Below are 71,100 nucleotides of genomic sequence, written 5' to 3' on the forward strand. Positions count from 1 at the left end.
AGCCAGACTATGGAAAGAACCTAGATGTCCATCAACAGATGAATGGATCAAGAAGATGTGGTATATATACACAATGGAATACAATGCAGCCATCAAAAGAAATGAAATCTTGCCATTTGCGACGACGTGGATGGAACTAGAGCGTATCATGCTTAGTGAAATAAGTCAATCGGAGAAAGACAACTATCATATGATCTCCCTGATATGAGGACATGGAGAAGCAACATGGGGGGGTAGGGGGATAGGAGAAGAGTAAATGAAACAAGATGGGATTGGGAGGGAGACAAACCATAAATGACTCTTAATCTCACAAAACAAACCGGGGGTTGCTGGGGGGAGGTGGGATTGGGAGAGGGGGAGCGGGCTATGGACATTGGGGAGGGGAGGCGAACCATAAGAGACTATGGACTCTGAAAAACAACCTGAGGATTTTGAAGGGTCAGGGGTGGGAGGTTGGGGCAACCTGAGGGTTTTGAAGGGTCAGGGGTGGGAGGTTGGGGGAACAGGTGGTGGGTAATGGGGAGGGCACATTTTGCATGGAGCACTGGGTGTTGTTCAAAAGGAATGAATACTGTTACACCGAAAAAATAAATAAAATGAAATTTCCGTAAAAAAAAAATTAAAAAAAAATAAACAAAATGGAAAAAAAAACATTTCTAGGCTGGCCTTTCTATGTATGTCAGGTTAAACAGAGATTTCTAAAGGGCGATGGATAAAACTAAGGGTCACTTGATAAGTCTTGATAAAGTCTTTTCAGTATAAACCAGAGAAATTGAAATTAGGGAAATAAATCCATTTGTAAGTCAGGTGGTTGTTTCAAATTTCTTGTTTTCGACAAAGTTAAGGAGAATCGAGTGAGTGGATGGAGCGTCAGGCGTAACTTTCGTGAGGGAGAATTTGTGATTGGAGCCATGTGACTGGGGAGGGGCTCAAGGAACCAAGCATGGGTGGGGGGTGGGGATGTGGCACCGGCCGTTGACCCAGGGGGTTCAGCAAGTCAAGCAACACTAGCCACCACATCCCCCGAGACGGGGAGAGGGATCTCTGCGTACTTCCTACTCTAAAATGTAATCCCCTCACTCGAGGCCTGAGACAAATGGAGTTTCTCTTCCTTACAACCAGTGGAGCCAGGAAACTAACGTAGTGCTCAAAATGATAAATAGTAACCCACAAGGGGAAGGTGTCAGAGCGACCCGAGGCCCGAAGAAAGAGCTAGAACAGTTTGAGCAACAAAAGAAAGCAGTACTGGGGCAGAGCCCGAGAGGTAGAATAAGGATCTCTGGGTTCCTGCCCCTGCAAATCGAGGCTTCCGCAAATAAATCTGTGGGGGAAGAGACAGACCCCTCACCCAGAGGAATTCCAAGTGCCTCCCATGCACACTCCACCCTCAAGGGGGGACAGTTAGCGGGGGGGGGGGGTCGTGCTCCCCAGAGGTGTGGACCCTGCCCTCTGACCCCCTTCCGATAAGCAGGGAGGTGCGGAGGTGGGCGGGGAGGGCAACTGCTTGGGGAGACACCTCACAAACACCACCTCTGCCCGGGGGCGAAGTTAACACCAACATCACAAATCAGGTCACAGTTTAGTGCTCCAGGTTCAGCGTGATGAAAGCGGCACTTTACGTCGGTGATATCCCCCCCAAACTGAGAACCACAGTCTAATCATGAGAGAAACGACCCAGGAGCACCTGTCGAGGCGCGTACTACGATATACTGACCAGCGCTTTTCGAGAGTCAAGACCATCAGAAACCAGGGCGGTCTGAGAAACTGTCACCGCCCGGGGGAGCCTGAGGAGATCCGGCAATAATGTCATGTCACCTTGGATGCAACCTTCCAACAGAAAAAGGACGTTCGGGAAGAACCAAGAAAATCCGAATAAACCAGAAGTTTTAGGTAATAATCACGCGTCAGTGTTGGTTCATTAACTGTAACAAATGTACCATATTAAAGTACGACGTTCATAATAGGGGAAATTGTCAGGGGTAAGGGAGTATATTAGGAGCCCTTTGTACTATCTTCTCAATTTTTCTGTAAATCTCAAACTGTTCTAAAATATAAAGTCTATTATAAAAAATAGTGATAATAAAAATGAATGGAGCTTAACAATCAGAATATCTATCATTATTTTATCATCATTATTAAGCTGGGACAAATTTCTACCTTTATATCCGACAATAATATACACGAAATACAGCATATGGGGGAACATATTAAATTATACCATGGGGATCTAATCAGTTAAATGACCCAGTTTCCTTCTTCTGAAAAAAGATTTACTTATTTATTTGAAGGGGGGAGGGGAAAGGGGGAGAGCAAGAGAACCTCAAGCAGACTCCCCGCTGAGTGTGAAGCCAAAGGAGGGGGGTGTCTCCATCCCAGGACCCTGAGAACGTGTCCTGAGCCGAAACCAAGAGTCAGACGCTCAACCGACAGGGCCATCCGGATGCTCGGGCGTAGTTTCTTCTATTAACAAATTACAAGGGGAAAATCTGGCAAACAGGGAGCCTATAAAGAGGTTTGGGAGACATACAAGCCAATGAAATGCGGGGACCATATTTGAGTCCTTTAAACAATCAAACTCCCCTGCCCCACTTTGCTCCCTGTGTCACTTGGGCGTTCTCATTCCCCTGCCAGACAAACTGTCTGCACCCAAGCCCATGTCTCAGAGTCTACCTTTGAAGAATAAATTTAAAATAAATTTTATTTTAAAATAGAAGATGAAAACGAACGGTTCCATCTCCAGTGCTTGATTACACATAGCCTTGGAATTAAGCCCAGATCCCCCTTACCCCAGTCCCAAAGGACATCACTCAGTGGGGATCAAGATGAAGGAAATGGGCCCTTCCTATCTCTTCCTTTTGGGACTTTCAGAAGAGCCAGTGTTTGTGGACAAGAAGGAGGAGGAGGGCGGGGGGGAGGAGGATGGGGGAGGGGGGAGGAAAAGGATTGGGGTGGGGAGGAGGAGGAGGAAAAGGAGGGGAGGAGGAAGAGGAGGAAGAAAGGCAGACATGTTCCATAGGCTCCTATGGGTACTTTCTTTTTTTTTTTTTTTTTCATAATATTTTAAATTATGAGAGGCAAGGAGGTTCAGAATTACTATGAAAACTGCTTTTTTTTTCAGTTTTGTTTTCATTTTATTTATTTTTTCAGTGTAACAGTATTCATTCTTTTTGCACAACACCCAGTGCTCCATGCAAAACGTGCCCTCCCCATTACCCACCACCTGTTCCCCCAACCTCCCACCCCTGACCCTTCAAAACCCTCAGGTTGCCCCAACCTCCCACCCCTGACCCTTCAAAACCCTCAGGTTGTTTTTCAGAGTCCATAGTCTCTTATGGTTCGCCTCCCCTCCCCAATGTCCATAGCCCGCTCCCCCTCTCCCAATCCCACCTCCCCCCAGCAACCCCCAGTTTGTTTTGTGAGATTAAGAGTCATTTATGGTTTGTCTCCCTCCCAATCCCATCTTGTTTCATTTACTCTTCTCCTATCCCCCTACCCCCCCATGTTGCTTCTCCATGTCCTCATATCAGGGAGATCATATGATAGTTGTCTTTCTCCGATTGACTTATTTCACTAAGCATGATACGCTCTAGTTCCATCCACGTCGTCGCAAATGGCATGATTTCATTTCTTTTGATGGCTGCATAGTATTCCATTGTGTATATATACCACATCTTCTTTATCCATTCATCTGTTGTTGGACATCTAGGTTCTTTCCATAGTCTGGCTATTGTAGACATTGCTGCTATAAACATTCGGGTACACGTGCCCCTTCGGATCACTATGTTTGTGTCTTTAGGGTAAATACCCAGTAGTGCAATTGCTGGGTCATAGGGTAGCTCTATTTTCAACATTTTGAGGAACCTCCATGCTGTTTTCCAGAGTGGTTGCACCAGCTTGCATTCCCACCAACAGTGGAGGAGGGTTCCCCTTTCTCCACATCCTCACCAGCATCTGTCATTTCCTGACTTGTTAATTTTAGCCATTCTGACTGGTGTGAGGTGATATCTCATTGTGGTTTTGATTTGTATTTCCCTGATGCCGAGTGACGTGGAGCACTTTTTCATGTGTCTGTTGGCCATCTGGATGTCTTCTTTGCAGAAATGTCTGTTCATGTCCTCTGCCCATTTCTTGATTGGATTGTTTGTTCTTTGGGTGTTGAGTTTGCTAAGTTCCTTATAGATTTTGGATACTAGCCCTTTATCTGATATGTCGTTTGCAAATATCTTCTCCCATTCTGTCAGTTGTCTTTTGGTTTTGTGAACTGTTTCCTTTGCTGTGCAAAAGCTTTTGATCTTGATGAAATCCCAATAGTTCATTTTTGCCCTTGCTTCCCTTGCCTTTGCCATTGTTCCTAGGAAGATGTTGCTACGGCTGAGGTCGAAGAGGTTGCTGCCTGCATTCTCCTCAAGGATTTGGATGGATTCCTTTCTCACATTGAGGTCCTTCATCCATTTGGAGTCTATTTTCGTGTGTGGTGTAAGGAAATGGTCCAATTTCATTTTTCTGCATGTGGCTGTCCAATTTTCCCAGCACCATTAATTGAAGAGGCTGTCTTTTTTCCATTGGACATTCTTTCCTGCTTTGTCGAAGATTAGTTGACCATAGAGTTGAGGGTCGATTTCTGGGCTCTCTATTCTGTTCCACTGATCTATGTGTCTGTTTTTGTGCCAGTACCATGCTGTCTTGATGATGACAGCTTTGTAATAGAGCTTGAAGTCCGGAATTGTGATGCCACCAACTTTGGCTTTGTTCTTCAATATTCCTTTGGCTATTCGAGGTCTTTTCTGGTTCCATATAAATTTTAGGATTATTTGTTCCATTTCTTTGAAAAAAATGGATGGTATTTTGATAGGGATTGCATTAAATGTGTAGATTGCTTTAGGTAGCATAGACATTTTCACAATATTTATTCTTCCAATCCAGGAGCATGGAACATTTTTCCATTTTTTTGTGTCTTCCTCAATTTCTTTCATGAGTACTTTATAATTTTCTGTGTATAGATTCTTAGTCTCTTTGGTTAGGTTTATTCCTAGGTATCTTACAGTTTTGGGTACAATTGTAAATGGGATTGACTCCTTAATTTCTCGTTCTTCAGTCTTGTTGTTGGTGTACAGAAATGCAACTGATTTCTGTGCATTGATTTTATATCCTGACACTTTACTGAATTCCTGGACAAGTTCTAGCAGTTTTGGAGTGGAGTCTTTTGGGTTTTCCACATATAGTATCATATCATCTGCGAAGAGTGATAGTTTGACTTCTTCTTTACCAATTTGGATGCCTTTAATTTCTTTTTGTTGTCTGATTGCTGAGGCTAGGACTTCTAGTACTATGTTGAATAGCAGTGGTGATAATGGACATCCCTGCCGTGTGCCTGACCTTAACGGAAAAGCTTTCAGTTCTTCTCCATTGAGAATGATATTTGCGGTGGGTTTTTCATAGATGGCTTTGATAATATTGAGGTATGTGCCCTCTATCCCCACACTTTGAAGAGTTTTGATCAGGAAGGGATGCTGTACTTTGTCAAATGCTTTTTCAGCATCTATTGAGAGTATCATATGGTTCTTGTTCTTTCTTTTATTAATGTGTTCTATCACATTGATTGATTTGCGGATGTTGAACCAACCCTGCAGCCCTGGAATAAATCCCACTTGATCGTGGTGAATAATCCTTTTAATGTACTGTTGAATCCTATTGGCTAGTATTTTGGCGAGAATTTTTGCGTCTGTGTTCATCAAGGATATTGGTCTGTAGTTCTCTTTTTTGGTGGGATCCTTGTCTGGTTTTGGGATCAAGGTGATGCTGGCCTCATAAAATGAGTTTGGAAGTTTACCTTCCATTTCTATTTTTTGGAACAGTTTCAGGAGAATAGGAATGAGTTCTTCTTTAAATGTTTGGTAGAATTCCCCTGGGAAGCCATCTGGCCCTGGGCTTTTGTTTGTTTGGAGATTTTTGATGACTGTTTCAATCTCCTTACTGGTTATGGGCCTGTTCAGGTTTTCTATTTCTTCCTGGTTCAGTTGTGGTCGTTTATATGTCTCTAGGAATGCATCTATTTCTTCCAGATTCTCAAATTTGTTGGCGTAGATTTGCTCATAGTATGTTCTTATAATTGTCTGTATTTCTTCGGTGTTAGTTGTGATCTCTCCTCTTTCATTCATGATTTCATTTATTTGGGTCCTTTCTTTTTTCTTTTTGATGAGTCTGGCCAGGGGTTTGTCAATCTTATTGATTCTTTCAAAGAACCAGCTCCTAGTTTCATTGATTTTTTCTATTGTTTTTTTGGTTTCTATTTCATTGATTTCTGCTCTGATCTTTATGATTTCTCTTCTCCTGCTGGGTTTAGGGTTTCTTTCTTGTTCTTTCTCCAGCTCCTTTACGTGTAGGGTTAGGTTGTGTACTTGAGACCTTTCTTGTTTCTTGAGAAAGGCTTGTACCGCTATATATTTTCCTCTCAGGACTGCCTTTGCTGTGTCCCACAGATTTTGAACTCTTGTGTTTTCATTATCATTGGTTTCCATGAATTTTTTCAATTCTTCTTTAATTTCCTGGTTAACCCATTCATTCTTTAGAAGGATGCTGTTTAGTCTCCATGTATTTGGGTTCTTTCCAGCTTTCCTCTTGTGATTGAGTTCTAGCTTCAGAGCATTGTGGTCTGAAAATATGCAGGGAATGATCCTAATCTTTTGATACCGGTTGAGACCTGATTTGTGCCCCAGGATGTGCTCTATTTTGGAGAAGGTTCCATGTGCACTAGAGAAGAATGTGTATTCTGTTGCTTTGGGATGAAATGTTCTGAATAGATCTGTGATGTCCATCTGGTCCAGTGTGTCATTTAAGGCCTTTATTTCCTTGTTGATCTTTTGCTTGGATGATCTGTCCATTTCAGTGAGGGGAGTGTTAAAGTCCCCTACTATTATTGTATTATTATTGATGTGTTTCTTTGATTTTGTTATTAATTGGTTGATATAGTTGGCTGTTCCCACGTTAGGGGCATAGATATTTAAAATGGTTAGATCTTCCTGTTGGACAGACCCTTTGAGTAGAATATAGTGTCCTTCCTCATTTCTTATTATAGTCTTTGGCTTAAAATCTAATTGATCTGATATAAGGATTGCCACCCCAGCTTTCTTCTGATGCCCATTAGCATGGTAAATTGTTTTCCACCCCCTCACTTTAAATCTGGAGGTGTCTTCGCGTCTAAAATGAGTTTCTTGTAGGCAACATACTGATGGGTTTTGTTTTTTTATCCATTCTGATACCCTGTGTCTTTTGATTGGGGCATTTAGCCCATTAACATTCAGGGTAACTATTGAGAGATATGAATTTAGTGCCATTAGTAGCCTGTAAGGTGACTGTTACTGTATATTGTCTCTGTACCTTTCTGATCTACTACTTTTAGGCTCTCTCTTGCTTAGAGGACCCCTTTCAATATTTCCTGTAGAGCTGGTTTGGTGTTTGCAAATTCTTTCAGTTTTTGTTTGTCCTGGAAGCTTTTGATCTCTCCTTCTATTTTTCAATGATAGCCTGGCTGGATAGAGTATTCTTGGCTGCATGTTTTTCTCGTTGAGTGCTCTGAATATATCATGCCAGCTCTTTCTGGCCTGCCAGGTCTCTGTGGATAAGTCTGCTGCCAATCTAATATTTTTACCATTGTGTGTTACAGACTTCTTTTCTCGGGCTGCTTTCAGGATTTTCTCTTTGTCGCTAAGACTTGTAAATTTTACTATTAGGTGACGGGGTGTGGACCTATTCTTGTGGACTTTGAGGGGGGTTCTCTGCATCTCCTGGATTTTGATGCTTGTTCCCTTTGCCATATTAGGGAAATTCTCTCCAATGATTCTCTCCAATAGACCTTCTGCTCCCCTCTCTGTTTCTTCTTCTTCTGGAATCCCAATTATTCTAATGTTGTTTCGTCTTATGGTGTCACTTATCTCTCGAATTCTCCCCTCATGGTCCAGTAGCTGTTTGTCCCTCTTTTGCTCGGCTTCCTTATTCTCTGTCATTTGGTCTTCTATATCACTAATTCTTTCTTCTGCCTCATTGATCCTAGCAGTGAGAGCCTCCATTTTTGATTGCACCTCATTAATAGCTTTTTTGATTTCAACTTGGTTAGATTTTAGTTCTTTAGTTTCTCCAGAAAGGGCTTTAATATCTCCAGAGAGGGTTTCTCTAATATCTTCCATGCCTTTTTCGAGCCCGGCTAGAATGTTCAGAATCGTCATTCTGAACTCTTGATCTGACATATTACCCATGTCTGTGTTGATTAGGTCCCTAGCCTTCGGTACTGTCTCTTGTTCTTTTGTTTGTGGTGATTTTTTCCGCCTTGTCATTTTGTCCAGATAAGAGAATATGAAGGAGCAAATAAACTACTAAAAGGGTGGCAAAGACCCCGGAAAACTGCGCTGTAACCAAATCAGAAGAGACCCCAAATTGTGGGGGGGAGAAAGGGGATAAAAACAGCTTCTGAAAAAAAAAGAGAAAAAAAAATTTAAAAAATAAAACAAATAAAAAATATAAAAAATAAAGAAAAAATATATATATTTAGATGAACTAGTCAAAAAATGTTAAAAAAGAAAAGGGTAAAAGTTTAAAAAAAATTTAGCAGAAGAAGAAAAAAGAAAAAAGAAAGAAAAATTGAAAAAAGAAAAAAAATTTGAAGTAGCCGCAAGACTAAAGAATCATGGGGAGAAAGCCATGAGTTCCGTGCTTTGCTTTCTCCTCCTCTGGAATTGCTCTGCTGTCTTAGGAATTGAATCTGCTTTCTCCTTGATAGATGAACTTCGTCCTGGCTGGATATTTTGTTGATCTTCTGGGGGAGGGGCCTGTTGTAGTGACTCTCAAGTGTCTTTGCCCGAGGCGGGATTGCACCGCCCTTACCGGCGGCCGGACTAAGTAATCGGCTCGGGTTCGCTTTTGGGAGCTTCTGTTCCCTGAACGCTTTCCGTAGAGTTCCGGAGGACGGGAATGAAAATGGCGGCCTCCCAGTCTCCGGCCCGGAGGAGCCGAGAGCCTGGGGCCCCACTCCTCAGTGCGCCCCCAGAGGACAGCACCCAATCACTCCCGTATCCCCAGCCTCTAGCCGCGCTCTGAGCTCACCCAGCCCGCGACCAGTTCAAGGTAACCCCGAGCTGAGAGTTTAGTCCTCGGCTCTGTCTCTGCAGCCGGCTTCTCCGTTCTAATGCCTGCGAGCTCTCCGACACTCCGACACCCCCGATCCTTCTGTGACCCTGCGGGGCCTGGGGCCACGCTGGCCCCGCGTGGGCTTCACCCCGGTTTAGCCTCTGGAGCAATGTCCCTCAGTGGAACAGACTTTTAAAAGTCCTGATTTTGTGCTCCGTTGCTCCGCCGCTTGCCGGGAGCCGGCCCCTCCCCCCGCGGTCTATCTTCCCGTCGTTTTAGATTCACTTCTCCGCCAGTCCTACCTTTCAGAAAGTGGTTGATTTTCTGTTTCTAGAGTTGCTGTTCTTCTCTTCGCTCTCCCGTTGGATTTGTAGGTGTTTGCAATGTTTAGATAAGCTATCAAGCTGATCTCCTGCTACCTGATGTAGTCTCAGGCTGCTACTTCTCCGCCATCTTGACTCCTCCTCTCCTATGGGTACTTTCTTAGTTTGCTAAGACAGAGGAAACTGGGAGTTGGATCCACGAACAGAAAGACAAACAAAGAGCCCTGGGGAATGTGAATGGGACATTACAGTTTATCTGTGCATTTTTGTGACCCGGATTGTTTCTTAAAACTAAGTCAGAGCCATTGCTCTTAGGCTACTACTGCCAGATAATAAATCAGGGAGTTCTTGCATCCTCCCTAACCGTCCTGTAGTTATTCATCAAAACACTGTCTTCTCTTTGATTCTAAAGGATTCAGTAGAAAAGATCATTTAATTAGAAATCAAGGAAGCTGCCCTATCACCCTAACAGACGGCGGATACCAGAATGAATCCCCGACACTTTCAGGACCTCAGTGTCCTCATCTATAAAACAGGAACTTGGCCCTGTAAGGTTTCTGAGACCCTCTTCAGTTTTAAAAAATCCTACGATGCTATTTTGGGTAAGCAAACACTCTTAAAGAAGCTCGTTCCTCTCAGGAACATATCTGCGCCACCCCTCCCCGCCACCGTCCCGGGTTCCGTGGTGGGTTGGGATGCCGGACACCCCCCACCCCCCCGCCACTGCAGAGCCTGAGGTCCCCCAGGAGGAGGAGCCAGCGCCCCCCCACGCGGCAGGAGGGTTGGGGACCGCCCCTCCGGCCCCAGGGACCCCCAGGCCAGGCGAGGGGACTGCAGGCGCCCACGTTCACTGGGTTAGCTGCTCCTGGGACCGACTGCCCCAGAGCCTTCATCCCCATCACCGCCCTCCAAAGACCGGCCCTTGACGAGGTCCCCGCCGAAGGCAGCCTGCTCGGGCTTCCGGACCCTTCACAAGGTCCTATCTTTAGGGTCCCCCTCTCTGAGGGCTCTCCCGCAGACAGAGCTCAGCAGCATCAGGGCGCCGCTGTGCACCCCGGGCAGAGAACCCTGGAACACGGGATCCTCGTGATTCTCGGGAGCACCACACGCGCGCACAAGCTTGCACACGCAGACACACAAGTGCACACCATACACATACACGTGGGTATGCGAACACACACCAGCAGACACGCTTGCGCACGCGCGCACACTACACCTAAGGGGGTGATACTTCGTGCTGCCTGGCGGCGGAGAACAGCTAGCTGTGGCTCACGTGGGATCAGAGAAGGCTCACACGCGGGGAAAGACCAACACAAGTCTCCTAAACTGGCGATGAAGCCTGGGAAGTATTAGCTGACTCTTCCAAGAGCCCACAAGCCATTCCCCCGCGGCTTGTGGCAGAAACGACACTGCGGAGGGAAGTGATTTTCTCCAGGAGCAAAGGCCTCAGTGCGCCGCTCAGGTTGTTGAGAACGGTAAATCCCCGCCAGTAATCACACGATCTCCACGTCCCTTCTCAGAGCATAAAATGCCTTTCAGCTCCTCACCTCGTCTGACTTTCACAACAAGCTGTGAGTTACTGGGGTCACGAGGAAAGAAGCGAGGGCACCAGGAGACCCGCGTCTCTGCCCCCAGCTCGCGGCCGGCTCCAGGGGTGGCTTGTCCTCAGGGCAAGTGTTGCCTTCATTCTGCGAAGGAGGAAGCTGAGGCCCAGGCAGGACAAGTGACTTGTTTCTACCGATCGGCAATTCCAGGGGACAGACTGGAAAGGGTGAACGAACACTTGAAGCAACGGCTTCTTTAGCTCAGGGTCTGTCGTCCACACAGAATCGGTACCGGGAGCACTGGCGGGGTCAGTCGGTGAAGCTTCTGCCTTCGGCTCAGGTCAGGACCCCAGGGTCCTGGGATGGAGCCCAGAGTGGGGCTCTCTGCTCAGCGGGGAGCCTGCTTCTCCCTCTGCCTCTGCAGCTCCTCCTGCTTGTGCTCTGTGTGTGCGTGTGCGTGTGTCAAATAAACAAAATCTTTAAAAAAAAAGAAAAGAAAAGAAAGAATATCCAAAGGCTGAGGTGTGTGGGGTGGGCAGGACGTAGGACTCCTGAGGTACAGAAGACAGGAAATCCATCGCTGAAAAAACGTTTTTATTGTTTTCTCCTTGTTATTTTTTCGGAGAAATGACTCTGAATGCCAGCGCCCAAGGGGTCAGTAAAGAGCAGAACCAGGAGGCGTGCCCAACGCACCCATGTGACCCCCGGGCCCCAGGTCTGACCAGCAACCTGCGGCCCCCAGAGCATCGCAGGCCCCACCCGCTGGTCACAGACGGTCCTGCGGTGTTTCGAGGACCTTCGAGGCAGGGGAGGGAAGGGTAGACGCTAAAAGTGGAGAGTCCAGAAGCCCAAGAGCCCCCAGTTAAACTCACCTCTGGTCGTTACCCCAAACCTCCTGCTTGCAGATCTGAAGCCTCCCCGCTCCGATGGGGCAGGAGCAGCAGGTTCACGCCCACGAAACCCTCCTTCCTAATGATGCTGTCACGGCCTTTTCCACCCCGTTCCTCACAGCCCCAGGGGTCCTCAGTGGAGGACTCATTCACCCCAACACTTGTCTTCTCAGAGGACCCCGCAACCACGCTGTCACCTGGAGGGGGGGCCTTTCCCCTAAAGAAACAGGAGGAACTGGAACTAGAGCGGGAGTCGCACCGCAGAGGTGGCCCAAGGGCTCTGCCCGCAGAAGGGACAAGGCAGCCCCTGCTTTTCCCACCCCCGGGGACCGGTCCCTCATAGCCCCATTGTTGGGCAGCCCATCGGCCCCCTGCCCGCCTTCCAGCTGTAATCTCCGTATCTTGAGTTTTTATTTCTCCTGGATTTTTAGGCAGAAAGGTTCAAGACAAGATAAAGAAATTAATGTGTATATTTTTTCAAACCTAGCCCTTCGCGAGGTGTCGCGGGTGTGATTCAGCTTTACACTAGGAAATCTTAAAGTTCGCCGCTGCTGACCTCATCGCACGCCCCCCTCCGTGTCGCAGAGGTACCCGCACGAGGTGGCTGGGTCCTCGATCCCACGTCCCTCTGTACCGCCTAACTGCCGGTTTCTGCGTCGCCGGTGTGGTGCTGGTTTCGCTCGCTCCATTAACATTTGTAGAATGTGACTGTGAACCTCAGAGTCGGATCCTTTCTGCTTCATACGTCGGGGTGAGCCGAGAGGGAAGTGCACGGGCTCATCTTGGCATTAAAAACCAAGAAGGCAGTTGTTCACTTGCGCAACGTCATGGTCAGGCGATCACGTGCAGCGGACGTGGGCTGGCCGAGGGGCTGGGGAGCAGGTGCGCAGGCAGGTGGGCTCGGTGAGGGCTGTGTCTGGAGAAATCGCCTTCAGCGGTAGCAACGGAGACCGAGATACAGCAGCCTAAGGAACACAAAGCTTCGTTTTTGTCGCAGAAAAAAATCAAAAGATAAAAGGCACAGAGGGCGGTGGTGTAGTTCCACAAAGTTATCAAGACCCAAGCGCCCCCGAACTTAGGAACCAACCACCGTATTCGGTGACTTTGGTTCTCAGAGTCACAAGATGACTGATGAGATCTAAGCCATCGTATCTGTTTTCAAAATGAGCAGAAAACATAAAAAGACTAAGGGCAAAACGTCCCGGCATTCTGTCCCCTTTCAAGGAACCTTCCCAGAAGTCCCAGCTGACGACTTTTGTTTATTTTTTTTAAGATATTTATTTATTTGACACATAGAGAGAGAGAGAGAGCTCAAGAAGTGGGAGCAGCAGGCAAAGGGAGAGGAAAAGCAGGCTCCCAGCTAAGCAGGGAGCCCGAGGCAGGACTCGATCCCAGGACCCTGGACTCATGACCTGAGCTGAAAGCAGATGCTCAACTGACTGAGCCACCCAGGCGCCCCTGACTTTGGTTTAAATACCATTGGCCAGACTTGGCTTGTGACCAAACGTAAGGGCAAGGGAGGCTGGGAGATGAGCCAGGGTTTACTTCGAGGCGGAATGGAGAAATAGATATTGAGGGGAGAAAAAGCTAGTGCTTTTGTAGCAATCCACAACGGGCATGAAGTCAGTGAGCTGGGTTAGAGATCTCAGCTGAGCTCAGCACACAGCTGACATGGAATCATCCAGATGGCGAGGGGTGTGTGCTGCGGGTGTGCGCTTAGGACAGCGGGAAGCAGACGGCGTCAGGTTGTAGAGTAACAAAGTGAGGAGGGGTGCACAGTCTGGGCGGGCTCCGTGAGACAGTGAGGGGTATGCAAAGTCGGTGTGGGTTCAGAGAGGTACTTAGCCTCCCTTTGGCCAGTACGGTTGAAGTTTCCCAAAAGCATTTCAACCCATTTTGCAGCTTTTGAGAGCATCAATCCTTAAGGACCACTTGCAGGATTAAGGAGAGCAGGGAAATGCTGTGCTGTCCCGGATGGAGGCCATGCCCCCCCCCCCCCACCGCGGGCTGTCGACCCACTTGGTCATGAGGGTCTGCCTTCATCAGCGCAGATGTCACACTGACAGGGGCGGGTGGTCCTCTTGTCAGTCCCAAGCAGCCTCCACTTTGCTACTGTCCTTCCGCGGCCCGGCTTCCTTGGGTTAGCGGGCCTCATACATCACGGCCGGCAGGTTTATACACCTCGACCCAAAGTCAGAACTGCTAGCAAATTACCTTGACGTGTTGATGGCTTTCCTTATCTCACCCCCGAGGCCTCCCGAGTCCTCCTACCCACCCGCAGAAACACTTCCAATTACTGCACTGGTTTATCAGGGACTCCTTCCTTGGTGTTCCCATCCTGCTCTCTACAGCCTCCGTTGTCTGAGCGATAGGACGTCTGAGTTGCTGCTGGACGCCCCTTCGATTTGCTCCTGCTTATCTCTCCTCTGTTCCTCGAGGACGGGTTATTGCCACAAAGACTCGGCTTGCATGCGGCGTTGTATCATCAGCACTGACGGTCACTCGAGCCACTCTCGGACACCTGTGGGTGGCCCCTGTAAGAGATATTTCCAGCGGCAGAATGCCAAACACAATACTTGGTCAGACTTCTTGATTTACACAATGGGAGGAAATCTTTACTTGGGATTTGAAAAGACAACAGAGAATTTCAGCATAAACCGGGAATAACGTTCTGTTGTTGATCCAGCCAATACCCCGCTGATGACGGGAAGGAACACTGGTGTGTCACATAATTGCAAAGCCCCCTCCCGAATCCCGCCCAAGGCCAGCATTCCCAGCCCCACCAGACCCTGCAGCTCAAACACTGCTACACATGTAGTCAAGCAGGACATTGTAGAGATCAACAGCTTTGAGATCTGGGCAGGAATGTGGTTGATGACGGCCCCTTAAAACCGTCATCAACTCTAAGAGTTAACACTGACCCATTGACTGATCTGCCATAACTCATACGTTTAGAAATATGCTCGGTGTGAGGGCTTAAGAACAGGGCTCTGGAAGAATCAGTATTTGAGGATTCCCCTATCTTGGTTTCTGAGATTCTATTTATTTATTTGGGAGAGGGAACAAACTGGGAGAGGGGCAGAGAAGGGCAGAGAGGAACAACCTCCCCACGAGGCAGGGAGCCCGATGGTACCAGGACTCTGAGATCGTGACCTGAACCAAAGGCCAAATGGCCGGAGCGCCTGGGTAGCTCAGTGGGTTAAAGCCTCTGCCTTGAGCTCAGGTCATGACGCCAGGGTCCTAGGACGAGCCCCGCATGGGGCTCTCTGCTCCGCAGGGAGCCTGCTTCCTCCCCTCTCTCTCTGCCTGCCTCTCTGCCTACTTGTGATCTCTGTCTGTCAAATAAATAAATAAAATCTTAAAAAAAAAAAAAGGCCAACGAGCCACCCCAGCGCCCCAAGGACCCAGCCTATCCTATTTTGTGTATGCCTCAATGTATTCCTGGAAAATAGTAAGAAATCAATCCAGTCACTTTTGCCAAGAAACACGCCCATGGTTACATATTCTCAAAAAACTTGTGAGACAAAGTGCCAGAGCTTTCCTGGGAATTGAGTTTTGTTTTGATTTGGGTTCGTTATCTCGGATGGGACATTCCCCTTCCTTTGTCGATACCCTATTGAGATAAGCTGGGATTTCACACAGGTAAAGTTACGTCAAAAATCTAGGCTCTGTGGGGAAACTGACTTTTGTTCACTTTTAGAAGGAGGGAAAGCAATCAGAATTATCATTCACGAGCCCTCATCACAGGAACACGTCTGGTCTTCTTTGAAGAAGTGCGCTGACCCCAATTTCAGGACACCACAGGAACTTGATATAAATTTCAAACACTACGTTATAATTTATAGAAGCATAGCTAACTCAACAATTGGCAAGAATAAAAATTATTGCCCCTTAATAACAAAGTATTTCTTTTGTTCAAGTATTCCTTGAACTCTTATTACATGTAAAACAGCTCCGTTATCAAAAAGGCTATGAGAATTGTGCCAGTTGCTAGATGGTAACATGAGGTTGTTGACCTTTCCACAGTCCTCTTGTTTGCTTGGCTGTTCAATAAGATGGACTCTCCCTATTGGGTCAGGACTGCTGGTGATGAGGAGTCCCAAGCCATGGTGGGAAGCCAAGGCAGAAAAGTAGAACAAATCTGGGAATTACAAGTTGGGGCTCAGAATGGGAAAAGCCAACAGGGCTCAGAAGCCAAACGAACAGTCAGGAATCGGGTGCCTCTCAGGAGGTTAAAGACCAAGCCAGCAGTTAGGAACCAGGAAACCCCCAGGTACCAGAGCCAGTCAACCTCAGGGTCAGAGTCCTCGCCACAACGGATTTGACACCAAGGCACCTGCTCTCAGGGGGAAAGGCTCTTACTCCAGTTCTGGGGGAGCGATCTAGGATGTGACCCTTCTGGCTGGTGCCGGTAGGAGCAGAGGGTCCGTGTGAGAAGGGATGGAGTCAAACGACAGAGGCACGTGTGTGGAATCACGCTGAAAGACATAGCACGACATTTCAGTGCCGTGCTTGGTGACGGTCAGAGCTGACGGCCAGTACTTAGTCTCCTACATCGTGTCAAGACCGTGGATCACACTGGCCCGGAATAGCCGTAAGGGATCGGGGGTGGGGTGGGGGGATGGAAATCTAGAAATATTGCTTTGACACTTTCCCAGCTCCCTCTCTGTCCGTTTCATATCTGGCGCCCTTCTCTGCTGGGTCTCCGGTGACAAGCAGTCCCAGGCCGCCCACCTGTGGCCCACGTTCTTCCTTGGAGGCATGCCACTCTCATCTCTCCATTCCTCAAAGTTGTCCAAGTTAAAAAAAAAAAAAAAAGTTTGTTAGTTTTTTTTTTTTTTAATTTGGAAGGCATGTCACAGATGTTAAGAGGAAAGCAGGTGCACCAGAGAAAGCCCAACAGAGGTATAAATGATGAATATGCTTCGTGCTCCTGAAGGTATTAGTACTTGAAGGGAAGAGCTAATTAATACAAAAGAGCGCCTAGAGGTTTGCCCCCAACACACTAGATGAATAGGGGTCAAAAAAAAAAGTCTATCTTCTAAAAAAATTACTTAAGCATATGACTTGAATTACAGCTTTTTAAAAAGCTGTATTTTTAATCAAATACAGTTCTAGGAATAAACACAGACAACTTGAATTTTAATGGTTTCCCAAAAATGATACTTGACCATATAAATAAAAAAAAGGAGACATTTCTGTTTTCTAGGACAAGAGATAAATTATTATAGGGTCTCACGGTGCAGTGAAGAGGGCACGGAAGGCCCCATTTTCCCTCCAAGCCCCTCCTCGTCCCTGGCCTCATCGCCTCCCAGAGACAACGACACACACTTGCAGAGCCCCTGTGACGATGACAGACCAGGTGTGGGACGCGTCTGGCACAGACCGGCACACTGATGAACCCGGCCATTGTTGAGTGGGCTCGCTTACCGAGGGGATGCCCAACCGCCTCTCACTGCAGACGCGTCTCTACCTCGTCCAAGGAGAGCATGTGGCAGGGAGCGTATTCAGGGGAAGCAGGAGAAATTCCTGCGTAAGATCCAGAAACCTGCGGAACAGTCTCAGCTTCTCACCGGTCGGCTGAGTGAGTCTCTGCAAGACCTCATGTCCCCAGCGCCTCCTCTTGCTCATCTGAAAAATGAAGGACTTGAACTGCGTGATGACTTTGGTCAGTTCCGGATCCAGCGATCTCTGACACCGACTCGTGACCTTCCCAGGCAGAGGGAAGGCTGGTGAGAGGCTGCCCTGTCTGAGGACAGCCTATCCTTGATGATCAGATGTTGGCCCATGTACCTCTGTGGTCACCCTGCCACCTGTGGTTCCCAGCCCTGCCTCGCCTCTCCTGACCCTGCTCCGGAGCCCAAATGCACTTTGACCCCACGAGCAGGTGGAAACCCCTCCACTGATACTGCCCCGAGACAGGATAATGTGCTTAAATTATCCGGTCCTCAGCGTTCCCATCTGCAAGAGTAGAAGAATCCTCTTCACCTCTTGGAGCTCTGATTGGGATTCGACGAGACACCGAAGAGGGAAATGGCTTATCGGCTGGATGGCACTGGGCAAGGGGAATAAAGCAGCTGTGATTATGGGTGGTTTCTCACCACTGGAAGCCCTCTGTGGAAAGCACCCCAAGAGGCTGGATTCCGAGTCCAGACACTGGTGGGGCTCCTGTCTTTTGTTTTGTGTGCCCAGAAGAGTCTGGCAGGATGGCGTTGAGCTTTGCTGTAATCAGACATTGTTTTTTTGTCTTCCAACCAAGGGAGGTTTGTTAAACTTTCACTTGTAGGTGAGGGGAAGGATCTTGTTTTAATGGCCTGGAAAAGTTTTCACACCATTAGTAATATCCTATCCATCTGACCGGGGGTTTTCCTATTTCAAGAGGCAATTGTGGACTTTCAGGAAAAGCACCTATTACTAGTTGTGACCAATCAAGCAAGCACAGGAAAGAACTGCAGGGCTGTCCCCATGAAGCCCCACTGTCCAGCTCTGCCGGGCGTCCTGTCCACAGAATGCCCTGCTCCTGTGGTCACAAGGAGGCTACAAGAAATGAAAGGCACTCAGAAGCAGCTGAGCTCATGGGAGCTCCTCAGACGCTTCCTGAGATGTCCTCGTTCTCGGGGCTGCTCAAGCCTGTGGGATCTCTTCCAGCAGCCTCTCCCCATGGAAGCCGGAGTGCTCCTTGTTGATAAAGGGTTCTAAGCAGTTCCCTCAGAACACAGCCCCATGTGTTGGGTTTTCTGGACAGTCAGCTCTGGGGAAGCCATAGTTAGCATCTGTCTCTCTCTCTGAGTCTGTCCCGTCCACATGTGCAGGTCACCTGCCCTTGGACAAAGCTGGTTTCATAAACAGAAGAGTAAGCAAGTACTCGCATAGGATAATTTGAGATGAGTCACAATCTCTGTCGCCCAAAATATCTTCCCGGCCAAATGCCATAGTGTCTAGAATTCCCAGCATGAAACCCATGGCCGCTAGTCCTGCCTGCCCTTCACCTCATCCCCTCCCCCGGTGTCCACGCATATGAATCACAGCCCCGTACCCAGGCCTGGCTCGGCAGCACTCTTTCGTGAAGCCTCCCACGATCCTGCATTTGCCAGTGACCCCTCACTGGTCTGAACTCATGTGTCGTTTATGATAACATCTCTTCATGTTTCCACACGTGTGCTATCTCCCACCGGGCACAATCTTGAGGGTCATTCTCTCGGCAAGGTCTTCTTTATCTCATTCTTCTTTATCTCATCACCATTGTCCCATCCCCAGAGTGGACCCTTCGTAAGGAACCAGGATCCGACCTGTGGACGCCATGTGGGTGAGTGAGGGGTAAGCCAGCTTCACCCGGGCTGGGGTTCTGCTGTCCACCAACAACACGTACCCCTCAACTTCACTCTGCTTCCCAGGGTTTCATTTCCTTCCTGTGAACTACGGCCACTTGGGAGTTGGAAAGTGCCAGAGCTCTCCCAGCCACCATCACTAGCCCACTGGCTGAGTTTATAGGGCGCACGCATTCAGCAAATGCTTACCATGACTCGCATCCATTGTTGGGAGTGACTTGACAACGTCCACACCGCAGTGACGTCTTTAAAAAGGAGGAAAAGGTAAAGGGAATGATAAGGTGAGGCCAAAGGACAAGTAAAGGCACAGAAACAAATCCTTGATAGTCTCACTAAGTTACAAAGGTGGGGCGAGAATTCACCTTTGAGCTTCCCAGCAACCAAAGCAAAAAGGAATGAATGTAAAAGATCATTAGTTGTCCAAGAAAGGGCCACCCTTCCTGATACGGACCTAACAGATAGTGATGTAGTGGACATTGCTCAACAATGAATATGCCAGAGAGTTCCATAGAACAGTTTCCTGCTTCATCCTTTCATGCATGAGTGTTCCGGTGAGCTAGTGCTCTGTGACAACCCCAAAATCGTGGTTTCAAATGACAGCAATCATTTATGATTGTCTCACTGGGGACTGACTGGGCTCAGCCAAGCAGTTCTGGCTCAAGTGAGCTGCAATCAGACAGTGGCTGGATCTGGAATCATCCGCAGCCTAAGAAGTAGCCGGGGGATAGAACTGCTGGGGAGGTGCTCACTCACTGGACTTCAGCGCGGGAGTGTTAGGGCAGCCAGGATTCTTATGTGAAAGCTCAGAAGGAAAGGGAGAGGGCCAGGCAGGCTCTCCCCTCTCTCGTGAGCCATCTCAAAACTCACGTGATATCACTCCTTCCACATTCTATTTACGGGACGGAAGTCACTAGGGCCAACCCACACTCAAGGGCAGGGTGATGGGCCTCCGTAGTTTGATGGAAGACTGTCCAAGTCTATGAGAACATGTTCTAAAACCACAGTAAATGACACAAGAGAAATACGCAGCCCAATAGATCCTCTTCTTTTGAAAGCTGAAGAAGAGATAGTCTGACTTAATCGGGGGATAAAATCTACAAGCTCTAGGGTGGCTGCCGATATGGCAGGTAGCCACTGGCATGCACGGCTATTTCAAATTAATTAACATAAAACAAAAAAGGACAAATGCTATTCTTCAGTCTTAATAGCCACGTTTGGGATGTCCAGTAACCACAGGTGGCTAGTGCTGTAAACCACATTTACAGAATTGCAGAAAGTTTACATCATTGCAGAGTTCTATTGGCCATTGCCGATCTGGAATAATGAAAGGACTGCATACCCTTTAGCGGTCACGCTCATGCTTCTTATTAAAGCGCCACTAGGCACTGGGCAGCAGAAATGTACAAATTTCAACATTTGACAAGAGTATGAACTGCATGCAATCTGTGTTGCTAATGAAGAAGACTCCCGTACAGCTCGAAAATCAATAGGATGAAAGATAGCTTCACTCCCCTTAAAGTAAATGAAGCTTCCTCCCCAAGACCCAGATTGCAGGTCACCCCACCTCCACGTGGCGGCTTCCAAAACCTGTGCTAAAAACAGTTAAGAAAGAAAGATAAAATCGAAGCTACAAAGTAAATCCCTTCACTCCTTCACTCAACCAGTGTCTACTGGGCGGGCGTGGACACTCCTCCGCATACCTGAGAACATTTCCAACACAGATTTTACCAATCTCCTAGGCCCCACAAACCAACAGACAAATGTCAGTGATGCACCCAAGAAATGTCTATTTTTAAATAGCATAATTTTCTCATGAAATCACCCCCCCAGAGAGAAATGGTTACAAAGTATACCCCTAAAAAGGTCCGCCGGCTATATGTAATCATCAGCTACAGCCAATTAAATTGAAAATATTATCTGCCAAAAATGATGATTTGGGATTTAGAAAAGTCAAAGTCAAGCCGTTCTGTTTTCCAGTAAGACAGAGAGGCCATTTCTGGTTAATGACAATAAAATTATTTCACCAGCAAAGAAAATAGTTATTTTTATACTTTTCATAATAAGGGCATGTGCAGCTAGATCATGCATCGATTGTTGCAAATCATTAAGAAACAAATTAAAAAGAAGCACTGGAGGAAGCAGGAGCAGAACACTGGCCCATTTTTTAAAGACTGGAATCATGATCTGATCTGTTAAGAGACCATTCTCATGAAGGCTTTCCATGGTCTCAATCTCAAGTTGAACGGAAGCATTAGTTATTGGATCCCGCATCCCAGCTGTGCTGAATGTCCTCTGTTTGGGCTCTCCACCGCCTTGTGCACACCTCTGCCCCCTGCTCTGCATCCCAGGAGACTGGCCGCATGGGCTGCGTAAGTAGGTTCCCTTGCCCCTTTGCTTCTGAAATGCAGCCAATGGACAGCATTAGCAGGAGATTAGAGGATGGGAAGATAGAAAGACTGCTCCCTGTGCCTCCAGCTCCCTCCCTGCCAGGCCACCATGGGTTGGCTGCCCCAAGCAAAGGCTACAGCTCTTGTCTTCATAGAGTTTCACTCTCCAATACCAGGATCCTTCAGCCCTGGGAGCTGCAGTGGTTCCCAAGGTCCTATGCCAACCCTTGTAGGCTTTCCTCAACCTTGTTTCTAGCTTTGTGTGTAATTCCTTTTATTAACCTCTCCTCAGTTTTTCAGTTTGTGTGGGCTGTTTCCTGATAAGCCTGGAATCACTAGTCCATTACTAGCTTTCTATACAAAGAACAAAGCAGGATCGATCCATTTGTAAGAAATCTTAAATCTTCTCCTGACAAATTTTTCCAACACATAATAGTGTAACATGGTTAACGATGAAATGTCATATCTAAGTCCAACCTGTTCCTCACAGAAAATATGTCAGAAAAAAAAATCCAGAACTATAATTTTTTTTCATTTTATTTTTTTTTTATTTTTTATTTCTTATTTTTTTCTATAAACATATAATGTATTTTTATCCCCAGGGGTACAGGTCTGTGAATCGCCAGGTTTACACACTTCACAGCACTCACCATAGCACATACCCTCCCCAATGTCCATAACCCCCCTCCCCCTCTCCCAACCCCACCTCCCCCCAGAACTATAATTTAAGAAAGACAAAACCAACACAACATTTAAAGGAAGAGCCTACCAAAATAATGGTTCTATGATTTGATAGAACAATACTGTCCTTTAAAAAAAAAAATGCAGGGCAAGGAAGGCTTCAACCAGATAAAACTAATAAGAGTAAAGAAATCAGCTCTCAGTTGGAGCAAAACTTGAACATTCTGGTGGTGAGAAGTCTTCAGAAGGCACTTTGTAATCAACAGGACCTACAGGAGGAAGCAAAACCAGAATCTAATCAGTGAAGAGACCTGTTCTCCCAAAGATAAGTAGAGTCATTCTTGAGTTAAAGGCAGTGCACCTGAAACTAATATAACATTGTATGCTAACTATACTGGAATTAAAATAAAATACTTTAAAATGAAATAAGGCATTGCAGTTGCCTTACCCTCCACCACTGTGGTGCGGGGAATGAGAAAAAATCCTCAGATTCAGACAGATCTGCTTTCTCATCTCTCCAAATCAAAATCATCTATAAAGTAGAGAAAGTAATATCTTAAATGTAGGGAAGGCATGAGGATTAATTAGAAAATGCATGTAAAAGACCAAGTACAATCTTTAATGCATTAAGGTTTGTTCAACAAATGGAAATCCAAAAACAAACCAACAAAAGGAAACCAAAGAGTTATACCCTGACACCAAGCTGAAAATGAGCAAGATCAGTGAAAAATGTATGGGAAGGAATAGGTTGATAAAATATGCCTGGTCTACCATGGGTCATTTACATCTTGAGGACTTTCATAATAGATGGAGTCTCTTCCCAGAGGGACCATAAGTAATAGTTACCTAAGAGAATTTTCTCGGTATCTGCCCTGGAAGAGCATCAACATTTTTCTTCTGCCATCTTGTGTTTTGAGGTTAATTGACACTTTTCCCCCACTGCACCATGGTGATCATTTCTTGCTATCACAAACTATCCTGGAGGCCAGCAGAGGTGAAAGGGGAAGAGACTGAACTAGATAACTATGGACAACCATGGTGCCCTTCCAGTTAGCCAGGAGTTCCCGTGGAACCTTTATTCCAGAAGTGTCCTGAGTATGTGCCCAACTGCATCCTCTGTTTGGCTTTTTGGGACCATCTCATCTGAGTGAGGAAACATTGCCCTTGCTGGGTGGACCACATCCCAGAGCCAGAAGTAAGATCATCATTTCGCACAGAAGGGATACTTTCCTTTATATGTCACGGGTTATGTCAGAGACACGGTACAGACTCTACTTCTAGAGGGAATCCACATTTTGACAGCAACGTGTAAGACAAGGAGGTACCTCAGCAGGACCCTAAGGAAGTGGGACTGAGGACAGAGTATTTTGTTTTTGTTTTTTTTTAAGATTTTATTTATTTGAGAGAGAGACAGTGAGAGAGAGCATGAGAGGGGAGAAAGTCAGAGGGAGAAGCAAACTCTCCAAGGAGCAGGGAGCCCGATGCGGGACTCGATCCCAGGACTCTGGGATCATGACCTGAGCTAAAGGCAGTCACTTAACCAACTGAGCCACCCAGGCGCCCCGAGGACAGAGTATTTTGATAAGTGAGAGAAGAAGAGGGTTCTAGGGACTAAACCAATGCACCATGTTGAGAAGACTAAGGAAATCACATGTGAGAGAATCCTAACGCCAATTCAGAAATCCTCCTCCATCCCTGCAATTGGCTGATAGATCCAGCTTCCTGGCGTCCCTCCTCCTGGAGATGCTGCTCCATGATCCTCAAGAACGAGGTCCTGAAGGACTCCTCAGTGTAATGCTGTATGGTGAACAAAGCAAAGTCAAGAAGAAAGAGATCAACATGCAAGGCATTACACAGCATGCGTCTGTACACGTTTTCAGTTAATCCTGATAGAAATCTCATAAACAGACGATGTCATTCCCATTTTACAAGCACAGAAGCCAAGACTCGGAAGTTCAGGAACCTGCCCAAAGGTAACTTGCAGAGCTACAATGGTACTGGGTCTCCCTGTTTCCTAGCCCATTCTCTTTCCCTTCTGCCCGTGTTCATCAAGGATTCCACCCCATTATTCAGCATCTTCACCGGCAGCCGAGACTTCTAACACCTGCCCTCATTCCATCATCAGTCCTTCATTCTGTACACAAAGCCGCCAAGAGAACATCAGTGACTTTCAGAAAGCCATATATCCCAAGTTCACAGCATCTTCCTATCCTACAGTTTACTTGATACAACTGGGTGCTTAATAAGGGACACCTGTATCATTCACCTGTCTCTGCGTGGTAAACCATCCCAAAGTTAGAGGCCTAAAACAACAATATATTCTATATCTTGATGCTGTGAGTCATTGGGGCCGTTCTCCACTGGTCTTGCCTGAAGCCCCACCCCCCGCCCATGAAGATACATTTAGCAGAAGTGTTAGCCAGGTACAGAGCTAAACCAGGACTATTTGGGGTGACAGGGCCTCTGTCCCCATGTGGTATTTCAGCAGACTTTGTCACAGCACAGTGGTCTCAGGGCAGCTGACAAGAGGGCAAGGCCAGAGCGAAAGAAGTTTTCAAGCCTCTGCTTGTATCATAGGTGCCGATATCCCATTGACCAAAGCAAGTCTGGTAGCCACGGCCAGAGTCGATTGTGGGAGGGGGCTGCTCAAGGCATGAATACAGCAAAGCATAATTCACCGAGGGTTGTTGCCATAACAATGTGCCACAGTCTCCTGCTGTGGCCCAAATATTCACATTTCTTCCATTTGAAAAATGCACTATGCCAAACCACCAAAGATCCCGTCCATTCATGGCACCAGACTTCCAGTCCAGGATCCCTGATTGTCTCAGGCCCAGCTGTGGGCTGAGCCTCCTGAGGTGCATTTCCCTGTGCAGTTTCTCATCATTCAGGACCATGGGCTAAATAAATATTATCTGCTCCAGACATACTGGGCACACAATTTTGAGATGGCCTACCCAATACATACTCCGGCTTTAGAGGGGGGAACAGAGAGCCACCTAGCAGTCACTAGTCCATAACGGTTTTGAAAGCCAGCTGGACCACAGTTGCAGGGTCTCGGACCCTGAGTGCAGGAAATGGTTCTTGCACAGAACTGGCTTTACTCCCTGGAGGTGCCTGGCCCTGCCCCTCTGAAAGGGCCTTCTTTTGCAAATAGTCTATGTGCACTGCTAAGTGATTTTTCTCTGCTTGCTTCCTGGCCATTTAGTCTAAGCTCGTCTGATTCTCTTATAAACTTTGGTGCTTTCTGCATCTCAGGCTATGGTCCATTTCACTACACAAAAGCTACACCAACAATTACTTCTGAGACAGGCCTCTACTTTGGTCAGCATGCCAAGGTGCTATGGAAAAAAGTGCCCTTAATTCCTAAAAGCCCTTTTGTCTAGCAAGGAAAGTCCAGTTGAGATCTTTCTGTGGTCCTTGCAAAGTCTTACAGCCACTCTTGATTCCATCTGGAACCTGATGTCATTTCCTGTTTGGAGAATCTTTTGCCAGTTGGAGAGACTGGAAATGTGAAGTGGTTTTCTCTCCCAGCCCAACATACCCCAGACCCTATATATCAACTTAAATTCTGCTTCTGAACAGAGCAGTTCTTTCTGGAAAGCATCCCTCTCTCCTCCTACCCTATTAAATACAACTTTTTAAGGTAATTGACCCCTCTAGCCTCCCAAATGGAAACCGTAAGCCAAACCCACAAGTTCATTAGGTGCCTTTTCCATCTTCCAGGTCCCTGGAGGGGACAGTGCCACCGGGTGGGGCCCCGCTATGGGGCCTGGGTTGCCTGGGATCAGCTTCCGATCACAGCCTTGTGTCAGGTCTCTGGGCTCCACCAGAGTCTGCTTGCTGCCCCCACAGCCTCTGCCAACCTCCCAGTCCCAGAGTCACTGCCACATAGTACGGGTTTTATTACACCATCACTGTCGGGTATCTCTGCGCCAGAAGCCTCCCCAAATCTTAGCAACTTAACCCTTTATTACTTGTCACGATGCTGTGAGTTAGCTGGGTCACCCTTCTGCAGGTCATGTCTTGGATCGCTTGTGCAGCTGCACTCAGCTGAGGGACCCTTGAGGACAGGACTCAGTGGCCCTTTCCTGCTTCACGGTATTGACTTCCGGGCTCCCTCATAGCTTGGTGATCTCAGGGTTCCTGGGGGACAAGGCTCACTCAGTGCGCAAGTGTTCTTTGAGGCCCTGCCTCCGTCATATCTGTGTGTGTGTCTCATTGGCCAGACAAGTCATGCAGCTGAGCCCAGTGTCATCGTGGAAGAGGAATGTGTAAGGGGGTGGCCACTAGGAGGTGTGTTTGTAACAAACCCTTGGAGCACCAAGATGTAAATTTTGTGTTTTCCCTGTATTTTCATTCAAGTATATGTATCCCAATGTCTCGTGCCCTTGGGTGTCTTTGGTATACACGTCTGTGCAACTGAACCGGAGAGGCACAGAATTCTGGAAACGCAAGCACCAGAAAGGCTAAAAGTGACTACAGCCTTGGAGATCCAAAAATACTATAAAACGAAGGTAACGGTCACAAAACCTTTTTCCCTGCCATCTTTCCAACGTTCTTCTGAACCAGGTGTCTTTTCTGGTTGAAGGTCTCTAGGGTGTCATGAATTTCCAACAACTAGCTCTAATACATCCACCTCGTTTCTGTTATGGTCAGCGGCCATTCTAGAAATAAATCCTAGATGACTTTGAGGAACTCCTGATGCTAAATAACGGTTTGAACATCTGAAGAATCACATAATGTCTATCCCTCGGTATTTGCACAAGAGAAAAGGAATTGAATAGAATTACTGGCATTTCAAAGCAAGTACTTGAATTTTGCTAAGATCAGACACAGGACTTGATTTGTCTTTCTCATCGGAGGAAAACGTATACTTAGTTTTTCACTAAAATAAAGAGAATCATGAACGTGTTTTAATGACCTCAAAGACTCTCTTTCCATCAATCATTTTCTCCAGAAGAGGTTGGGGTTTTTCATCAACAGTAGCGGGTAATGATGAACACATTTTGAAACTGTGTCTTGATTAATGATGTCTTCCCTTCAAGGATTGATAGACCATAAAACTCTGTGCTAAAAGACAGGTGTTTCCCTTGCTACCAATCGTGATTCTAAGGATCCAGGTATGCTTGCCCTGTTTGTCCCCCACGAAGCAGAACATCCCTTCCAAGGGCAACAAGGGGACTCACTGAGAGCTGGACTCACAGGCGGTGGGTTTCTGTTCTGTTCTGCTTGCTTCCTTGTTACACAATTAATTCTCTGCCTAAATTTCCAGCCTTTGCACAGCCAATGATGTTCCTACCCCCATCTGGAGGGGACAACAGGAAGAGTTCCCAAACTATTCTTTGGGACCAGATGTGGTCACTGACACACTCCACGCCGAGGGCAGGGAGGAATGGACATGACTGTTGCTCTCTCACTGAAATGCCTACTACCAATTAGTCCTGATGAGTACCGGAGCCTCCCATGCCGAGGATGATAACGAGAGCCAGCATTTATCGATCTCTCGCTGTGCCGAGCATTGTTCAAAGCCCTTTGCATGGATTGACGCATTTAATCCTCACAATCCCGGGAGGCAGGTGCCAAGATGATCTCCACTTGATAGAGGAGGGCACTGAGGGGTAAAGCAATTTGTTTATTTAGCTTTAAATGGCAGAGGTAGGATCTGAACCCACCACCAGCTCCGCTCCTTCAAAGAGACTAGTCTCGTGAAGAACTCAGAATTCCTTCCCGCATCTGTGACCTTGGGACCGTACCTTTGGCAGCAAGTCACTGACATTTACACACATACAACATTAGCGGCCCTAACTCTCCGATGATCCGCACAAACCGTTAACAGAAAGGGAATTGCAGAAACTCTGGCCGGTCCCATTAGGCAGTGAACCTCAGACTAGGTCCTATTCTCTTGGACCGTCTGGGCATCTACATTCCCCTAGAATGTGGATGCAGCTGCTACCCAGAGCTGGGACTCTCATGCCATCCACCCTCCTCAGCCACCACCACTGGGCCCCGCCAACCAGTCAGTCCCAGCATGTTTCCTGAGGACCTACTGGATGCCAGGCCCCAGAGCAAGCAGAGGAGATAGACTTCCACACTGGCAGCTTTGGGCCCCCACAGCCCAGATGCCCAGTTGGAGAAACGCGATTAATTTGGGGAAACACCAACCTGGAAGTAATTAGAGGGGATGTTTTTAAAAGATTCAAACTAAACCACCTTTACGGTCCCCTCCCAACCCCACCCCCATCCTGCTGATTTCTCTCTAAGGCAAGCATTTATTAGTTTGATTTCAACACACACACTTGTACCTGTAATTACTATATAATGTCTGTTTACTTTTTTAAATGAAAATGAATTTAAATTAATCTTGTTTTGTGAATTTCAAGGCACCCCCTGAGATAAATGAAGACACTCCAGGGTGTCATCAGACCAGTGCTGGGAATCCTTGCTCTAAAAAAGTGGAGAAGCGAACTCATTAAACCTTCAAGGAGCCAGAGGGGAGACATGTATATGGATGTACACATCGAGCACAGTAAAGGGAGTTTCATACAACGGTTACTCACTTATGTGCAGGTACGCGCACAGTTACCTAGGAAGGGTGGTGCACCAGGATGCGGTCGTCTTCAGATGAACCGTCTGTTGTAAACTTAGCACCAATGCGCCTCATCATCAAAGCCTCCGCACCACAGAGAGGCTGGGAGCGGCATTTCTGACAGCAGGAAGAGGCCGTTATTCTCCAGAGTTGGACAAATGCAAGGAGAGGCTCCACACAGCAGCCTGGCGCATCTCTTGGGACTCCCCACATTAGTGCTGCGGACTGAGATCATCGGTGGGAATTTTCCAGATGTTCTTGAGCTTTTTTTTTTTTGTCTTCTATATCTTTTTTTTTTTTATTTACAGCATAACAGTGTTCATTGTTTTGGCATCACACCCAGTCTCCATGCAGTACGTGCCCTCCCTATTACCCACCACCTGGTTCCTCAACCTCCCACCCCCACCCCACCCCACCCCCCCCCCCCGCCGCCCCTTCATAACCCTCTGGTTGTTTTTCAGAGTCCATAGTCTCTCATGGTTCATCTCCCCTTGAGCTTTATAGCAGAGCGGCTTCCAGACAAGTTCTTTGAGGGCCTCTCACTTAGATATCACGAGCCAAGATCGATCATCTGGGACCTTTGCTGCCATGGGCCATCCCACAGGTATGCGAAGCTTTAATGACCTTACGTTGCTTCTCTTCTTCCCTGGAAAACTTGGGGTGGCTTCTCTTTGGATACCAACTAACATAATGAGGTAATAGGTAATCATTTTTCCTTGTTTGTATATATATTTTAGCAAGAGACCTCATCCCAGAGAGCTTTCTGCGCCAGTCTACAAACATTAGGAGGTTTTGTCTTAAAGGCAGTAAGGAGTTACGGGGGGACTGGAAGTGGGATCTGTGTTCTGTGAAGTCACTGCGGCTGCTCAGAGGGGAAACGTGTAGGGGCTGGGATGGTGGGCGACGGTCCAGACAGCCACGGAGGTGACAGGTCCGAAGATGCCACAGAGATGGGGTCTATGACCTGTAGGAAGGTCAGCTAGGGGCTGACAGGTGGGACGGGGGGGGGGGTCCATGGCTCCTTCCCCTTCCCCTCAAACAGCAGGGGAGGCTGGGTGCACTTATATCGGAGGATGAGACATCAGACAATTTCTGGCATGCCCGGAACATGCTTCATAGGTGGGGAGAGTGGAAAATGATGCCTCGAGAATTCCTCCAGAAAGGAAATCTGAGAACCAAGCCCTTCCTTGGAACAAAAACAGGAAAGCGGCAATGTACATCTAAGCATATTTTTCTTGGACATCTTCCTAACGTGTAGATAAAGCAATAAACTGTTTTAATCAGGGACTGTTAGGGGTTGCTCAGTGACCTCGGGCTTCCACCCAGGCCAATTAGGCCTCTGCCTGTGCTGGGCAGATCCTCTGACCACAGCCCTGCTCAGCCAAAGCTCCTAGGCTCCAGAGAGGAGACACCTAGACATGGCCTCCTGTGGTCAGAGGGTAGGTGCTGCCACGTGCTCTCAAGCAGGAGGGGGACAGAGCTGCAGGACAGTGGGTCTTCCTCCAGGGCTTCTCGGGCACAGGTGTGCAAATGAGCCCTCTGGGGATCCCACAGGTCTGGGATGGGCCCGAAAGCCTGCATTTCTCAAAGCCCCCAGGTGATGCCGAGGCTGCTCCACTGAGGTTACAGTTTGAGGAGGACAGTCGGAGGAACGGCCAGGCGGTCGGTCAGGCGACCAGAAGGAAGAAGATGCGGACCCTTCCTGCTCGCTTGATGCACGTAGTTGCTGCCTCTGCCCTGGAGAGCGGACCTGTGCCGTCTGCAGTGTGGGGCACTGGAAAACTTAAAACAATGGGGAAAGACACAAGAAGTAAGACAGCAATTCAGAGACCTCAAAGATCTGGTATGGGGGCACCTGGGTGGCTCAGTGGGTTAAGCCTCTGCCTTCGGCTCAGGTCATGATCTCAGGATCCTGGGATCAAGCCCCGCATTGGGCTCTCTGCTCAGCAGGGAGCCTGCTTCCCTCTCTCTCTCTGCCTGCCTCTCTGTCTACTTGTGATCTCTGTCTGTCAAATAAATAAAATCTAAAAAAAAAAAAAAAAAAAAGATCTGGTATGGCAACCAGCATATTAAGGAGAAGGAAAGAAAGAAAAGAGGGCCTCTGCATCCCTTGTCTAGTGCTACGTGACACATCGCCACAAACCTAGTAAAGAAATGTTCATTTATTATCTCACAGTTCTGTAGGTCAGAAGTCCGATGACGGTTTAACAAGATCCTCCGCTCAGGGTCTCATCAGGCTGGAGTTAAGACCCCAGACAGGCTACCGCTCTCGTGAGAGGCTCGAGGTCCTTTCCCAAGCTTGTTGAGACACAGAATTCACTTCCTTCCCATTATAGGACTGAAGTCCCGCCTTTCTTAGTAGCTGTCACCTGGGGACCAGTCTCAGCTCCTAGAGGCCACCTCCCCATGTGGCCCCCTTGAACTGAGTAACATAACAAAATCCTGAGAACCATATCCTCACTCCAAAAGGTGTGGGCCCTTAGAGCCGTCTTCAATTTCTGCCAACCACAGCAACCTACGAGCATTCATCTCACACTGGAGATATTTCAACGTTTAAGTGTAATTCCTTCATTAATTCCCATCAGGCTCCAGATCATCCTGTGATGGCGATGGTGGAAGGAACAGCTCCCGTGTTGTGGGCACCGATGACGGTCCAGCATGCCGCTGGGTCCTCGGCACACCCCTAGCATCTGCAGCCCTCTCAGGGATCCTCCCTGGTCTATATTATTGTGAACATCTGTATTCTGTAGGTGAGGAAATGGAGACCTAGCACTTCTAAGTAGTTTGGTCTAGTGACACAGTGTAGCAACCCAGGGACTTTTGATACAATGGATTGGGTCCCAGTCTGGACCACCCAAGGGTCCATCAATGTCCTCACCTAGAAACAGAGAGCTGGAGCCAGGAGATCTCCGAGGTTCCTTCCAATTTTGACGATCACTCCGTGAAAACTGCAATGTTGAGATCTTCGGTAATTTCTTCCTTCTGGACACCAGGCAAAGCCAAGGCTGTAGCAGCATGAACAGCAGACGTGAGAGAGCTCCCCGAAAAGGTTTCCATCACACAGGTGGCTCTTTGCTACCTGAGAGCTCCCTCTTCTCTGACTCTGCTCTCCCCTGCCCAGGGTTGATAGCTTTGAAAAAACCAAAGCCTGGCCACATGTTCTTTCCCATCTCCAGCTCCTCCAATCACAGTTTCTGCTCTAAGACACCCCCCCACCCCCCAACATCCCAACATGAAGTCTCTGTGGGCTCCTGGGATGGTCTACAGGGAAAAATTTAGGTGCCACGGAGGTGACAGAATTGTCAGAAATACAAGACATCAACTGGTCAGCTGTGAGATTTCAGTCATGGAATGCTCTGTAGCAGGGTACAAATCAGATTTTCAGCTAACGACAAAGAGAAACAAGGAAAAGCTATCAGTGCCATCTTGTGGAAAGACCTAGATTAAAATGTCCAAGGAAATCTGGCCACACCCAGATCATGTCAAAGCCTCCACACTCCACGCTGACGGGCATGCAAGGGACAGCAGGATGGCTCCATTCTTTGTTTACAGCAATGGAACTGATTGGTGAAGGGTCCGTTCTATTGCCTACTTCCTGTGTGTATATTATCCCTCACTATATGAATATCACACAAACCCCCATAGCTGCAACACCACACACACACACACACACACACACACAACCCACAGTCAAGCTGTCTGCCCCCACCCTTTACAAAGCACGACTCTCCAAATGTAGGAGCTTTGCACCGACCTATCACTGCCTCTCATCCCCAACAAACGTACGCACACTTAGACCACAGCTATTTATGGTATAACTTTCTCGTGCAAAAACAAAGCTGATTTTTTCCCACTTCTTGAGTTGATCAGAAATTATTTCTCCTCCTTTCTTCTATCTGCATAGTCCCCTCATATTAGTTACCTGCCATGGCATAAAAATTACCCCCAAAATTTGATGGCTTCAAATAATAAATAATTGTTATCTCATGGTTTCTGTGGGTTAGGTGTTCAAGAGCAGCTTAGCTGAGTTGTTCTGGCTCAGGGAACCCGTGAGGCTGCTCTCCAGATGCTGGCCATCTAAAGTCTTGATGGGGCTGGAGGATTCATTTCCAAAACAGCTAGCTCCCTCACGTGACATTGGTATGAAGGCTCAGTTCCTGACCACATAGATGTCTCCACGAGACTCCTTGAGTGTCCTCACAACATGGCAGCTGGCTTCTCCAAGGCAAAGACCACGAGGTCTCTTATGACTTAAGAAGTCACACGCCATCACTTCCACTGTATCTTGCCGGTTACACTTCTATCAGTGTGGGAAAAGACCAGACAAGGCAGGAGGTGGTTCACTGGGGCCGTCTTGGAGGTTGACCTCACACCAACCCCCCTTTCATATCCAATTTCCAAATCATCGGGTTCCAGGTGTGAAATGTGTTTACATGAAGGAGGATCAGCATACTTAAGACACTGAGAATTCTGACTACAGTCCAAGGGCCCCAGGAACCCAACCCCAAGCAATCCTTTGCCTTGACGGGACACAGAGACCAGCTTGGAGCAAGGAATTCTCTGACTCTGACTTCCTCCCTAACTGCACTGGCAGTCTGGAAACTGGGACCTCAACATGAAACAGAAGTAGGTCAAAATATTTTTATGGACTGGGGAAGGGGGAGCTAGGATTCCCCCAAAACTGTACTGTTGAGCTTGTCAAGGAAAGTTACTTCTATTGCTTCACAACAGACAGAACAACCAGAAGACGGGTAGATTCCTGTCTTCATAGGACTTTTCCGGTCATTTCAACCCAAGCTTATCTTTGCCCACCGACTTCTTTAGCACTTATTTTTACTGCACAATTAACTTTTTAATACATATTATCTGATTGTCTTTGATGAGTAATTTAGTGCTTTATTATATGTTATGAGAACAATTACACTGGAGTCTAAACCCTCTCCAGTATGTTGTAAATTCCTTCAAGTCAGGGACATTCAGCTTATTACTCAGCTCAGCATCAGCGTCAACAGACCGTTCTCCAGGAATGCGTGTGTCCCCCTCAACACACACACACGCATTCACGTACACCCGCAATCACACACACCCATACAACCAAAGAGGAGCTCGACAAAGAGCAAGGCTTATTTATCCTTTTTTACAAAAATAGCCATCCGACGCAGCCAGAATCATACTCACACAGTCATTCTTTCCTTAAAAGCACAGACAGGTAAAACGCGCCCCTTGAGAAGGTGCTACATGACACCCAACATAGCCCACACGCTCATGCGTGGAAGAAGCAAGCCATCGGGCATCGTCTTGTAGTGCCGGACACTCACATACACCCCCAGAAACGTCCATATGCAGTCTCCCTTCTGCATTCCTTTTTTTTTTCTTCTTCATTTATTTGCTCCTTTAACATTTTTGAGCACCCTGCATTGGATTTGTGGAATTCAAAGATGCAACAATGCAGCCTTGGCTCCCACACAAAGAGGTAACCCTAATCCAATGAAATAACAGTTTCCTGGGAGCACATATTTCTACTCCTGGGAGAAGGGAGCACAGAAAAAGGCTAAATCTTCCTGAAGGTCTGGTAACACTCTACAGAGGAGAAAGGAAAGGAAGTTCAGCATTGAGTTGGGAGAAGGGTATGCAGAGCGCCATTACGGATAAGTCACAGAGGTCTGAGCCAAAAAAAAAAAACATCACAGAGGGGTTTTCTTTTCAGTTCAAAACTCCCCAGACCCAAGACAAAAAATTAAATAGCACCCTTGACGATGGGACACAGCCCAAGGCAAGGACGGTGGGTCCTTTTCACCCAGGCTCTGTTGAAAGGAAGAGGCACAGCTGTAGAGTAGAAGGAAATTCCTTTCTTTTTATTTTTTTAATATTTTATGTATTTATTTGACACAGAGAGAGAGCACGCGCACAAGCAGGGGGAGCAGCAAAGGGAGAGGGAGAAGCAGACTCCCCACTGAGCAGGGAGCCCGATGCAGAACTCAATCCCAGGACCCTGAGATCACAACCGCAGCCGAAGGCAGAGGAAATTCCTACAGCGTGACCCAACTAATCTTTCTCTAAGGAGCTCCAGGCAGGGGGAAGTTTGCACTTCTTCCCTGCAGGAAAATGTACAGGTGTTAAGTCCCAGTTAGGGGTTCAGGGGAGAAGAGAATCTCTGCGCCTCCGGAAATGTCTTCCCTCTGAAGAAGACAGGCTTTGAGGTAGATCTCAAGGAGAAAAGGAAGCGGCATAGGGTGTGGGGAGTGAAGGCAGCAAAGAAAGAAAGAACAAGACAAAGGGACCAAGAAAGGTTCAACTTGAAAGGTGCACATGCCAGAGTCTTGTCTCCAGAGTCCGTGCAGCCAGCGACTCTGGGAGCCACGGCAGGCAAGGAGGGGGAGCAATGGACATGGATGGGCAAGAAGACTGATCAGGAGTTGGTGGAAGTGGGAGTGCCAAGGCTCAGATCGCAGGGAAGGGGAGGAAAGGGGGGATCATGGAGTTCCTGGCTCCTGGCACCTGGCGAGGGTAGGTGGAGGCAATGCTTCAACCTCATGTGGGCAACTGGTAAGTGGACTTTCACAGGGTCAGAGGAGCCTCTGACCTTGGGGGAAGAAAAATTCCTTTCCATTTTACTGGAACCAGATCTTTAAATGGTCAAATGTGTGTCGGTGGCAGGTGGAGACAGGGGAAGAGGAATATCTTTACAGCTAAGTGCCCTGGGCTTGGACTTAGAGAGGCCTTGGCTCGCCAGCCCAGCCACAAACTAGTCGCGTGTCCTTAGCCAAGTTAACCAGCTTGTCTAAGCCTCAGATTACGTGTGGACCAAAAAGCACAAAAATACCGTCCACGTGTGGTTCTTCGGAAAGCCCTTGGCACAGGGCCTGGTACACAAGCAAATTGAACAAGGGTTAACTATTTTCATAATTATAATTAGTCTGCATCCCTAGAAGCACATTTCAAATGAGGACCCAGGGGGGTCAGATCCCAGCCAAGATACTGTGTTCAGAGCTAGGTCCCTACATTCTACTAACAGCACCGAGGAACTCTGGTCTCCCTGCCGGAGGGTGAGAGCCTGGAAGTCATGAAATGTTAAGAGAAATTATGAAGTCCTGTAGTTTAACACAGATGATATCTGGGAGTTCGAGGACGGCCCTGTGAAGAGGCGGCATCCTTCCCTTCCATTCAACTTTAGGAAACAATACTGGGCGTTAAAGATGCCAGTGCCAGGCTCTCTGGTTTCAAGTCCCCAGACCGTGACTCACCTTGCTCAAGTCCCCGAACCTCTCTGGAGCCTCAGTTTCCCCTCTGTAAAGCAGGGGGATTAGATTACCTGCCTCATCAGATTACTGTGGCACTTAAGTGAGTTAACACAGGTACAATGCTAAGAATAGTGTCTGGCATATAGCGGCTGCTCACTAAACGTTCATTCTATGTCGTGGGTCGCTATTATCACTGGACTGTGATTACTACCCCGGGGAGGACTTCAGGGCAGCAGATGCAGCCAGTATTTCCGACTAATCCCAGCCTGGACAATGAGAATAGTCCTCTGCACAGTGGCGACCGCCCTTACTGGACAGGTTCATCAAGTCACTGCCAAGGACCAGTCAGACACCGTAGACGCGGTTCTTCCCCCAGAGGAGGAACCCTTGGGCGTCCACGATGAAGAAAGTCAGACTCCCTGGAGGCCAGGCCCAGGGACAGCAGGGGCAGTGGACACTGGTGTAATAACCGCCACCCGCCGCCAGGGAGCAGCAGAGCCCGACCCCGCTGGCCTCCTCCGCACTAGGCAATTCGTCCTTCCCTGTGGGTTTGCCTTCCCGCTGTTTGAGTAGCTCCACCAATCCCCGTGCGCACCGCTGCGGTAATCCCGCCCAGTCCTGAAATCCAACCAGTCAACGAGTGCGCTGCTCCGGACCGGGGCCGGGTCGCGGCGCCCGTCCTGTCACTCAGAGCTCCCGGGTCCGCACTCCGGCCCCGCCCCCGAGACGGCTCAGCCAATCCCCGCAGCGGAGCGGGGCGTCGCCCGACGGGGCGCCGAGCCCACGTGTCCCAGGGCGCGGGCGCGGGTAGGAGGCGCCGGGCGGGGGCGCGCGGGACGCGAGGGGGCGGCGTGGTGGCGTGTCCTGCCACAGTCATGGGCGCGCAGCCCCCGAACTTCTCGTGGGTGCTCCCGGGCCGGCTGGCGGGGCTGGCGCTGCCGCGGCTCCCCGCGCACTACCAGTTCCTGCTGGACCAGGGCGTGCGGCACCTGGTGTCCCTGACGGAGCGCGGGCCCCCGCACGGCGACAGCTGCCCCGGCCTCACGCTGCACCGGCTGCGCATCCCGGACTTCTGCCCGCCGGCCCCCGAGCAGATCGACCGTTTCGTGCGCATCGTGGACGAGGCCAGCGCGCGCGGCGAGGTCAGAGGGCGGGGCGGGGCGGGGCCTGCGGGTCAGCGGGGGGCGGGGACAGGCGGGGCGGGGCGCGGGGGCCTGCGGGGGCGGAGCCCGCGGGGACGCGGCGGGCGGCTGGGGACCCGGGCAGTGGGCGAGGCGGCAGGGAAGCGGCGAGCGCTGGGAGCAGAGGGGCAGAGGCTGGAAGGCAGAGGCCGCTGCGCGCTCTCCGGAGCCTCGCGCCGTCCAGATAGACGGGAGCCACGTTTCTAAACCAAAAAAGAAGCCGGCACCGGGCTGGGGGCAGGCAGCCCAGGGGCCCAGCCCTTGAACCAGCTACAGGGGAGGTGACGGGCGGCCTCCAAGCCGCCAGGCACAGGACAGCACTCCCAGACTGCGATGTCCCTTCTCGCCCCTGAGAGCCTTAGACCCCTGCCAGGTCCTGGGCCTGACCCAGAAGAAGCAGGTGTGGGAAGAAGGAGATGGGTCTCCCCGGGAGGGCGTCCGGCTCCACCCCACCGAGCTCCCTCTTCCCAGGCCGTGGGGGTGCACTGCGCCCTGGGCTTCGGCCGCACTGGCACCATGCTTGCCTGCTACCTCGTGAAGGAACGGGGTCTGGCCGCGGGGGATGCCATCGCTGAAATCCGGCGCCTTCGACCTGGCTCCATCGAGACCTACGAGCAGGAGAAAGCCGTCTTCCAGTTCTACCAGCGGACTAAATAAAGAGCCTCAGCTCCAGCCTGTGCCCCAGGCCCTGACCCCCGTGTTCAGGGGGCGGGAGACGGGGACAGACAGGCCCTTGAAGCGTCCAGCCCTGCCGCTCCTGCTGGCCGGGGAGACTGGGAGACTGCGCAGCTGTTCCCTGCAGGCAGGTCCTGACTGAAGAGACAGGGGCAGCCGCACTGGGGGGCAGGGGGACTCCCTCCGCTGCTTCCCTGAATAAATAACTTCTGAGAACTAGACCACAGTGCACAGCACCCGCAGCTTTCCAAGCCTCCCCCGAGCCCTGCGACCTAGGGATGCCATCAGGGCCCTCCCTGTCCTGTGGGTGAGGTAGCAAAGCCTCAGGCCCAAGGCCACACTTCTAGAAAGTGGGAGGGTGTGCAGGCCCTCTGCCTCTGAAAGATGCTGAGACTCTGTTCTCTGATGATCTTTGATGTGTCCCCAGGGGAGCTGGCCAATGGACAGGGCACAAATTCCCAGCAGCTCCAGGTCTCTGATGCCAACAGGAGAGCCCCTGGGGATACAACCCTCCCCAGTCAAGGCCCCTCTGCCCCCTTGTGTGGCATCTGTTAGCCCTCTCGAGACCGAGAAGGCCTGGTGCTCACAACTCCCAAGGGCTGGGTGCCCCTCACCAGCCGTGTGCTGCTCCACTCCCGAGTGAACAGCGGCCCATTATGCTGCCCCACACCTCACACTGAGCGAGGCTGGAACTGAGCCAGCCGGGGTGCTTGTGCCGGGAGGCTATTTGGTGGGTGAGTGAAGACATTGAGGGCCCCAACTCTTGGCCGTGGTTCAGCTGTTACCTGCACTCCCAGCTGGGTCCCAACCCAGCAGCCCCAGCACCACGCTTTGGGCTTTGAGAGACAGGGTGGGTGGGATGGACCAGCTGGACAGACTCTCTCTGCTGTAACTTCGGGCTGTTCCATGGCAGGCGGGCCGGACGAGGTAGAAATGCGTCAGGAACTATGGACCGCGTGCCCATCTGTGTGTACCGGGCTTTGTTAGGTGCGGAGGCTTCCCAGCCCAGCGCGATGGCTCACAGCCTCCTGGAGGAGATGGCGCACACTGGTCCAGCCCTAGACAGTGGCACTGTGAGAGACGTGCGTCCCAGATGCAGGGGAGACAGAGCAGGAGGAGGCCAAGGTCCCCCTGAGGCCCCCATCCTGTGTCGCCTAGGCCAGAGGCAGGTCTAAGGCACCAGCTCCTGACGCCTTTCTCCTTTGCACCGCTGCCCATCTAGCTCAGCCCCGTCCAACACACACGGTATCGCAGCAGCCAGAGTCTCGCCATGTCTCTGGGAGGCGGAGACAGGCTGTATATGCCTCCCCCTTTCCTCCGAGGTGTGTCAGAGCTAGGGACTCAGTTGGCCATCCTATCCCTCAGTTCCCAGCCAGCCCAGCCAGGTCGGGGGGTGTGAGGAGCCCCCAGTTCCAGGCACACAGACTGCCACAGAGACGTGGGAAGCAGCACAGGGACAGGAAGCACTGAAGTCCCCACACCCCACCTACTGCTCCCCGGAAGCATCCCACAGCCCCTTCCAAAGGGGAGCGTGTGTGTGTGTGTGTGTGTGTGTGTGTGTGTGTGTGTGTGTGCGCGCGCGCGTTCAAGTGAAGGCAGGAAGCGTGCGGATGGCCACTTCCTGGATGCCTTCCCTCCGCCTACCAGCATGGAAACCAGAAGTGGGAGGCTTGAAGCTGCACCCGGAGTTCCCCTCCGCTCTGCTCCTGCCCTGGCAGGTGGGACAGCCAGTCCTCGCACTCGCTGTCCTCCCTTTCTCCCTCCCTCCCTCCGCCCCACGTCTCTGCACTCCTTCAAAGGAGACAGAACATTTTTTTAACCCCATTAGAGCCCCGTGTGCAGCCTCTGTCCCCATAATTTAAGCAGATCTCCGCTGCCTCAAGAGTTCCTCCGGGAAATAAACATATAATTATGTGCTTAAGGAAATCGCTTTTTAAATAAGTAAGAGTTGACTTGAAATGAAAACCTCTGCCCTTCTCCTTCATCTACCTTGGGAGGTGAGCCTGAGGCTCCTTCTGGGTTCACCCCGCCCCCAAATGTTTCACCTGCTCCCCACCTCCTCTCCCGTCCGTGGCCAGCAACGACGGCTTCCAGGCTGCCATGACCCTTCCCCATTCTGCCTTCACCAAGGTGATGGGTGTGAGGAAGGAGCCACGTCCACTGACAAAGGACCCTCGCGCCGCCTCGCACCAGGGTCTGTTAGCCTCAGCACTGCTGATCTCTGGGGCTGGAGACCTCTCTGTCGTGGGGTCTCCTCTGCGCTGTGTGGTGTTTAGCAACATCCCTGACCTCTGCTCACTAGATGCCAGTAGCATGCCCCCGCCCCAATAAAAGAAATGTGACAGCAAGAATGTGCCCGGACATTGACCGATGTCCTCCAGGAGGACAGAATTGGTCCCAGTTAAGAACCACCACATCAGAGCAACGAGCACCAGGGGCCGCCATAAGCTTGCGTTTCCCGTGGGAACGTGCTTGGGAATTTCTCCCTTGGATGCACCGTCTTGCGGGGGAGAAAGGACCAAAGAGCATCAAACACTCCCCTTGAGCAGTGCCCAGTTCCCGGCCCCGGCCCCGGCCCCGGCCCTCCAACCAGGGTGGCTTTTCAAGATGGTGACAGACACCATTACCTCGGGACATTCAGCCGGGTCTATTTTCCATGAGCGGCTGGGGGCACGCTGCCGTGACACGGACTCACACCCCCATGTCTTTACGTTTCCGTTCACGTGCATGGTCTGCAGTGTGACTTCAGTTCCCTGCCGGATGGAGGCTGCCCGGTGGGAGGACATCCCTCCGTGTCAGTCGGGTGCTGCAGCCGCCACCTCCTTGGCTCCCCTCCCAGAGAAGTGTTCTGATGCGCAAGGACAGGAGGGGCACCGGCCACTCTGAGACCCTTCCTCCCGGGCCTGGTCCTTCTGCCTCCACTTGATCCAACCGTGCACACGCACAGGTTCTGTAGCCGGCCCCCAGGCATGTGTCCCCAGCACACAGCCTCCTGCTGCGGAGATCAGCCTGCATTGTGGCCACTCCCCAGACCTCCCTTGGAGCTCAGCCTCCTCGGCACCCTATCGCCATCCCAAACACGTAGGGACCTGGCCCACGGGGCGGCCCCTCCCCTGTCCTCCCTCAGGGGAAGAAAACCTACTCCTCGTGCACAGCGCCCCTACCCGCCCCCAAGACCCCTCCAGATCTTCCCAGGGATGAGCATGTCACGGGGGCTGGGATTTGATCCAAATCATCAACTATCTCCCAGAATGAATTGCACTCATTTGCCAAGCCTCCAATCCAACCTTCTGCCGACTGTGTCGTGTTCTTTCCAAGAAGGAAACTGAGTTGGTCTCACAGGATCATTTTGTCACAAAACAACACCAGTTACCACTAATGTGTTTTCACCCTGTTCATGACTGCACTTTGTTTACTTAGACAGTTACAATCGTCGTGTTTATGAAGCCCTACCACAGGGCAGGTGTTTTTATGTACATCATCGCATTGTGTCATTTTATCCTTACAACCACTCCGCAGATCAGGTCTTTTTCCCTTTCCAGGGATAAACTAAGGTTTATGGAACTGGCTGACTTTGCCCAGTGCCTCACACTTGCAGTGAAAGAGCTGGGATCACATCCAGACGTCCCTCCCGCCAGGACCTCCCCCCGGCTCCAGGGACACAGGGCAGTCTGCCCTCATAGTCAGAGCTTGGCATCAAGGGCCATCTTACCAACTCAGCCTCCAATGGCTTCTCTGTCCACCCTCCTAGGAGCCCGGAGAGTAAACATCTGAAACCAAAGCCAACACATCCGAACTATGGACTGTGCTTGAAAACGCAGCCCAAGCAGTTAAGTCCAGAATAGCGAAGCTGACTCATCAGGTCACTTCGTCCCCTCCACGACTACATAACTCAGAGCAGACTGTCCTCACCCAGCAGGACAATCTGGGGCACACGGGGATGGCACTGAGCCCTCGCTAATGTCTTTTTGTGTCTGATGATTTATTGAAAACTCTAATATCCTTTCGTTTTTTGTTGTTGTTATTTGAGCCCTTAAAGCACGCCAGGCACTATGCCAAGTGCTTTATAGACATTATCTCACTTAATCCTCCAAACAACCCTACGGACAAGGTCTTCTTAGAAAGCCTAGTGCACGTATGAGTAAACCGAGGCCTGGAGGGTTTGAGCCGCATACCCAGTCACGTAGCTAGAACAGATTCAAACCTGGGTTTATCTAACTATAAACTGCCTTGTCCCTTGGGAGCCGAGACAAGACTTCGTTGTCATTACGAAGTACGCAGCAGCATCTGTGTCCCCCGGAAGTGAGGCACTGGGACTCACAGGCCGCTAGTGGGACCTGGGATCACCACGCCCACCCCGTCAGACGGGCAGTGCTGCTCTGACCCGGGAGTGCTGACCTGCCAGCCTGGCCACCGGCCCGACAGGCTTCCACCCCCACACCTCCCGCTCCATCAAAACGATCGTCCCCTATATACACGATGCAGTATTATGCCTCCATCAGAAAGGACGAATACCCAACTTTTGTAGCAACATGGACGGGACTGGGAGAGATTATGCTGAGCGAAATAAGTCAAGCAGAGAGAGTCAAGTATCATATGGTCTCACTTATTTGTGGAGCATAACAAATGACATGGAGGACATGGGGAGATGGAGAGGAGAGGGAGTTGAGGGAAACTGGAAGGGGAGATGAACCATGAGAGACTATGGACGCTGAAAAACAACCTGAGGGTTTTGAAGGGGTGGGGGGTGGGAGGTTGGGGAACCAGGTGGAGGGTAATAGGGCACGTACTGCATGAAGTACTGGGTGTGGTGCAAAAACAATGAATACTGTTACGCTGAAAATAAATAAATAAATTTAAAAAAAAAAGATTGTCCCCTATTGATTGAGAAATGAGTTACATGAGCACTTCCGTCATTACTTTTAAATTTTTCTCTGGCTATTTTGGATTCAAGTCCCACTCTTGAGAAGGCAGCATGCTTGTCCAAGCAAGCAGGAAGTGGCACGGTGCACGTCCATGCCTGAAGTTCATGACTTATTTGCAACCTTGATAACAGAATCCTTTGTGCCAATAAATTCCTTAAATTGCTTCAACCACTCTCCCACCCTATTTCTCCCTTGACTTACTCTGTCACCATGGTTATGTGATCATGAAACAAATTGGTGATGTCACCTCTGAGCTTTCAGGGTGTGGGATTCAGCAAGGTGAACGGTTCTGGGATTCTCCCCCTACCTTGATACTAAAGACACCGCTGTCTCTTCCCGACCCATACGTATGGCGTAGGGACTCTGCTCCAAACCCAAGGTGGGACATACGGACAGTCCTCGGTGTGGCTGTCCCATGGGTTGGGGGCATGCCTCACCGCCTGCAGTGAGTTCTACGTACCCTTGGGCTCCGCAAGCCCACTCCAGGCAAATTCGCCAACTGGCATGCTCTCTGTAGACAACTGCATGAGTAGTTGGGGCTGATGCAGCCTTGGGCCGTGGAACAGGATTAAATAACCTCACTGAGGTCAAGCCCGCAGAGAGAACTGTGCCATTTTGACCATGACCTGTGAGGCCCCAAGGAAGCCAATCCCTTCCTCCAGCTCCTTCCTCCCTCTGCCACAGACCTTGTTCTCCCTACTCTCCCCACATAAGGGTCCCCAAGACGACCCTCGCTAGAGGGACTCACGGAAAAGCTGCCCTACTCTCAGTAATGGCTCGCTGTGGTGAAAGGACACAATGATAATCAGCAAAGGGGAAGGGCACACGGGGCAGAGTCCAAGCAAAGCAGGCACGGGCTTCCAGGGGCGTCCCAGGGACACACACCTCTCCCGAGGACTGTGGAAACATACAATACCGTCCAACGGCACAGTTTCCCTGAACCTGGGTGCCGGCACGCAGCCCCTGCAAGATTGACCTCTGGCGCTCAAGCTCCAGCCCCAGAGGTCAGCCTTGGTACTGCATGGCCCCCAGCAGCCCGGCATATGCACCACCACACTGTGAGCACAGACCATCTGCCTGGCCCAAGATCTAGGTCCACAGACAACTTCTTACCAGGCAGGATATCTCAAGAGCTCAGCGATCAGCTCACAGGAGCCGGTTGAGACACAGGCCTGACCACCCTGGGCATGCATGAGGTTTGGCCCAGCCAGCCTGCTGAGTTGCCCCAGTCCTGCACACGGCCAGGCATCCTCGACTCTCTCTGCATGACAGTCAGGGCAGCCTGCCGGGGAGGCATTTGTCCCCAACCCTGCCCAGCTCCCAACTCCCACTACCCACTGGTCTCAGCTTAACACCCTTTCCCGGGGAAAGGTTTCCAACCGCCCCCACACATACACATATTCCCAAAGCATCTGTCCTTCTACCTCGCGGGCCCCGGCTCACCTATGATTCATCTCATCGTTTAATGTCTCCCTTTCCTGTCGGAGTCTAAAGACCGTGCCCAGGCTGCTAGCGCCCAGCATGACGCCTGGCACCCAGGCGCCCGAGAAGCATGTGACGCCGGACCCACTGGCCAGAGATGCAGAGCCAGTCGGGATAAATCCAGGGGATGCTTCATCTTGGAGGGGGGGGGTGGTGGATACGTGACAGAGCACGCCCGCAAGTGTGATGCCAAGATCCAGGGCATAAATACTTAAGCCATGTGGGCGTGATTAAAGAGAAAAGAGGAGTGCATCTGGTCAGATTCAGGAAGTTCACCTTCCGTAGGAGGCGGATGGCAGTGTTGGAGAACTAAGGGATATATACGCAGGGTAGGTGTTGTTAAACCGCTGGTGGTCTGTCAGGGGCAGAGTCCACACAGGGAGGCTAAGAGAGGTGGGCAAGGAGAGTGGGTGGCCACGGGGGTGGGGGTAGATGCTGGGAGGAGCTAAAAACCCCTCCCAGGGGCAGCAGAAAACACAGGGTTGGACTCAGATGGTGGAGGGATCGAAGGGTCAGGGTTACATCCGATCTCCAGCTTGGAGACGCCACGGGCCTTTGAGCAGAGGACAGCTTGCTGGGTTCCATTTGTCTTAAGTTGCACAGACAGAATGGCCCCATTTCTGAGCGACAGGACGGTTCTTTATGATTCAGTTCTGCCAAAGAGAGACAAGGTCTCAACGCGGCTGATTTTTAAGACTTTTCAGAAGATACGAATTAAGTAAGAACCTGCTTTCCCTGCTTGCTGCAAGTTAATGACTTTAATGCTTTGCCAAAGAAAGTAAAGGAGTTGTTAAGTCTGCGCTCGCCCTCTGGGCTGGCTGGTTATGGTTTTTTAATGCTTTTCGAGTGGGAAAGGATCTCAAGCGAGTGTCATCTGCACGTTCTGGAAACGCATCTTTCAGACGGCAGCTGGCCTGGCTCCCGCGCGCCCACTGCCCTGGCTGGTTCACTGGCGTCACATCTCAAGTCTTGGTGTGAGCGCAGTTCACCTGATTCAAAGGTCCGCGGGGGGGCGGCCCCAAAGCTGCCTTCAGTCCAGGGCCATGGTATTTGTCCCCATTGTCCCCAGGCCAAGGGCGCCCTGTGAGCTCAAACTTTCTACCTTAGTTGTACCTCCAGCTCCCATTATGTCTGTCCCCTGACCTGCAAACCTGTCTTCTTTGGCCCCAGTGGTGGTCAGTCTGTCAAGTGCAGAGGAGCCGAGCAGACTGGGTGGCATGTTCTCCGGTAGAGGCTGGGTACGGTGTGTGCCACGGGCGAGCGATGCCGGGTCCCCAAAGGCTGCCCCCACCAAGGGAACACGCAGGCCCTCAGAGGAGCCCAGGCAGCTGTGGACACCAAAGCCCCCTGAGCCCCAGAGCACCTGCAGCTGGCGCTCCCCTGCTAGAGACCTAGGGAATAATGGGTCAGCCTGTACACCCAGGGCGCCCTCTTCTCCCTCCTGGGAGCCTAAGGAGCTCAAGACGGAACCAGGTGGGAATAGCGATGATGGGAGGCCTCCACAGCTCACTCCTCAGTCCTGTGGGTCCTGGATCTGGCCCAGAACATGTGCTCAAACCCTCCAGGAAGGGAAGGAGGCTGGGTTGCAAGGAGAGCTCCAGGCCCATGCAGGTGTCAGGCTGTACCCTTGAGAGCTTAAGGTGACCTTCAACCCACTTCAATCCATATTTCTGCTCATCTGATAACCCAGAAGCCACAAAGGAAATCATGACAGGGGTGGGGGGGATCAGAAAGGAGTTAGGGAGATACAAATTAAAATAGCAGTAAGATATGATTTTATATATATACATCAGGTTGGACACACACATATACCAAATCTCAAAACACCAAAGTTGCCAAGGCTGGGGGAAAGGGAACTCTCATGTTGCCAGAAGATACGCAAATAGTACCATAGGTTTGGAGAGTGATGTGGCTGGCTCACCGGAAAGTTCCAGTCACTTCACATCTGTATGTATATTCTGGACAAATTCTGCATGTGAGCAGCCTGGGACCATGGATGAGGCTGCTTATTTATTCATCAAACTCAGCACCATGTCTGGAACACCGACTACATGCCAGGCACACTTCTAGGAGCTCAGAACTGAGTGTGAACAAAAAGCAAAATCATCTGCTGTCCTGGAGTGTATGCACAGCGTGGTTTAAGGCCTGACCCTGAGAATGGTTTTGAAATAAATAGGACAGGGGCGCCTGGGTGGCTCAGTGGGTTAAAGCCTCTGCCTTCAGCTTGGGTCATGATCCCAGGGTCCTAGGATCGAGCCCCGCATCCGGCTTCCTGCTCACTGGGGAGCCTGCTTCCCCCTCTCTCTCTGCCTACTTGTGATCTCTGCCTGCCAAATAAATACATAAATTCTTTTTTAAAAAATTGTTAGGACAGTGGATGGACGGTGAACTAGGTATATGGGCTACGACACAGGTTTATCTTGGAAACAGCGTTGGGCACTTAAGAAAGGAGCCTGCAGAGATGTGGTACAGAACCATTCGTGTGAATAACAGCAAACGCAGACGCGGACATAGTTCATAAAGTTAATGCTTGGGCCCCACCAGACTCAACACAGGAGCCGGCTGGAGGGTTGGGGATGGGGGAGAGTCGGTGAAGGCCTGGGGAGGAGAACTTCAAGAAAACTCTGGAACGTTTTATTTCCCCAAAAGAAAAGTCCGAGGCGAATACCTCCGTTAAAATGCCAGCATTGTCCTCTCTGCCCATGAAGCACACAGGTGTTTGTCTTCGCATCCCGGGGCCTTGTCGGTTTGAGCTCAAGGCGGGGACGTTGTTGGTTTGTACAGCTTTCACCTCAGAAAGGAGTTAGTTGGGAGAAGGACTGAGGCCACGTCCCACAGAGACGCAGGGCTGGAGCGCGCCCGCGGCAGTCTCGGGTCCGGCCCTCTGGGCTCCCCGGCAGGTGCAGGCGCGGCCGGGCAGGTGCAGGCGCGGCCGGGCAGGTGCAGGCGCGGCCGGGCAGGTGCAGGCGCGGCCGGGCAGGTGCAGGCGCGGCCGGGCAGGTGCAGGCGCAGCCCAGGTCCGGCGAGCGGCGTGGGGCCCCCTGGCGGCGAGGCCGAGCGCGGCAGCCCCGACGGGGCCCAGTTCGCGGCAGGTGCTCCCAGAGCACCGGGCGCCCGCTGGCAAGGCTGGAGAGGCACCAGCGCTCTTCTTCCGAAATGCTGCTTTTCAGGGTCTAGCCTGGAGAAACAAATACGTGCCAACGGAGACGTGTACAAATGTTCTTTGCAGCGGCGTTCAGAATGGCCAAAAACCGAAATTGGCACACTATCCATCCTAGGAGGATCGGTGTTTAGACTCAGGTACCGGATAGAAGGCTGACGGCCAGGGGAGTGACAGCTAGAGCCACGTGGGTCAGCACGGACCCATCGCCCAAGCCCTGCCCCGTCCTCCCTCAATAAAATACCATTTACGTAAACTTTCAACTTGCCCCACATACTATCTATCGCGGTCGGACACACGTGTGTCATGAAAGTGTAGAAACAGACATGGCAATGGCGGATACCAAGGTCAGGGGTTCCTGCTGGAGGGGAGACTGGACGGTGGGGGAGGGGCGGGCTTTTAGATGATTCCGTACTGCTTTATTTAAGGAAACAAAAATCTAAAGCAAACGTGACATTTTGGGATTAAATAGAGCTGGGGTGGGTACCCAGGTGTTTCTGTTATCCGTTGTGCTTTCTTTATTTTAAGATTTTATTCATTTACTTGAGAGAGAGAGTGCGAGCGAGAGAGCAGAAGCAGAAGGAGCAGCAGGCCAAGGGAGAAGCAGGCTCCCCACTGAGCAGGGAGCCCGACGTGGGCCTTGATCCCAGGACCCTGAGATTATGACCTGAGCGGAAGACAGATGCTTAACCGACTGAGCCGCCCAGGCGCCCTCCACTATGCTTTCCAGAATGTTTAATACCATTGTACACATGCACACACACACACACACACACACACACACACACGAGGAGCCCGAGGTAGAGGGAGGAGCCAGTGAGGGCCCAAAGGAGGGAGGAGAGGAGGAGAACCGAGGGGGCGTCCCCAGCACAGAGGGAGAAGACCGTGGCCTCCTGTGAGGCTGGAGAGGGAGACAGGGCCCAGGCTGTCCCGCAGGATACAGAGGGACATGATGGAGAGGCAGTGGGAGTTTCAAGCAGAGGGTATTTCCGTTGGGTCTGTTCATATCCTGAGTAGTTCACATCTTTCTTCCGTGTGGGAAACGCACGGGAGCAAGCCCGGGGGCCAGGAAAAGAAGAGAACAGGCTCTCCCAGCAGCATGGGCCAAAGCTGTGAGGGCTCCCAGGAGGCAGTGGCGGTGAAGATGGGGAGAGTGAGGGGCTCTGAGGCACACTTTGGAGAGGGGCCTTTTAGAACTGGGGGAGCGATCCTGGCGAGGATGACCCCGGAGCTTCTGTTGGGGTCACTGCTGGCGGAGGAGGAGGGCAGTGGGGCGCTTGCATGGGCCGTCTGCGTCTGTGTGTTCTTTCATCCCCAGGGAGGAGGGGTCAGGCAGGGTTTTATTGGGATATGCCACATTCCAAACGTTCGAGAGTTCCCCCAGGGGAGGGGGAGGGCCTGCCTGTATATTCCTGTCTGAAGTCCACAGGAGAGGTCGGCCACCTCGGGAGATAGGAGTCTGGGGCCACCACACATGGTTTAAAGCCATGAGACTAGGGCATAGTGGGCAGTGGACAGAAGGGACAGGGCGGGGGCGGGGAGGGCGCCCAGGACGGAACTGGAGGACCTGTCCCCCCACCATGCAGTGTCAAGAAGAGGAGGTTCTGGCCAACAGATTGAGAAGGAGTGGCCGGGGAGGTGGGAGAAAGTCAGGAGGGGGCAGGGTGGACGCCAGGGAAGAAAAGCCATTGGCGAGGGAAGCAGGGTTCGGCCTTCGAAATTGCCAGTGGAGCCCGGTTTTCAGAGGGCTGGAGCTCAGTGGGCGGGAGCTTCCACAACTGCGTCATTGTGATGCTGAGCGAGGTGGTTCAGGTGGGGCAGTCGAAGCCAGACCTTCCAGGACACGAGCGGCTCTGATCGCAGCAGAGTAGACGTGGATGCGGTGACCCTTGAGAAGCCAGGCTGTGATGGGAGGGTAAGGTGGGGTGGGAGCTGGAAGGGGGCGAGCCAGGCCAAGGGAAAGTTCTGTCTCGTTGGGGATGACATCTGCTGGCCCATGTGCTGCTGAGGACAAGAGCGCAGAGAGGGATTAGTGGGGGTGGGGGACAACAAGAGGGGAAGGAAAGCAGGGAAGAGTACTTAGAGGAGGGAACAGAGCAAAACCCAAGCCCCAGGATGATGCAGCTGAGCCAGGTTCCTGTCTGACCGCCTGCAAATGCCACACTCTTCTTGCCCAAATATCTCACTGCCTCCTCTTAGTTTGTTCTCACCCCCGGGCATCCAGCTCCCGCTCCCAGCATGAGAAACCCTTTAGGGCCACCTCCCCTAAGCACACGTCTCCCAGCCTTTCCGCTTCCATTTGGGCTCCACGTCTATCCAGGGAACTGGGGCGAAAATATGCAACCTGCAGAAAATGAAATCTGACCTATTTTATGCATTCTGTACAAATGCATGAAATAGATTACGCTTGACAGTGGTAAACAGGGAACCCAAAAAAAATCCAATTTATCACCTTAACTATATATTATATACGCTTTTCTTCCCCGATCTCCAGGGAAGAATGGGCCTCCATCCACTTCCAGCCCTTTTGCTGAGCTGTCCCCTGCTCTCTACACCTGCCTTTGGTGAACAAGACAAACGTGGCCTGTGCCCTCAGCAAGCCAGCAGTCCTGGGGGGACGCATACAACAGCAATCCATGCCGGACGGACGGATGGACGTGCTGGGTGCAGCCACAGGATGTGTGTGCACCTGACGCCACCTGGGTGGGACACGGTGGTCAGGAATGTTATATAAACTGAAATCTGGGGCTTGACCAGGCTTTCGCCAGACTGGCCGTGGGGGCAGGCAGTGGGGAAATTACACACAACAGAAATACAAAACGTGTGTGCTCACACACACACACAGCCATGATAGCTGTCATCCCAAAGGGTCGTATTTGGGGGAATATTTTTGCTGAGCTCATTTGCGCTTTGGGGCAAATCAGAGTCATGACACCACGTTTCAGACTTGCACAGCACGGTGGTGAATGATGCTGCCGGCCAACACAGTCAACAACAGAGAAGGACCAGGTTGGGAGGCAGAGGCTGCGTCCAGTCTTGACATACCGAGTTTAAGGAGCCTCCAAGACTCCGTGCATATTATCCTGTTACCCGGTGTTCTGTCTAAACAGAACTATCTCTATGCGCCCCATTGCCATACAGATGGGGAAGCACAGTGGGCGTTCCTAACCAGTGGATTCTAGGTGAGTTTCCCCAACAGGAAGGTTCTCGGTGGACTCTGAGCCTGGCAACCAAATAATTCAGCACCTTTATTTCTTCCTTCATGGCAAGGGGAGGTGGCCAGTTCCCTGGGGGGCCTCCGCTTCGTCTGTGCTGCTCCTTTGAATCACGAGCCCACCCCCATCTCCATGTCCTTGCTTTTCCCGTCCTGCAGGCCCATTACATTTCACCCCCCAGGTAAGCTGTTTCATACCTGAAATGCAGGATTGCAGAATGTGTTAGAAAGACGCACTTGGGAATCATTCCCTTAGAGGCCCTCCCTTAGACCACGATCACAGATGAGAACACTTATGAGAGTAGAGAGTACAGAGAGAAAGGTCCTGGGGCCAGGGTCCACAGAACTCATTCAAAGTCGCCAGAGGGAGACAGAGAGAGCCAGAAGGAGTGCGGCCAGAAAACTGGATCGAAAACCAGGAGAGCCTTCCCGTGCCCTGGTGCCTGGTGTTTAAGGAAGGATGGGGTGGTCTGCAGGAACAATGGGAGCAGACAGACAGAACGAGAACAGACACCGTCCACCGGATATGCCGAGACAGAAAAGCTAGAATGGCGCTGGGAGTACGCGGCTCCCAAGAAGACGGAGGGCGGTTCACTTTCAGGCGGAGAGGCGAGCGGGTATGCAGGATGTCGTGTGTGGGACAGCGTGATCCTCTCCGTGATGCTAGAAGTCAGAGTCATCATGGCGGGGTCATAGGCTGCACACCTGAGTTCAGTGAGGTCAAAGCCACTGCCCCAGGTCCTCTGCTTAGTAAGCAGCAGAATCTGGATTTGAACCCAGATCTATCTGACCTCAGAACTCCTAACACTTACGTTTGGTGTATCTTGAAGCTCAAAGTGTGCGAGGCCTGGAGACACAGACAGGAATTAGACCTGGCCCTTGCCTTTGAGGAGGTCACAGACCGGAAATCCAGAGAGACAATGAAACAATGACGAGGCAGTGTGGCAAAATAGAATCATGGAGGCGTTTTAAAAATAAAAAGCACAAAGACTGTACTGAGTATAAGCCTGTCTCTCTGGGCGGCCAGGCGGGCATTGTGAAAAATGGAAGCTGGGCGGACTAAGAATGACCTTCCAGTAGTAGCCTGCTCCCTAGTGCGGCAGCTCTCCAAGTGGCCACAAGGGGTCGCTGCAGACCACACACACACACACACACACACACACACACACACACACTCTCTCTCTCTCTCTCTCTCTCTCTCTCTCTCTCTCTCTCCCCCTCTCTCTCTCTCTCCCCATCCCCCCACCCCCACCCTTCGGGCTCCGTCCAGCTGCTTCTAGAAGGAAGGTGGGGAAGGCCGGGAGGGTGAGTGTGGTGATGAGACGCCTCCAAGTGACCCTCCCCTGCAGGCCAGGGCAGACCTCCATGCCCAATCTGGCTCCGCCTTCACAGACTGCCCCCAATTTCCACATCTGTCCCGAGGACGAGGCCAGTAAAAGCCTAGGTGGAGGGCAGGCTCCAGGGGCTCCAGGCTTCCTGGCCAGCTCCTTCTCTGCAGCTGACCCCCATCAAGCCGTCCTACCTGCCAGCCACTACCAGCATCCAATGAGGCAGCCACTGGCCACCTGTAAATGCTTACATTTAAATTGCGTAAAACTAAGAACAACTAAATTTCAGTTCCTCACTCTCTCTGGCCGATTCAAGAGTTGGGTGGCTCCATGAGGCTCCAGATGCTGACCAGACAGCCCAGGGAACATCACCGTGGCCGCGGGAAGCTCTGGCTGCACCACTCACGTTTTCTCACTGAACCTTCACAACAACCCAGTAACGCAAAGGTAATCATCATTCACCTTAGACACAAGGACCCTGAGGTCTCACCAGGTTCGGGTCTGGAGGGATCTCTGAAGCTCAGATGAGCAGCTCCAGGATCCACTGTACTGTCCCCACGCCCAGAGCTGCCCCTGATCCCAGCTACTGTGTTCTCCCCTCCACCTCCTGCAAGTGGGACTGACTTCCCTGTCCTCAGCAGCCACTGTCCCTCACAGCTGACCTAGGCTGATGGGGACACCTGGGATTTAAGTACCCCCTTTCTGTAGATTGAAGTGTAGTTGTCATACAGTATGATATTAGTTTCTGCTGTACAACAGAGGGAGTCACTGATGTTATGTACACCAGGATAAATGTAGCTCCCATCTATGGTCACCACACCGACTAGTTACATAATATCAACTATATCCCCTATGCTGTACCTTGTACCCCATCACGTCTATTTCATAGCTTCGAGTTTGTACCTTTTAATCTCCTTCCCCTATCTGGCCCATCCCCCAAACCTCTTCCACTGGCAACCACCAGTTGTTCTCTGTATTTGAGTTTTTTCTGTTTTAGGTTTTTTGCTGTTCATTTGTTTTGGTTTTTAGGTTTCACGTATAAGTGAAATCATACTGTATTTGTCTTTCTCACTCTGACTTCTTTCACTTAACATGATACCCTCTGAGTCCATCCATATTGCCAAAAATGGAAAGATTTCATTCTTTTTATGGCTGAATAATATTCCATTGTATAAAAATATCACACCTTCTTTATCCATTTTTCTATCAATGGACACTTTGGTTGCTTCCCAGTTTGGCTATTGTACATAGTGCTACAATGAATATATGGGTGTGTATATCTTCTCAAATTACTGTGTTCATATTATTCAGATAAATTCCCAGAAATGGAATTGCTGGATTATATGGTATTTCTATTTTTAATTTTTTGAGGAACCTCCATACTGTTTTCCATATGCACCATTTTGTATTCCCAAGAGTGCACGAAGCTTCCCTTTTCTCCACATCCTTGCCAACATGTGTCTTCGATAAGGCCCTTCCAACCAGGCGTGAGGTAATAACTCATTGTGATTCTGATTTACATTTCCCTGATGATGAGAGATGTTCCGCATCTTTTCCTGTGTCTGTTGGCCATCTGCATGTCTCCTTTGAAGAAACATCTGTTCGCTCTCCCCATTTTTTAATCAGATTGTTCCTATCTTTTATATATTGAGTTGTAGGAGTTCTTTTTTTTAAGATTTTTTTAAATTTATTTGACAGAGAAAGAGAGAGCACAACTAGGCGGAGTGGTAAACAGAGAAAGAGGGAGACCTAGGCTCCCCGCTGAGCAAGAAGCCCAGAACCCTGAGATCATGACCCGAGCTGAAGTCAGACGCTTAACTGACTGAGCCACCCAGGTACCCTGAGTTGTATGAGTTCTTTATATATGTTGCATATTAACCACTTATCAGTTATACCATTGACAGTATCATTTCCCAGTAGGTTGTTTTTACATTTTGTTGATGGTTTCCTTTGTTGTCCAGAAGGTTTTTAGTTTGATGTAGTCCCATTTGTTTTGTTTTCTTTCCTTGGCCTAAGGAAACACATCCAAAAATACATTGATAAGGGGTACCTGGGTTGCTCAGATCAGTTAAGCATCCGACTCTTGATTTTAGCTTAGGTCATGATCTCCGGGTCCTAGGATCGAGCCCTGCATTGGGCTCCCTGCTCAGCAGAGAATCTGCATCTCTCCTTGTTTCTCATCCTCTGCCTCTCCTCTCTCTCTCTATCTCTCTCAAATGAATAAATCTTTAAAAAGTATAGTACTAAGACCAATGTCCCAAAGCATACTACCTGTGTTTTCCTCTAGGAGTTTATGGTTTCTGGTATTATGTTTAAGTCTTTAATCCATTTTGAGTTTATTTTTGTGTATGGTGTAAGAAAGTGGTATAGTTTCATTCTATCTCATGTAGATGTCCAGTTTGCCCAATGCCATTTATTGAAGAGATTGTTTTTTTCCCTATTATATGTTCTTGCCTCCTTTGTCGAAGATTAATTGACCATGTAAGTGTGGGTTTATTTCTGGGTTGTCTATTCTGTTCCACTGATCCAAGTCTATTTTTCTGCCAGCACTATACTGTTTTGATTACTATGGTTTTGTAGTATCATTTGAAGTCAGTGAGCATAATGTCTCCCACTTTATTCTTCCTCAAGATTGCTTTGGCTACTCTGGGACTTTTGTAGTTCTATATAATTTTTAGGATTATTTTTTCTAGTTCTGTGAAAAATGCCATTGGTATTTTGATAGAGATTACATTGACTCTGTAGATTGCTTTGGGGGGTATAAATATTTTAATAATATCAATCCTTCTAATCCAACAGCATGGTATGCCTTTCCATTTTTTGTGTCTTTTTCAATTCTTTTCATCAATGTCTTATAGTCTGCAGGGTAAAAGTCTCCTGGTTAAATTTATTACTATGTATTTTATTCTTTTTGGTGCAATTATAAATGCGATTATTTTCTTAATTTTTCTTTCTGATAGTTCATTATTACTGTGTAGAAATGCAACAGATTTGTGTATATTATTTTTGTAGTCTGCAAATTTATTGAATTGAATTAACTTATTAGTTCTAATAGTTTTTTGGTGGAGTCTTTAGGGTTTTCTACATATAGTATCAGTCTGTAAATAGAGACAGTTTTAATTCTTTTCTAATTTGGTTGCATTTTATTTCTTTGTCCTGTCTGATAGCTTGTCTGGTAGTTGCTAGGACTTTCAATAATATATTGAATAAAAATGTTAAGAATGGGAATGTCTGGGAATGTCTTGGTTAAGTGTCCAACTCTTGGCTTCAGCTCAGGTTGTGATCTCAGGATCATGAGATCAACCCCTATATCAAACTCCACACTCAGTGCAGAATCTACTTAAGACTTTCTCTCCCTCTCCCTGTCTTCCCCTTCCCTACTCTCATAAATAAATAAATAAATAAATAAATAAATAAATAAATAAATCTATCTTAAGAAAAAATGGCGAGTATGGGCATCCTTGTCTTGCTCCTGATCTTAGAGGAAAAGCTTTCAGCTTTTTACTATTGTATATGATGTTAGCTGTGGGTTTCTTTTTTTTTTTTTTTAAGATTTTGTTTATTTTATTTATTTGACAGAGAGAAATCACAAGAGAGGCAGGCAGAGAGAGAGGAGGAAACAGGCTCTCCGCTGAGCAGAGAGCCCGATGCGGGACTCGATCCCAGGACCCTGAGATCATGACCTGAGCCGAAGGCAGCGGCTTAACCCACTGAGCCACCCAGGCGCCCCAGCTGTGGGTTTCTTATAAATGGCCTTCATTAATTTGAGATATTTTTCCTGTATACCACCCTTGTTGAGAATTTTTTATCATAAAATAATGTTGAATTTTATTAAATGTTTTTCTCCATCTATTGATGCAACTATTCTGCATATATTATTTTTATCTTTCATTTTGTTAATGTGGTATATCATGCTGACTGATTTGTGTATATTGAACCATCCTTGCAGTCCTGGAATAAGTCCCCCTTGATAATGGAGTGTGATCCTTTGAATGTATTGTCAAATTGGTTTGCTTATATTTTGTTGAGAATTTTTGTATCAGTGTTTATCAGGGATGTTGGCCTGTAATGTGTGTGTGTGTGTGTGTGTGTGTGTGTGTGTGTGTGTGTGTGATGCCTTTCTCTGATTTTGTTATCAAGGTAATGCTGGTCTCATAAAATGAGTTTGGAAGTCTTCCTTTCTCTTTAAGTTTTTGGAATAGTTTGAGAAAAATAGGTATTAATTCTTCATTAAGTGTTCAGTAGAATTCACCCACGAAGTCATCTTGTCCTGGACTTTTATCTGCCAGAAATTTTTTGATTACTGATTCAATCTCCTTACTAGAAATCAGTCTGTTCAGATTTTCTGTTTCTTCATGATTCAGTCTTGGAAGATTACATTTTTCTAAGAATGTATCCATTTCTTCTAGGTTGTCCCATGTGTTGGCATATACTTGCGAGTAGTAGTTGCTTATAATCCTTTGTATTTCTGTGGTGTCCATTGCAACCTCTCTTTAATTTATTATTTTAGTTACATTGACCCTCTCTTTTTTTCTTGAGGAGTCTGGCCAAAGATTTACCTACTTTGTTTTCTTTTCAAAGAACCAGCTCTTAGTTTCATTGATCTTTTCTATTTTTCTGTCTCTATTTCATTTATTTCCACTCTGATCTTTATTATTTCCATCCTTCTACTAACTTTGAGCTTTGTTTATTCTTTTTCTAGTTGCTTTGGGTTACATTTAGATTGTTTATTTGAGATTTTTCTTGTTTCCTGAGGTAGGCCTATATGGCTATGAACTTCCCTCTGAGGACTGCTTTTGCTGCATCCCATGTATTTTGGGGTGTAGTAATTTCATTTTCATTTATCTCAAGGTATTTTTTTATTTCCTCTTTGATTTCTTCATTGACCATTGATTGTTTAGTAGCATGTTGTTTAGCCTCCATGTTTATGTTTTTTCCAATTTTCTTCTTGGAATTGATTTCTAGTATCAAAAAACATTCTTGATATGATTTTGAGCTTCTTAAATTTGTTGAGAGTTATTTTGTGGCCTAACGTGTTCTATCCTGGAAAATGTTTCATATACACTTGAATGTGTATTCTGCTATTTGGGAATGGAATGCTCTATATCTATTAAGTCTACAAATCCCATCTGGATGAGAATTATCCTCCCCCCATTATCCTCCCCACCTCTTTTTAGCCCTGAATTTTCCTTAGAATTTTAGTATTATAGGTTTGATTCCTATTCCAACCCATCTCCATCTCATTTCAAGATCAGCCTGAGTCTTGGAAGATTCCTAACCTAGCAGCAGCCTCTAACTTCACTTTCCTCCCCAAGAGAATGGTATGCAGCCAGCTCAGCTTAGAGAGGCAGTTCCACTAACACCTTTAAAAATGCAGCAACATCTCACTGTTCAGGGGTAGAGTGAGAAGTCAGGAAGAGTTCACACACCCAAGAAGCCAGAACCTGGTGAAAGTAGAAGCAGCTAGGGTAGAGGCTTCAACTCTTCTGCACACAAACCACAGTAAGTGCTTGCAAACTAGACAGTTTGCCCCGTCTCTACCTTAGCTGCAGCCCTGCAGAGCTGCAACTGAGCAACGTCATAGACAACTCAAGTCAAGAGATCTCCTAGAAAGAGAACAATAGGGGGAAATGTACAAATGTTAATATCTTAAGACAAGTAGATAAGATATCCATTTCCTATTTTACTTCCTCACCATGTCCCTCTCTCCCAATCAACAGAGTCACATAAGAAGTGCCTGCCAGTGTCAGATTGTTTTCCCACTTCCAGTGAATCAGGGAATCTAAAGCACAAAAAGTTAGAAAGTTCACACCCTCCATTCCTGTCTTTGGCAATAAGCACACTGAATGCCTTCCAGACTGCATGGAATTTCTCACCTAAAGAACTTCAGGAAAAACCTTACTGTCAGAAAGTCCTAGTATGTTACCCAATCTTCCATGCTTCAGTTTAAAATCCCATGTTCTGTCCTCAAAGGAGGTGAGGACATGTGGCCTCCTTCTCTGTTGAGGGCTCAGTAAGTAGTTTCCAGATTCTATCTGTGAGAAGTGACGCTGCTATGTACATTCCTGCATAGGTCTTTTGGTGTCAATATAAATGTATTTCTGTTCAGCATGTATCTAGGAGTGAAAATGCTGGGTCAGCGGTTATTTTTATGATTCATTTAGATTTTGTCATGCGGTTTTTCACACTGGTTGTACCAATTTATATTCCCACTGGAGGTGTGCAAAATTTCTAGCTGCTTTACACCCTTACCAACACTTGCCAGTCTATCTTGATAGTTTCAGCCATTCTCATGGGGAATGTAGTGGTGTTTCATTTAGTTTAAATTTGCACTTCCACGGTGATTTATGAAGTCAAGCTTCTTTTTCTCGTTCATTTGGCACTCGGTTATCTACTTTTGTAAATTACCTATTCAGTTATTTCACCTATTTTTCCCAATGGGTTGTCTGTCTTTTTTTAATGACTTTTAAAAAGTCTTATATTCTGGCTATGTGTCCTTTATCACCCATGTGTATGGAAAATATCTCATCACCCTGTGGCTTGCCTGTTTACTCTTTTACTGGTATGTTTTAAGGAGCAGTTCTCAAAATAATAATCTGACAGTCCTAAAACCTCAGATTCAGAACTTCCAGCCCATTCTACTCTGACCTCATCAATCCCTGAGTGCCTCCTGAACAGGTAATCCTATGGACCATTTTCAGGATTCCACTTTTCCACCTCACTGCAGGGTACAGATGCATTTCTCCTTGGATAGGAGGGAAACTTCAAGAACTGGAGGTCATGCAGAGTGGGGAATGGATGATCTTAGTGTTTGCAGAACTGTGCTGCCTCCCAAGCTAAATGATATTGAAATCACACAAATTCTGGCAGTCTCTGGATCTTTCCATGGCCTTGTCCCACCTTGGTTCATTAGGATGAGCTTTTCGAAGCCACAGAGAGGGTTCAAAAATACTTACTAGTAAATTACCTGACTCCTTTATGCATCATGGTGAAGAAAGTTCACTTATATAATGCCCCTTCACCAAAGAGGAAATACTAATTTGAACTTTTAAAGTTTCTTCCCCACTTCCTCTATTTGGTGTATGAAGCAGTAACACCACCCATGTCACAGGGGTCACTCAACTACCCCTGGACCTGTGGCTTTGTTGCTCTTCCCTCCACCCTGACTTTCCATCTGCCTTTAGCTGGACCTATGTCCTCCTCTGTACCAGGTCGGGCCCCATGGTGCACTTCAGGATTGTGCTATTCTTTGGTAAGTCACCAAGCGTGAGCTTTCCCTCTTGGGCACCAAAGACTATAAGTCATTTACGGGACTTCTCATTTTACTTTTTTGGAATCAAGTAGGTTTTATGGCTGGAGCTTGAAATGAGTGTGTGCACATGGGTGTGCTTGACGGAGATTTGGCGTGGTGGGGGGCCTCCCTGATGTTTCTCATCCCATTTTTCTTGGTACTTGGAAGGGCAGGTCTTCAAAGTATCGGAGCTAAATTAGGGAGACAGAAAAATAACATTCTGAGACCCATTGACATGTTTATTTGACATACCCTGTCAAATAAGATTAAACTACTCATCGGGCTGTCTCAAAGGAATATGAAGTTATAGAAGGAAAGAAGGCTTTGGGTAGGGGGTAAGCTGGAGGGATCAGGGAAATGGGAAAAGGCAGTTCTGTGTATTTTGCTCAGAAATAGGGGATGGGCTTTTACAAAAAGATGTATTGTTATGAAGCCTCAGTGTTTTCTTAGAAGCATGACCATGGCTCCTCATCTGGTCAAGGGGCTTTGCTCTGAGTGTTCAAAGCCTTTTACAAACTGGCTATTCCCCCTTCTGCCTGCATCCTCTCTCTGTTGGGGATGAGGTGGAGGATCTGTTTGGGGTCTGACTGGTCCTTGGGGGTGGTTTGAAGGATCAAATCCATTCTCCCTGATCTATAACTCTCTCTTTGACCCACCTCCCCAGGGGCCGGTCACCCATGCCAGCCTTGGAAAACCCGTTCCTCCAATAACAGAGAGTTATGGGGGTGGGGAGAGGGTCACTAGACGCCCCCAGACTCAACTCGGTCTCGGCTACTCTTACCTGCTACACTTAGAAGGAACAAGTCTGGGCATATATTTTACTTCGGTTTACAATTTCTGAGTTGACTTATTTTTTATTTTAAACTTGATCCCAGTAGTTTGCTTGTCTGTTTGTTTTCATTGAACCGGAAAAGCAAAACCACTCCTAAATACAATCTCTTCCTAGACAGAGTTTGTGGGAGTTTGACCCTGTGAGGAAGACTCTTGTTCCACTCAGTGTTCTTCCTTCCCCCACGTCACTGTTGCCCTGTGTGTTTATGAATGGCCATTTGGACAAGTGAAAAAGTCTAATGGTCATACCAAGGGCAGGGTCAGGATGGCCTAGTGCTTGGATATACACCAGAGGAAAGGCTTTCAAGGGCAAATCACTACCTTATAAAAGGACCAGACCTTGGTGGACTTGAATGGATAAAGTCCCAGTGCTTTCCAGCTTGGGACCCATGATCTGGATGGAAGAAAGCAAATGAAGAGGAGCGAGTGAAAAACTGGCAGTCTAGGGGACAGGGTGGTAGAGGACCCAGACCTAAGAGAGTCACACTCGATGCTTGGGGACCCCAGAAAACCAGCCTAAGATGCTGGGACCCCCGGGCTAGATGTGGAGGAACAGAGTTTCCATAAATGCAGAGCTGCTATTTCCTCTTAGATGTGGGCAGAGACCAAGAAGAAAGCGCTGAAGGCCTGCTTTATGGTGTGTAATGTACCACATCTAACCTTTAGAATCATAGGACAGGTTTTTTTCAATCCCTATTAAACAATTGAGGATATTGGGGTTCAGAAAGGTTACAAAGCTGGCACAGAATTACCCTGCTAGCAAGAGCAAAACAGAGAGATGCAAACCCACGTCCACTTAGAGCTCCTTTCTCCGTCCCACTATAATATCACCAGCAGGGCTGCGGTCGGGTTCTAATCAAGTAGACAGGAAAATGAAATTCATTTCAAGTGCCAGGTGGGTATGTTCGCACAACAAATGGTGCCTAATACTATTACTGACAATCACAGATTCGGGAGGCCAGGGTCCCCGACACTGAACGTGCTGGTCCACGGCTATACACTAAAGGTGTATTTTAGTTTAGGGGATGAACCTTGACTTTCTGTGCCGGGACTGGAACCCACACTCCATAGACCCACACCACCCATGCGAAGTGTCTCAGAGCTCCCACAACACCTCCACTCTCGAGCACCATGGAAGCCACAGCCTGGCAAAGCAGCCTGTTCCAATGTTCTCGAGCTGTTGTGAGCTCATCCTTCACACTTTGCTGAAACCTGCTTCCCTGGTCTCTCTCATTCCCTTGAATCAGTCCCACTTCTGCCCGAAGTCTCTCTCCCTCTTCTAAGCGTCACTCTTTGACTATTTGAAGACTCCTGTGTCCCTACTCTGTTGTGCCTTTCTCAGAGAAGTGTCTCCTGACCCCTCGAGTGGGGAATGGTTTCTTAGCCCTGCTTGTCATCCTGGTCTGCTGGGTCTCAATGCACTCGGTCAGTGGGCCAGGAGCTGGGCCTTCCCCTCCCCCCACCACGGCCTGAGTAGCACCAAGGTCCACCGCGATGCAGCCTCCATTGTCCAGGACTCTGTTATGGGGCTTATGCAATGGTTGTGTCGCCACATCATCTTCAGCCTGTACAAACTGGGGTCCACGGTCCCCCTTGGAAGAGGACTGTAATGCAGCCACCACCCCTCGGCGTACCCCACAGCCAGCTGTCTTCATCACAGACACTGGGTCTGCAGGCACAGCTCCCAGGTCTCACAGCGCTGGACAGCAGGTCTTCAGAGCCGGGGACACGAGCTTATCTGAAGTGTCCCCCTTCTCTCTGGATGCCTTCTCTCTTGTAGGCTTCTGTGCCCTCAGCCCTGTTTACTCATCACTTTGAAGCTGCGGAGGTATTTTTCCGGTAAAGAGGGGTGTCACTGCATTGCAAGGTTTTAGTCACGCCGAGGTCAGGCTTCTTTCCGCTTTCAGTGAAGGCAGTAACCACGTTTCCAGGGAGTGAAACTCTGAGCGACCACTCTGTAAGGAAGAAACGGCTGTCACGGTTCCTATCATATAGAGAGAATCAGGAATGGAAGGCTATTGGGATTCAAACAGTGCATCCAAGTTCACACAGAAAGAGATGGGTTCATGAGTTAAGTTCAGGTCCTGGAATTCCAAATCCTGCATGCTTCCTACTACACCAAGCTCAGAGGAAAAGATGTGCGTAGATGGGGCCAGGGGAGATGGAGGGGATGGCAAGAAAGACTCCTCCTTCTGCACACACTGAGAGCCTGTGGCTGAGCTAGCCCCGAGCTGAGCAGAGCAGTGAAACTGAAAGCCTCCATCTGGGTCCCACGCCCTGTGGACAAGTGTGACAACGTGTGAGTCACATGCCAAGCAGCCACATCTCAAGCCCCCAGTGAGAGGATGTCCACCCACGAGGGATGCAGCAGGTTCTCAGGCCCTGACTATGCTTGGCCATGTGCCACTCCTGGCTTCACCCCTTGTCCCTAAGTCTAGAACACTCTCCACCACTTCGTGTCCAGCTGTGCCGCGTGGACTACTCATGCCCATCTAACCTCATCCGTCATCATTTCATGGCTTGGCCTGTCTTCTCATCCATTCATTTAAAAGCATTAGGGGCACCAGGCTGGCTTGGTCTCGGGAGCATGTGACTCTTGATCTCACAGGCATGAGTTCAGGTCCCACACTGGGGCATGGACCCTACCTAAAAATTTTATTTTTAATTAAATAAAAATAAAAATTCTGCTCTGAGCAGCCTAGCTCACTCAGGAGAGCGTGTGACTCTTGATCTCAGGGTTGTGAGTTCAAGCCCGGCATTAGGTAAAGAGATTACTTAAAAATAAGATCCTAAAGAATAACAACAAAATGATAAATGGATAGACAGACGACAGCTAGAAGCATTGGGGGCGCATACGAAGAATTGCAAGCTCAGTGTTTGTCATTCCCCCAACCGACTGAGCACTCGCCCAGGTGTGCCACGGCAGTTCGTCCTTTTTACTACCCGTTGTCACACCCCACATGAAACAGAGGTCCATCGAATGCCTGGAGCTCTTCGGCACATGGCGGCCCAGAAACACAGCCCTGACGAATGAGCACGAGGGGATACTTAACAACCAGGAGCCTCTCAGAATTTCCGTAAATGCCCTGGTGGTTTTATAGGAAGCATCCTTCCCGCCAATCCTGCCAGTGATCCTGGTGTCTTCTTGCTGTCAGAGATAATGAACATTTCTTAGGCGCCAGGCTTCAACCCCGTGACCCAATCCCTATCCTAGGAGCTAATTTTTAAAGTTCTGGAAGCACCTGCTTTCCAAGAGGCAGCATGCTCGAGAAAAAGCACGTAAACCTGGATTAAGAATTTGTCCCTGGGGCACCTGGGTGGTTCAGTGGGTTAAAGCCTCTGCCTTCGGCTCGGGTCATGATCTCAGGGTCCTGGGATCGGGCCCCACATTGGGCTCTCTGCTCAGCGGGGAGTCTGATTCCCCTCTCTCTCTGCCTGCCTCTCTGCCTACTTGTGATCTCTCTTTCTCTGTCAAATAAATAAATAAAATTTAAAAAAAAAAGAATTTAAAGAATTTGTCCCTACCCCTTACCTTGTGTGACCTTGGAGAAGTCCCCTCTCCGACCTCAGTCACCTCATCTACATATGATACTATGACGTCATAGTATCACCCCTTGCAGGACCGTCACAAAGAATGTCAGACACCAACGAGTTAGGAAAAGAGGATTTTTTGTCATCCAGCTACGTGCTGGTCGCAGCCTGACTGGTGAGTCTGGGCCCTCTCCATGCAGGGGTGTGACCCCTCCTTTCTGACCCTGCTTCCTCCCAGTTTGTGATTCCCATGGGGCCACTCTACCCTCCGGGATATTTTTCAAAGGAAACATCCTATAACAATCAGCCATGTCCAGACCTGTGAATTAGCCTCGTAAAAACACCAGCCTGAGACCTCCAGCAGCCTCCACTGACTTTCTTTCTCTCAGACTCTCGACCCCCACTGTCCAGCCTGCTCTCGGAGGGAACTCAGAATTGTGACTTTGTATCTCCTAGGACGACGTCCGACCCAGAGCCCGCCCCAGCTCCAGGTGGAGAGCAGCCCCCGTTGTATGGAAATGGTAAGAACTTGCAGCTGGACCATGCTTGGTCCGTCCCTGAAGATGGAGAAGGAGTCTGAACGGGAACGAGGAGAAGGAAACCCTGTGAGCCCCAAGCCTCGGGAACCAGTCATCGGGGCAGGAAGCTGATGGTTTCCGGGGGGGAGTGTGAGGGGCTGGGGCTCTGGAGCTGGCGGAGGGACAGGGAAGTGGGAGCGGCGACTCGGCCTCCAGAGGGAGGGCAGGGAGGGCTTAGACTGGGGTTGGCAAACTCTGGCCCATGGGCCAAATCCAGTCCTCCAAGTACTTCCGTAAAGAACGTTATTATGTGTCAACAGAGCGGAGCCGTGGCAACAGAGACTGTATGGCCAGCCAAGCCTGAAATACTGACTTTTTTACAGAAGAAGTTTGCCAGCCTCTAGTTTAAACAACATCAGGCTGGTGAAGCCGGGAGAGTCTGCGGTGGGGCAGGCAGCTCCCGCCAGCAGGGACATCCGAGTTAACCGCGACACCCGCTCCTGTCACCGCCATGACGGAGCTCCTGACTGACTTCCCTCCAGACAGGTCCTCAGGACACTGATGTCTGGAGGTGAGCGCGCACGCGGGTCCTATTCAAGCCTCAACCTACTTGCAGTCACTTGGAGGGAGAATGAGGAAGACGGGATTTACTCTTCAGTGAATATAGTCCCGAAGGAGAGTGGAGGTGAGTGAGCTCGTCCGAACCTGACACGTTTGCTAATGTGAAAGGGAAGTCCCGGGCCTGGGATGAGGTGGCTGACTACCGTCGACGGCACCAATCTACCACCACCACAATTATCCCTGTCGTCTCTGCCCCACCACAAACACCAGTGTGTCCACCATAATGACGGTCTTCAACATCGTCTCCCCCACACCACCTCTGCCGCCACCCTAACCAGAGAGGGTTTTTTGCCTTTTTCTGAGCTCTGTGAGGAAACAAAGAGAAGGGAACAATGCAGTTTGTCCTTCCCCAGAGTGTAAGTCTCAGCAGGACAGTCCCAGCTCTGAAAGGACCAAGAAGACTGTAAGCTCCAGCCACAGATAACCAGAACCAGATGGCAGGGACGGGGAAAGGCCAGTCCTCGCTCCCACGGAGAGGCGGCAACGTGGCGTCGTGGGAAGAGTACGAGTTTCTGAATCAGTCGGACCTGAGTTCAAAACTCGACTGTGTACTCTCCGTGTGACTGGGGAGGTTATTTAAGGTCTCTGAGCCTAATCTATAAAGTACAGATAATGCCTACTTTGCAAGACTGTTATAAATTACTGGGAATAGGAGGTGGTTCTGGACATCTTAAAGATTGTCTGGTGTGTAATAGGTCTTCAAAGACGGGAAGCTTTTTGTTTTTGTGTTTGTTTTACTGAGATTTCTATTCCTCGTCTGTAAGATGGGTTTGAATCAGCCCAGGGTTCCTGCTCCCTGCCATGAAGAGCAGTAGGGAAGTGGACAAACAGGGAGTCTCCTGGACTCAGGGGCACTTTCCCCAGGACCCACACATTGGCAGGCAGGTAGGAAAGCAAGCGTGGCACAGTTCCTTCCAGAGAAGGGTCCCAGTGAGAACTTACACACCAGAAAGAAAGAAAGAAAGAAGCCAGCTGTGAATATGTGGTTTTCATGGACAAAATAGGAAATGTGGCTGTTTTAATCCTAGCGGGGCAACAAGGTGAAGGCTTCATTGGGGGCGGCCAGCCGGCTCCTGGCTCCTGCTTGCAAGATGGGCAGGCTTTCCTGAGGGGCGGGCAAGGGGGTCTGAAACCCAAAGGCAGGAGAGGCCATCGTGTTGCAAGACACAGGGGAAGGGGCCGTTGGATCGGCTACTCTTGGGAGGGTGCTTCACGTTTCAAAGACTTGGTATTCGCTGGAAAGCTTGGGTGGCTTCTGCCTTCCTTCAGCGTCTGCCTTCAGCTCAGGTCATGATCCCCGAGTCTCCCATCGGGCTCCTTGCTCAGCAGGGAGGCTGCTTTTCCTCTGTCTCCGCCTGCTTGTGCGCTCTCTCTCTTTGACAAGTAAATAGAAGAAATCTTTAAAAGAAAAAAGATTTGGTATTTGCCTCCAGTTCCCCTTCTTACCCATATGACCCTTGGGAGTATTAGCCGCTCTGAGCCTCCATTTTCTCACCCCAATTTGAGAAGGAATTAGTCATCCTTACTCGGCAGGACTGGTGTCAGATTCATACAATAAATACAATCCCCACACCCGAAGGACTGCCTGGTGTGTGGTCACAGCCTGATGTCTCCCAATCATCCCTGTGAGGCGGCCATGTTACCACCGCCTCCCGTCTCCTGGCTGGGGAAGCGGAGGTCCCAGGGCCAAGAGCCTGGCCTGCAGTCACACAGCTGGGCTGTGGTTGAGTTGCACAGACGCAGGCCTCCTGGTTCCTGGGCCCACCTGTGTTTGGATGACAGGTGAGGGTACTGAGAAGCAAAGGGGGAACAGTGCTCCCTGGGGTGGGGGCGGGGGGCAGCAGGTGCACGGATGAGCCAGACACCCTAACCCTAGTGTTTCTCTTTCCCCCACAGCCAGGCCTGCTGAGTTAGCCTCGGGGGCCTGGGTGAGGTGGACCTCCGCGCTTCCCTCCCCCTCTGTTACACCTGCCTCCTCAGCCTGACCCGACTCTCCCACAGGACACTTCGGTCATCTACACGGATGTCAAACACTTATGGCTTGGTGAGGTTCCAGCCAGAGGACCGAATACAAGAAGCAGGACCCACAAAGTTCCCCTTGGTAACTTCCAGGAGGTCCTCTACTACTGATGGCAGCCCCCGGCTCTACCCACCCGAGGCCTCCAGTGCTCCCCAGGAGGCCAGCAGGAACCAAGCCCCTTCTGTAGGTCCCCAACCCCTGAGCCCAACACCGAGGGAGCCCGGTGTCCTGGCCAGGGTCCCAAAGAGACGTGAGGAACCCCTATATGATCTGAATCAATCCAAATGAGTAGAAGGACAGGAACACGTGGGCAGGGTCACCCCGCTCACACCTGAGTTCCAAGCAGTGGACATGACACGGAAGCCACAGATGTTTTCTTGCACGTGAGTGGAAGGGTTGGCGTGCCTTCTCTCCACACATTTGTGAGGGCTTTCTACGGTGGCCCTCAGTCCCCGTGCGTGTCCTTGGCCTCGCCCTGAGGAGAGAGCTGGCCTGGGCGATCTGGTAGAACGTTTCCAGTTTCCGAGCTGCTGCTGAGGTCCCTGGGTGACCCCAGGGCTGAGGACCTCTCAGGGGTTCGGGGAGACCAAGAGTCAGGGGGAAAGGCCTGGCCCAGATAATATCACAGAATTTTTAACCCCAGAGTCCCGCCACCACCTCCACCGGCACTGAGAGCCCTGCCTTCCAGGCAACCCATTTCTGCTCAGACCCCTTCCAGGCCACCAGATTCCCAAAGTTGCTGGAATTGATGTTTGCCCAAAACCCCCGCTTGGAGAGTACATTAGAAGACTTGGTTACCCCTCATGTGTTTACCAAGACACACGCTTGTAGAAGTGTATCAATTTGTTTCCTATTATTCACCAACCACTTGCAGGGTGTGATGGCTGGTTTGGCGTGCCTTGTTGAGTCCCTACTCCCTGATGCTGACAGTTTAGTCCCAGTAACTAGGAGGGTTAGTTCTCCAGGCTCCTCCTCCCAGCCCTGGCTCCCTGCAGGCCGTGTTCCCGAAGCACAGAGTGAGGTCCCAGTCATGCTTCTGGATCACCCACCCCACCCGCCTGTCCTGGGTAGATGCCCACATCCCCCACCTCCAGAGCTCCCACCCCTGGGCGCCTGAGCTGTCCACAGCCAGTGTTCACCCTTGAGCTTAATAGAATTGCAGCCACTCAGACTCAGCCCCAGACCTGCTGAACCCTGATCTGCATTTTTTTTTATTTTTTATTTCTTTTCAGTGTTCCAAGATTCATTGTTTATGCACCACACCCAGTGCTCCATGCAATACGTGCCCTCCTCAATACCCACCACCAGGCTCACCCGACCCCCCATCCCCCCCTCCAAAACCCTCAGATTGTTTCTCAGAGTCCACAGTCTCTCGTGGTTCATCTCCCCACTCCAATTTCCCCCGACTCCCTTCTCCTCTCCTTCTTCTAGTGTCCTCCATGTTATTCCTTATGCTCCACAAGTAAGTGAAACCATATGATACTTGACTCTCTCTGCTTGACTTACTTCACTCAGCATAATCTCTTCCAGTCTCGTCCATGTTGCTACAAAAGTTGGGTATTCATCCTTTCTGATGGAGGCATAATACTCCATTGTGTATATGGACCACATCTTCCTTATCCATTCGTCCGTTGAAGGGCATCTTGGTTCTTTCCACAGTTTGGCGACCGTGGCCATTGCTGCTATGAACATTGGGGTACAAATGGCCCTTCTTTTCACTACATCTGTATCTTTGGGGTAAATACCCAGCAGTGCAATTGCAGGGTCATAGGGAAGCTCTATTTTTAATTTCTTAAGGAATCTCTACACTGTTCTCCAAAGCGACTGCACCATCTTGCATTCCCACCCACAGTGTAAGAGGGTTCCCCTTTCTCCACATCCTCTCCAACACACGCTGTTTCCTGTCTTGCTAATTTTGGCCATTCTAACTGGTATAAGGTGATATCTCAATGTGGTTCTGATTTGAATCTCCCTGATGGCTAGTGATGATGAACAGTTTTTCATGTGTCTATTAGCCATTTGTATGTCTTCGTTGGAGAAGTATCTGTTCATAACCCACATTTAAATAAGATCTGTAAGGGACTCCTGGGTGGCTCAGGCATTAACCACCTGCTTTCAGCTCAGGGTCTTGGGATGGAGTCCCGCATCGCATTGGGCTCCCAGCTCAGTGGGGAGCCTGCATCTCCCTCTGCCCGCAGCTCGCCGTGCTTGTGTTTGCTCTATAAACACATTAAAGTTTAGAAAGCCTGGTCTGCCTCCAAAAGACACTTCATGGGATTACCTTCATCCACTCACCTTTGGGAACATCACGGGATAGGACAGAGGACCCAGAGAACTTGCTAAGACAACCCGCGCTGACATTTCCCAGCTTCACAGGCCTTCTCTTCTTTCCCACCCCCCATCTGACCTGCTTCCTCCCCATCGCTCTCATCACCGGTCCAGTCCGGGTCCAGAAATCATCAGGGCCCCTCTCCTTCACTTCCTCTGCCAGGCTGGGAAGCACAGGCCAGGTCATGTAGAAGCCCAGGGTCTTCACTGGTCCATCAGGAAGCACCTGCTGAAGCCAAGCCTGGCCACGCCTTCTAGAAACAGGCTGGCCCCTTGTAAAGAGTCAAGTCAGAGGCAGGACAGCTCCTGAAGGAGACAGCGATCATGGAGAGCAGGAAGGAGCTGGCCTGCCAATCATCCCCCTGGACCGGCTCCTCCCTGAGCATTCGCACCACCTGCCCTCTGCCCCACACCAGTGACACTGGGACCTGTCTGTGGACGGTGTTTACCAATGCAGGGCAGGATAAGTGGATTTTATAGCAATCTCACAGAGTGATTTTGTTTGTTTAATACAATCATAAAAAATAGGTCTTATCCTTCGGATGTCTCTCTTCTTTTAGTAAACTGCTTTTATCATATTCTACAAAAGAATCGTTCCACAATGGATTCAAAATAAAGAAAAACAGTTCCTTTGACACAGGTGAGAAGTCCTATCCTCTACACACACCGGCTCACACTCTGGTACACACGCTCTCACATGTGCACACACGCATGCACACCTGTGTCTGGCCTCTCCTGCTCTTTGTGTCTTCCCCAGACTCCCTCCCCCACCTCCACTGCCATTTGCACAGCCAAAGTATCCTTTCCCCTTAGTTTAGAAAAGAACGGGCTGGGATTTTTTTTAAATGAACAATAACTAAGAAAATGGAAGAAAAAGAAAATCCGCAAAAAGCACATAGAGAGAGCAGAGGTTTCAGAGGAGTCCCCAGACTCTCCCCCGGCCGGCCTGCCAGCAGCACAGCGGGTCCTCGGGGCCCTCGCCGGTGCTCAGCGCAGGAACCCACTGCTGGTCCTGGAGGACGCTGGTGGGGAGGAGAATGGACTCTCCCGGGGCCCCAGGGACAGACCCTGCAGACACCAGCGCCCGAAACTCTTAGTTCTCTCCGCGCTCTTAGTTCCTCTCCAAGTCAGAGCAAATGCAGACAGTCCTCCAGCAGCACCCAGCCGTCTGCCGGCTCTAGGGACGCAGGGACCGGGGTTGTGGGGGTCCACATCACCTCCTGAGTAAGCAGGACAGAAAGGGCTCTGTGCGGGGTTGAGAGCCCCGCAGCACTGTGCTGCTGCGCCTGTGGGGAGAGGGAGGGCACACAGGGGCTCACAGCTGCCCTCTGCTGGCCCCCTTGGGTCTGACCATCCATAGGACCCCGGCATCCTGAGGTGCCCTTGGACACCTGTCCTTGGCTTTGTGTGTGGCCCAATACCTCAGAGACAAACCACAAAAATGGAGCATGCGCCTTCCCTGAACCAGGCAGTTTGCAGAAGCTGGTATTTCTTTCAATTCCAGGTTTATTTGAGATTTGGCTAGAAAATAAATTCTTTGACATTTTTACCTAAACCAGCATCCACTGGTACTGACCTCAGTGACAGGAACCACTGTCCTGTGACAGTTGTGTCCCAACTCCTGTGACGAGATGCACAGGACAGGGAAGACCCAGGCTTTCTCACCCAATACCGGCAGGTCTTTTGCCCTGATCGCAGGTTCCCATTGCCGTCCGCACGGCTGGCACAGACCGGCGCCGCCGCACTCCCGGGGCCGTGCGGCACCTGCTCGCAGCCGAAGGGGCCCAGGTGCAGATTCCTCGGAGGTTTGCTGAGCGAGTGAGGGAGACGCCAGCTCCTCCCTCCCTACCTCTGTGGGGCTCGGTGGTCGTGGTCTGTCTGCTGTACGCAGC

At 49.7% G+C, this 71,100-nt stretch overlaps 1 protein-coding gene and 2 long non-coding RNA genes across 3 annotated transcripts; 1 reads left to right on the plus strand and 2 right to left on the minus strand.

Moving 5' to 3' along the window:
- Positions 1-22,396: 22,396 nt before the first annotated feature.
- Positions 22,397-23,952, minus strand: LOC123928388. The gene is made up of 3 exons (XR_006815685.1): positions 23,925-23,952; positions 22,722-22,805; positions 22,397-22,542 (listed from the first exon to the last, which is right to left on the minus strand). It is a non-coding gene; the product is annotated as an uncharacterized LOC123928388 (long non-coding RNA).
- Positions 23,953-29,769: 5,817 nt separating this feature from the next.
- LOC123928387 lies at positions 29,770-44,516 on the minus strand. The gene is made up of 3 exons (XR_006815684.1): positions 44,328-44,516; positions 31,741-31,867; positions 29,770-30,644 (listed from the first exon to the last, which is right to left on the minus strand). It is a non-coding gene; the product is annotated as an uncharacterized LOC123928387 (long non-coding RNA).
- On the plus strand, positions 36,890-42,515 carry DUSP23 (dual specificity phosphatase 23). The gene is made up of 2 exons (XM_045983516.1): positions 36,890-37,245; positions 37,756-42,515. The coding sequence occupies exons 1-2, from the start codon at positions 36,979-36,981 to the stop codon at positions 37,939-37,941; spliced, it is 453 nt and encodes a 150-aa protein (XP_045839472.1). The 5' UTR covers positions 36,890-36,978; the 3' UTR covers positions 37,942-42,515.
- Positions 44,517-71,100: the final 26,584 nt, after the last annotated feature.

Source organism: Meles meles, chromosome 17 (assembly GCF_922984935.1).
Source record: "Meles meles chromosome 17, mMelMel3.1 paternal haplotype, whole genome shotgun sequence".
Classification (NCBI taxonomy): domain Eukaryota; kingdom Metazoa; phylum Chordata; class Mammalia; order Carnivora; family Mustelidae; genus Meles; species Meles meles.

Excerpts from the sequence above, each read along its gene's own strand:
- DUSP23 (XM_045983516.1), top strand. The coding sequence starts at position 36,979 with ATGGGCGCGCAGCCCCCGAACTTCTCGTGGGTGCTCCCGGGCCGGCTG. Across the intron at positions 37,246-37,755 it reads AGGCCAGCGCGCGCGGCGAG|GCCGTGGGGGTGCACTGCGC; the intron begins GTCAGAGGGCGG and ends CCCTCTTCCCAG.